We start from the raw sequence: 70,399 nt of genomic DNA on the forward strand, positions 1-70,399 counted from the left end.
CACTCCACTTTACCCAATTCTCTCCTTCACTTTGTCTTATGTGTCTGTTAGCTGAATACCTACCCCTGAGTTTTCAAACCTGACACATTTCATTTCTAGGAATCAGTCCTTAACTGTTACTCTTCTCCAGTATTATCAACACACTGTACCTGACATTTCTCTTCCTGTTAAATTCAAGATTCCATTGTGAACTACATGAGGGATGGGAACTGGATCTCATATAGCATGTGTACTTCCCAGAGCCCAATAGCACACAAAAACCTTGCTAGGTGGTCTATAATTCAATTTCTAATAAAAAGACATTCTTGTTTTCTCTCCATAAACTTGTTGACAGGTAAGGTGGATAATATGATTTTGGGGGAAATTTAATTATTTGCATTTTCTCTAACATAGGCTTTGATTGATATGTGCAAAATTAGTTTTCTTTGTTTGCCTGAGAGAAGCTCAAACTTATCTCCAGTTCATAACCAACATTAAAAAATAATTAAGGACCACAAATGTTTCTGACACCAAGAGAGTAAGTATTTATTGAGACATAGTTATTCTGTCACACATGATTCATTGTAAAGGCCAAGCCATGCACAGCAATCATAAGATTAGGAGCCTGTCCCCATGAAGTAGTGTAGACATTTGACTGAATGCCAAAGAAATAGGCATAGAACTTGGAGGGTCTGTGTGGTATTTAGTTTAGATTGTTGCTCTTTAAATAGTTGGTTGGTGGCATAACCAATGGGATAAATAAATATAGTGACAAATCAGAACAGGGCCAGATGCTGTGGACAAAAGAAATGAGAACAATACCAATATATTGGCATGATGGTGTTTAATTCAGGGCTGGTGGTGAAGAGCAAATTTCAACAATAAGAGGATCCACAGCATATTTGGCAACAGAAGGTGGTATGGCAGCAGGGGATCTGATAGCATGCTGGGCAGAAGCAGCTGGAGCCATAGCAGGAAAGGTGGCAGCAGCTGGACACATAGCAGCTGAGGCAGCAGCAATTCTATCAGAGGCCATGGTCAGAGCAGAAAGAGCCACAAAAGGAGGTGACCATAGTGCAAAAGAGTGGGGGTTCTGGGTAGGTTTCCAGGAGATTGGGATTCTCGAGTAAAAGTCTCCCAAATTCTGATGAGAATTCTGATGTCCAAGATTATTTTCTTTGTATTGTTTGTCATGTTTAAAGAGAACTTATCAGATATTGTGATTGTGGCATGATTCAGATGCAGAGGTCATCTTCACATTTAAAATGGATGCTTACAGTTTTTTTCTTAATATTTTATTTATTTATTTTAGAGAGAGAGAGAGACAGAGAGTAAGCAGGAGAGGAGAAGAGGGAGAGGGAGAGATCATCTTCAGCAGGCTCTGCACTGAGCATAGAACCCAGTGCAGGGCTCTACCCCAGGGCCCTAAGACCATGACCTGAGCCAAAACCAAGAGTTGGACGCTCAATCAACTGAGCCATCCAGGCACCTCTGCTTACACAATTTCCATAAAAGTGTTTCTTTATCCCTAAAAGCATCATTTCCCTTTCCTTTCATTTGAAAAATATTGTCCCATTGTCTCATTTGTTTGTCTACTTTTCATAAATGTCATTTGATATTCTGAACATAGTTAGAGTCATTCTTTGGCCTTCCAACCATTTAACCTCTTGCATCCAAAAGAGACATAGAGCTACATTTCCTCCTATTGGAACAACTCTTTTTTTTTTTTTTATTTTTTATTGGTGTTCAATTTACTAACATACAGAATAACACCCAGTGCCCGTCACCCATTCACTCCCACCCCCCGCCCTCCTCCCCTTCTACCACCCTTAGTTCGTTTCCCAGAGTTAGCAGTCTTTACGTTCTGTCTCCCTTTCTGATATTTCCTACACATTTCTTCTCCCTTCCCTTATTTTCCCTTTCACTATTATTTATATTCCCCAAATGAACGAGAACAGTCGGAGATGGAACAACTCTTAATATAGACACAAGCATGGGTATGCTATTGTACAAAAAATCAGACCTCAATCCACTATAGCACCATGGCTAGCGATAAAATCAGCACAACACATTTATTTTATTTTTTTTAAAGATTTATTTATTTATTTACGATAGACAGAGAAAGAGAGAGGCAGAGACATAGGAGGAGGGAGAAGCAGGCTCCATGCCGGGAGCCCGACATGGGACTCTATCCCGGGACTCCAGGATCGTGCCCTGGGCCAAAGGCAGGCGCTAAACCGCTGAGCCACTCAGGGATCCCCAGCACAACACATTTAAAACTGAATGAAGAAGCTAAGAAATATAATTGTATTTAAGGTGTGCGACTTCAAATTTACCTTGTTCAAAATTGAATTGGTCATTCTGTCACTTATCTAAACCAAACCCCAATTATCCAGTCCAATACAAATTATTGTTAGTCCAAGTTTTCAAGCTAATAAACTTCAAGTTCTCCTTTATTCAAATGATTGTGTATTGATTCTCACTCTGTGCGAGAGCCATTCTCAGGATGCAGACACAGAAACAAATAATATCCATCCCATCCTTTTGCTACTATGACTCCATTTTGATTCAATGAACAGCAGCTGATTGTTTGATAGGATGAATTGGTAAAGCCATTACCCATATGCTGGGTCTGCAAACAGAGTATTTACCCATCCAGTGCCCAGATCAGGACACTTCAGCAGCAGAGTCACCAGAAACACTAGCCACAGTTAAGTCAGAGTAAATGAAGCTGCATTAGGAGCCTCATTATTGCTTGCCACTGAAAGGAAAAGGCTCTTTCTTTCAAAGCTTACAAATGTAGTAATTGCTAAGTATCCAAAATATTATGCACTTGCTCTGCTTTGCTCCATTGATACACAAGATGAAATAATTGTCCCTTTTGTTCCTGCATGAATATGTTTGTATGTTTATTTTATTTTTTTAATTGAAGCATGATTAACATACAGTGTTATATTAGTTTCAAGTGTACAATATAATGATTCAACAATTCTATACATTATCCAGTGCTAATCATAGTAAATGTGCTCTTAATACACTTCATCTGTTTCATCCGTTCCCTCCCCCCCACCCCAATAACCACCAGTTTGTTCTCTATATTTTAGAGTCTGTTTTGTCATTTGTTTCTTTGTTTGTTCATTTGTTTTGTTTCTTTTATTCCACATATCAGTGAAACCATATGGTATTTGTCTTTATCTGACTTACTTTCCTTAACATTATACCTTCTAGGTCCATTCATATTGCTGCAAATGGCAAGATCTTGTTCTTTTTTATGGCTGAGTAATACTTGATTTTATATATATATATATATACCACAGCTTCTTGTCCATCCATCTAATGATGGACACTTGGGATGCTACCATATCTTGTTATTGCAAATATCTTTATTGATTATTGAATTTTGTGACACATAGGAACACGTTGTGAACATATGGCTTTAGTTACAAATGTGTTAAAATATGTTTTGAATTAATCACCTTTGTTTCATCTATCATCAGAAGTGTAGTATAATAGGTAATGCCAGGGCACCTGGGTAGCTCAGTTGATTAAAGCATCTGCCTTTGGCTCAGGTCATGATCCCAGAGTTCCAGGATTAAGCCCCACATTGGGCTCCCTGCCAGCAGGGAGTCTGCTTCACTCTCTGCCCCTCACCCTGCTTGTGCTCGCTCTCTCTTGCTTACCCTCTATCTCTCTCAAATAAATAAATAAAATATTTTAAAAATAAAATAAGTAGTGTCAAAGAAAAAAGTAGATGGTGATAGTGGTTCTGACTTCTCCAAATTTGCTTGAATTGTCAGGTAACTAGAGGATGTATTCTATCTTGAAAATGATGATTCATAGTTAAATGATGCTTTTTAAAAAAGATTTTGTTTATTCATGAGAGACACAGAGAGAGAGGCAGAGACAGGAGAGACAGGGAGCCTGATGCAGGGAGCCTGATGCAGGACTCAATCCCAGGACCTCAGGATCACAACCTGAGCCAAAGGCAGATGCTCAACCACTGAGCCATCCAGACTTCCCTAAATGATGCTATTACTGTCCATTACCTCTTGCATTCTGGAAATAAGTACCTAAGAGTTATCTATTAACTAGTAGAACAATCCTATCATTTATGTTCCAAAGTTCATATTCTTTAAGGAATTCTTTCTCCTTGGATAATTCTCCATGGATCTAAAAGAAAAAAATCATAAATAATACCAGGAAAATTTTAATCATTGGTCCCATATTTCACAACCAGTGTATGAAAGGCCTAGTGGAGAAGATGATTTCAAATCTTCAAGTTTGGGAATCCCTGGGTGGCACAGCGGTTTAGCACCTGCCTTTGGCCCAGGGCGTGATCCTGGGGTCCTGAGATTGAGTCCCACATTGACTTCCCAGCATGGAGCCTGCTTCTCCCTCTGTCTGTGTCTCTGCCTCTCTCTCTCTCTCTCTCTCTGTCTCTCTCTCCTCTCTCTCTTTGTGTCTCTCATGAATAAATAAATAAAATCTTTATAAAAATGGACTCTCCACAGAAACTCAATGCCCTATACCTGAGACCATGAGCCACTCTGTTGCTTTCCTTGGTACCAGCTTATGTGTCATGGGACCATCTGCTGCCAGCCTACCTGCTTTGGAACCAGTAGCTGTGGACAAACATGCTATGGGTCCAGCTATTATCAGCCTTGCTTACCTCCAACATGAAGTCAAACCACTTGCTGAAGGTCTACCTGCTCTCAGCTGCTGTGAGTCCAGTAGCTATGAACCAATGTACTGTGGGTCCAGCTGTTGCCAGCCAGCTTGCTGTGCACCTGTGTACTATAGTAGAACCTCTTACAGCCTACCTGCTTTTACCTGCCTGGATGCCTAGCCCAGGGCTTCAGATCCAGCTGCTGCCATCCTTGCTTCCTCCACCATACTGCAACACCTACCTATTGTAGGACCCCTGCTGCCAGCCTTCCTGCTGTTGATTGCCATGCCTAGAGCCATCATCGGAAAAAAAAAATTGCTGTTTGGGAAACAAAGTTACTGTCAAACGTTTCTCAAAGCCAGCATACAATTGCCAATGTTTTTGTCACTCATCTGCCTATTTACAAGCTAATGAGTAAGCTTGATGAAATGTGGACCATTTATCCCTTCTTCCTTAATCTTATGGATTATTATTCTCTTCTTCTTTCATCTTATGGATCATGTGCCACTCATGCATCCTGATTTGGAATCACGACCTTTGCCTTGACTCCTTCATAGTCAAGATCTTCATCCTATCTGTATCACTAAATTAGAGACACAAGTCCTTATGCCTATTGTACAGAGGTCTGCCACTAATGAAAGTCTTGGCATCATGTTTTCTCTTTCCGTGTCCTCACAGTCCTTGTATCCTTTTCTCATCCTTGCATGAACACATCAAAGGGCTCCCTCCATGCAGGGGGGAGGTCTCACCTATACCTTTTAATAAACCGTGTATCATTCTGCATCCCATATGGTGTCCATGTCTTCTTCAGTGCTCACAACATCACGATGTATACACAAGTTCCATACCACGTGCATTATCCATTTAGAGCCTCCTATAATCCCCCACAAATTTGTATCTCCACTTGGAGATGATAAAATCCCATGACATCATGTCACAGAGCTGACAGGGGCAGAATCAGATGCCAGGCTGTATCTCCTGCCCTGGCTGAAGGGCGCTCACATTCCCATCTGCAGACCAGTTAGGAAACACCCTGGCCCTGAGCTCCAGCAAGCTATTCAGTTGAGTGTCTTCATTGACCATGGAACTGGTCTCCCCTACATATGTGGGGAACATCTGGGACAAAGTTGTAGACATTGTGTCCTACACCTCAGTGACCAGAATCCCTGTGTGAGGGCAGTGGGCCCTTCCTTGTAGAGTTCCTGTGCACAGGAGCCCTTTGGTTGCCTTGGGCCCCATCCAGTCCCTCATGCACCCCTCCGCATCAAAGATAGGTGAGCCTACGGTGTCCTCATGACTGAGGGCTGCAGATGAACACACACATTGAGGGACACGGAAGACCCCTTCTGGTATGCCTTCCTGGTGCTCAGGACCTCTTGGCATTGTCCAGAGGCATCAGGCAACTTTCTGCCAAACACATCCTGCTCCCCAGCTGGAATGTAATTTGGCATTATGATCAACATGTCCCCAAGAAAAGGAAGGAAGGGGAAGATCTCGGACCAAGCGCCTGTGCAGTGGGCATGTATGATGACTTGGAGTAATGCAGGACCTCTGAATCATAGAAGGGAACAAAACAATCTCTGGCATTTGGTGCAGGAACTGTGAAGCATTGGAGGGAAAGAAAGCTGCCTGTTCTAGGGGGATGGGACAAATATGAGGAAGAAGAAAGAGAAAAGAATGTGGGCATTCATAGGAGTCATGATAGACAAAGGGCTGGCACTTCTGCTCCTGAACTAATGGTGCTGCCTTGATACTAAGGTATCTGAGGTTTGATTCAGGCTTTGAGAGGAAGAGGAGACCTAGGCCCTGGGTCACCTCCTGGGAGCCCTAGAGGGACCTTTGTAGAGCTAGGAAGGCTCCTGCCCCAGGCACACTCCAACATTGGAGACTTGCTCTCCAGGAGGCTCTGGACAGACTGCCGAGACCAGACAGACTGTCAAGCATGTTTGGATGACCAGATGAAAAACTACATGACCTATGTTTTCTACCATTTGCTGGATGTTGACTTAATGCTTCATATACATTTTCTTTCATTCTTGAAGCAATTTCTTTTTCTTTCAAGATTTTATTTAAATTCAAGTGTAGTGGTAGGGGAGACAGGTGGAGGGATGGGGTAACTGGGTGATGGGCACTGAGGAGGGCACTTGATGGGATGAACACTGGGTATGATACTATATGTTGGCAAATTGAACTTCAGTAAAATAAAGAAATAAATAAAATAAAATTAATTCAAGTTAGTTCACAAACAGTGTAGTATTAGTTTCAGGGGCAGAATTTAGTGATTTATCAGTTGCATATAATACCCAGTGCTTATTCCATCATGTGCCCTCCTTAATGCCCATCACCCAGTTACCCCATCTACCCATCCACCTCCCCTCCAGCAACCTTCAGTTTATTCCCTATACTTGAGTCTCTTATGGCTTGCCTCCCTCTCTGTCTTCATCTTATTTTATTTTCCTCTCTCTTCCCCTATGTTCATATGTTTTGTTTCTTAAATTCCACATATGAGTGAAATAATATGGTATTTGTCTTTCCCTGACTGACTTACCTCACTTAGCATAATACACTCTAGTTCCATCCATGTCATTGCAAATGGCAAGATTCAATTCTTTTTGAATTAAATATATATATTATATATATATAATATATATATAAAACTCAGCCACCAATATATATATATATATATATATATATATATATATATATATATATCCATTCGTCAGTTGCTAGACATTTGGGCTCTTTCCAGGTTTTGGCTATTGTGGATCATGCTGCTATTAACATTTGGGTGTATTTGCTCTTCAAATCACTATTTTTGTATCCTTTGGATAAATATCTAATAGTGCAATTGATGGGTCCCAAGGTAGTTCTATTTTTAACTTATTGAGGAACTCCCTTTTCTAGAGTGGCCACAACAGTTTATGTTCCCACCAACAATGTAAGAGGGTTCTTTTTTTTCTGCATCCTCTCCAACATCTGTTGTTTCCTAAGTTGTTAATTTTAGCCGTTCTGGCAAGTGTGAGATGGTATCTCATTGTGTTTTTGATTTGTATTTCCCTGATTTCTGAGTAATGTTGAACATTTATTCATATTTCTGTTGGCCATTTGTATGTCTTCTTTGGAGAAATGTCTGTTCATGTCTTCTGCACATTTCATGATGAGCTTCTTTGTTTTTCGGGTGTTGAATTTGATAAGTTCTTTACAGATTTTGGATACTAACCCTTTATCCATATGTCATTTGCAAATAACTTCTCCCATTCCATCCCAATAGTTATTTTTTGCTTTTGTTTCTTTTTTCTCCAGAGACATCAGGTAAGAAGTTGCTATGTCGAAGGTCAAAGAGCTTGCTGCTCTAGGATTTTGATGGATTCCTGTGGCACATTTAGGTCCTTCATCCATTTTGAGTTTATTTTTATGTATGGTGCAAGAAACCAGTCCTGTTTCATTATTCTGCATGTTGCTGTTCAGTTTCCCAACACTATTTCTTTAAGAGATTGTCTTTTTTCCATTGTATATTTTTTCCTGCTTTTTGAAGATTAGTTGACCATAGAGTTGATGGTCCACTTCTGGGTTTTCTGTTCTGTTCCATTGATCTTTGTGTCTGTTTTGTGCCAGTATCATACTGTCTTGATGATTATGGCTTTGTAATATAGCTTGAAGTCTGGAATTGTGATGGCTCCTGCTTCACTTTTCTTTTTCAACATTAATCTGACTATTTGGGATTTTATTGGCTCCATAGAAAAAATTAGAATTGTTTGTTCTAGTTCTGTGTTATTTTGATAGAGATTGAATTGAATATGTAGATTGCTCTGGGAAATGTAGACATTTTAACAATATTTGTTCTTCCAATACATGAGCATGGAGTATTCTCCAATTCTTTGTGTCTTCCTCAATTTCATTCCTTTTATAAAAATATATTTTCTTATTGGAGTTAAATTTGACAACATATAGCATAACACCCAGTGCTCATCCCACGAAGTGCCCCCCTGAGTGCCCATGAAAAGTCACAGAACCCACCGCCCACCTCCCTTTCCATTACCCCATGTTTGCTTCCCAGAGTTAGGTGTCTCTCATGTTATATCACCCTCGCTGATACTTTCACTCATTTTCTCTCCTTTCCCTTTATTCCCTTTCATTATTCTTTATATTCCCCAAATGAATGAGACCATATAATCTTTGTTCTTCTCCAAAGTGAGGTATTTCACTCAGCATAATATACTCCAGTTCCACCCATGTCGAAGCAAATGGTGGGTATTTGTCATTTCTAATGGCTGAGTAATATTCCATTGTATACATAGACCACATCTTCTTTATCCATTCATCTTTGATGGACACCAAAGCTCCTTCCACAGTTTGGCTATTGTGGACATTGCTGCTATAAACATTGGGGTGCAGGTGTTCCGGTGTCTCACTGCATCTGTATCTTTGGGGTAAATCCCGAGCAGTGCAATTACTGGGTCTTAGGGCAGATCTATTTTTAGCTTTTTGAGGAACCTCCACACATGTGTTTTCTAGAGTAGCTGTACCAGTTCACATTCCTAACAACAGTGCAGGAGGGTTCCCCTTTCTCCACAACCTCTCCAACAGTTGTTGTTTCCTGTCTTGTTAATTTTCACTGGTGTGAGGTGGTATCTCATTGTGGTTTTGATTTGTATTTCCTTGATGGCAGGTGATGCGGAGAATTTCCTCATGTGCTTGTTGGCTGTGTCTATGTCTTCCTCTGTGAGATTTCTGTCCATGTCTTTTGCCCATTTCATGATTGGATTGTTTGTTTGCTGTTGAGTTTAATAAGTTCTTTATAGATCTTGGATACTAGCCTTTTATCTGATACGTCATTGGCAATTATCTTCTCCCATTACGTAGGTTGTCTTTCAGTTTTGTGCACTGTTTCTTTAGCTGTGCAGAAGCTTTTTATCTTAAGTCCCAATAATTTATTTTTGCTTTTGTTTCCCTTGCCTTCATGGATGTATCTTGCAAGAAGTTTCTGTGGCCAAGTTCAAAAAGGGTGTTGCCTGTGTTCTCCTCTAGGATTTTGATGGATTCTTGTCTCACATTTAGATCTTTCATCCATCTTGAGTTTATCTTTGTGTATGGTGTAAAGAATGGTCCAGTTTCATTCTTCTGCATGTGGATGTCCAATTTTCCCAGCACCATTTACTGAAGAGACTTTTTTCCAGTGGATAGTCTTTCCTGCTTTGTCGAATATTAGTTGACCATAGAGTTGAGGGCCCATTTCTGAGTTCTCTATTCTGTTCCATTGATCTATGTGTCTGTTTTTGTGCCAGTACCACACCGTCTTCATGACCACAGCTTTGTAGTACAACCTGAAATCTGGCATTGTGATGCCCCCAGATATGGTTTTCTTTTTTAAAATTCCCCTGGCTATTCGGGGTCTTTTCTGATTCCACACAAATCTTAAGATGATTTGTTCCAACTCTTTGAAGAAAGTCCATGGTATTTTGATAGGGATTGCATTAAATGTGTAAATTGCCCTGGGTAGCATTGACATTTTCACAATATTAGTTCTTCCAATCCATGAGCATGGAATATTTTTCCATCTCTTTGTGTCTTCCTCAATTTCTTTCAGAAGTGTTCTGTAGTTTTTAGGGTAGAGATCCTTTACCTCTTTGGTTAGGTTTATTCCTAGCTATCTTATGCTTTTGGGTGCAATTGTAAATGGAATTGACTCCTTAATTTCTCTTTCTTCAGTTTCATTGTTAGTGTATAGAAATGCCACTGACTTCTGGGCATTGATTTTGTATCCTACCATGCTACCAAATTGCTGTTTGAGTTCTAACAATCTTGGGGTGGAGTCTTTTGGGTTTTCTAGGTACACTATCATGCCATCTGTGAAGAGGGAGAGTTTGACTTCTTCTTTGCCAATTTGAATGCCTTTTATTTCTTTTTGTCGCCTGATTGCTGAGGCTAGGACTTCTAGTACTATGTTGAATAGCAGCCGTGAGAGTGGACATCCTTGTCATGTTCCTGCTCTTAGGGGAAAGGCTCCCAGTGTTTCCTCATTGAGAATGATATTTGCGGTGGGCATTTTGTAGATGGCTTTTAAGAAACTGAGTTATGTTCCCTCTATCCCTACACTCTGAAGAGTTTTGATCAGGAATGGATGCTGTATTTTGTCAAATGCTTTCTCTGCATCTATTGATAGGATCTATGGTTCTTGTTTTTTCTCTTGTTGATATGATCTATCACGTTGATTGTTTTACGAGTGTTGAACCAGCCTTGCATCCCGGGGATAAATCCCACTTGATTATGGTGAATAATCTTCTTAATATACTGTTGGATCCTATTGGCTAGTATCTTGTTGAGAATGTTTGCACCTGGGCAGCCCCGGGTGGCTCAGCAGTTTAGCGCCACCTTTAGCCCAGTTTGTGATCCTGGAGACCCGGGATCGAGTCCCACATCGGGCTCTCTGTATGGAGCCTGCTTCTCCCTCTCCCTGTGTCTCTGCCAATCTCTCTCTCTCTCTCTCTCTCTCTCTCTCTCTCCCCGTGTGTGTGTGTGTGTGTGTGTGTGTGTGTGTGTGTGTCATGAATAAATAAATAAAATCTTTAAAAAAAGAGAGAGAGAGAATGTTTGCTTCTGTGTTCATCAGGGATATTGGTCTATAATTCTCTTTTTTGGTGGGGTCTTTGTCTGGTTTTGGAATTAAGGTAATGCTGGCCTCATAGAAGTTTGGAAGTATTCCATCTCTTTCTATCTTTCGGAATAGCTTTGGTAGAATAGTATTGTTTCTTCTTTAAACGTTTGTTAGAATTCCCCTGGGGAACCATCTGGCCCTGGACTTTTGTGACTTGGGAGGTTTCTGATGACTGCTTCAGTTTCCTCCCTGGTTATCAGCCCGTTCAGGTTTTCTATTTCTTCCTGTTCCAGTTTTGGTAGTTTGTAGTCTTGCAGAAATATGTTCATTTCTTCTAGATTGCCTAATTTATTGGCATATAGCTGCTCATAATAAGTTTTTAAAATCGTTTGTATTTCCTTGGTATTGGTGATGATCTCTCCTTTTTCATTCATGATTTTATTAATTTGAGTCTTTTCTCTTTTGTTTTTAATAAGGCTGCCTAATGGTTTATCTATCTTATTAATTCTTTCAAGAGCCAACTCCTGGTTTTGTTGATCTGTTCTATAGTTCTTCTGGTCCCTATTGCATTGAGTTCTGCTCTAATCTTTATTAACTCTCTTCTTATGACTGGTGTAGGATTTACCTGCTGTTCTTTCTCCCATTTCTTTAGGTGCTAGGTTAGCTTGTGTTTGAGTTTTTTCCAATTTTTGAGGGATGCTTGTATTGTGATGTATTTCCCTCTTAGGCCTGCATTTGCTGTATCCCAAATATTTTGAATTGTTGTATCTTCATTCTCATTAGTTTCCATGATCCTTATAATTCTTCTCTGATTTCATGGTTGACACTTTCATCTTTTATTTTTTTTAAAGATTTTATTTATTTATTGAGAGACACAGAGAGAGACAGAGAGAGAGAGAGAGGCAGAGACACAGGCAGAGGGAGAAGCAGGCTCCATGCAGGGAGCCCGATGTGGGACTCGATCCCGGGTCTCCAGGATCATGCCCTGGGCCGAAGGCAGGTGCTAAACCGCTGAGCCACCCAGGGATCCCCGACACTTTCATCTTTTAGCAGGATGGTATTTAATCTCCACGTGTTTGAATTCCTTCCAAACTTCTTCTTATAGTTTAGTTCTGGTTTCAAAGCATATGTTCTGAAAAAATGCAGGGAACAATCCCAATCTTTTGGTATCGGTTAAGAACTGATTTGTGACCCAGTATGTGGTCTATTCTGGAGACAGCTCCATGTGCACTTGAGAAGAATGTGTATTCAGTTGCATTTGGATGTAAGCTTCTGTAAATATCTGTGAAATCCATCTGGTCCAGCGTATCATTTAAAGCTCTTGTTTCTTTGGAGATGTTGTGCTTAGAAGATCTATCTATTGAAGAAAGCACTGTGTTCAAGTCTCCCAGTGTAAGTGTAGTATTATCTAAGTATGTCTTAACTTTGGTTATTAATTGATTGATATACTTGGCAGCTCCCACATTAGGGGCATAAATATTCATGATTGTTAGGTCCTCTTGTTGGATAGATCCTTTAAGTATGATATTGTGTCCCTCTTCATCTCTTACAACAATCTTTGGGATAAACTTTAGTTTATCTGATATGAGGATGGCTACCCCTGCTTTCTTTGAGGACCATTTGAATGGTAAATGGTTTCCAACCTTTTATTTTCAGGCTGTAGGTGTCCTTAGGTCTAAAATGAGTCTCTTGTAGACAGCAAATAGATAGGTATTGCTTTTTTATGCAGCCTGAAACCCTGCACCTTTTGATGGGGTCATTAAGCCCCTTCACATTCAGAGTTACTATTGAAAGATATGAGTTTAGTGTCGTCATAATACCTATTCAGTCCCTGTTTTTTGTGGATTATTTCTTTGGACTTCCTCTTCTTTTACAGAGTCCCCCTTAATATTTCTTGCAGTACTGGTTTGGTGGTCACATATTCCTTCAGTTTCTACTTATGTTGGAAGCTCTTTATCTCTCCTTCTATTCTGAATGAGAGCCTTGCTGGATAAATTCTTCTCATTTAGGACCCTGAATATATCCTGCCAGCCCTTTCTGGCCTGCGAGGCCTCTGTGGAGAGGTCTGCTGTTAACCTAATACTTCTCCCCATAAAGGTTAGGGATCTCTTGTCTCTTGCTGCTTTAAGGATTTTCACTTTATCTTTGGAATTTGCAAGTTTTACTATTAAATGTCGGGGTGTTGAATGTTTTTTTATTGATTTTAGGGGGATCTCTCTATCTCCTGGATCTGAATGTCTGTTTCCCTTCCCAAGTTAGGGAAGTTCTCAGCTATGATTTGTTCAAATACGCTTTCTGGTCCTTCTTCCTTTTCAGCACCCTCTGGAACCGCAATTAAACGTAGATTTGTCCTTTGAGGCTGTCATTTATTTCCCTCAACTTTCCTCATGATCTTTTAATTGTTTTTCTCTTTTTTCCTCAGTTTCCTTCCTTGCCATCGACTTGTCTTCTATGTCACTCACTCTTCTTCTGACTCATTAACCCTCATGGTTAGGACCTCCAGTTTGGATTGCATCTCATTTAATTGATTTTTAATTTCGGCCTGATTAGATCTAAATTCTGCAGTCATAAAGTCTCTTGAATCCTTTATGCTTTTTTCCAGAGCCACCAGTAGCTTTATAATTGTGCTTCTGAATTGGCTTTCTGACATTGAATTGTAATCCAAATTCTGTAACTCTGTGGGAGAGATTACTGCTTCTGATTCTTTTGTGGTGAGTTCTTCCTTCTAATCATTTTGCTCAGTGTAGAATGGCTAAAAACAAGTTGTACTGGAAAAAGAGAAAAAGGAGGGCAAACTAAAAAACAAGGAGGGGTATCCTCTCATTCTATATTGTAAGTCCCTCGACTTCCCCTGGAGCTTTCCATTGCTGCTCTGTCAAGAACTTGCTCTTCCCCTGTCCTTCCAGCTGGTCTTCTTGGGGAGGGGCTGCTGTGCTGATTATCAGGTGTGTGCCCCCGAGGGCGCTGCCCTGCCCCCTGCCAGGTGCACGGTTCAGTGGGAGCCATTTATCCTGTGAGGCCCCTGTTCCCTGGCGGCCCTGCTCAGTCCCAGGCACAAGGTGACACCAGGAGGAACAACAACAGTGGCGGCGGCCAGCCGTCCAGCTCTAGAGTCAGCTCCCGCAGTAACTACCACAGTCTCCCAGTCCACAGGGGCCTGACCCTCTGGGGGCGGGCGTGGGGCACTGCTCTGCACAGCTCGGGGCCGCCGGGCAGCAGGAGCGTCCCTGCCGTCCTGTGACCTCCCAGCCTCTGCCTGTCCTGGGGGGAACACCGGATCCTAGGCTGTGTCCCCCAGCACCTTGGGTTCCGGGGCCTGCACCACTGGAATTGCGCTCCCGGGGCTGCGCAGCCCCCTCCGCGTGGAGCTGCCACCTGAGCCACCGCCTGAGCCGGTCCCGGGGCCTCGCAAGACACACGCTCCAGCCCTTTAGGGAGCTTAGCACGTGTGTGGCGTGCTCTTCCCCGGGAACAGTCCCTCTGTTAGTGACCCTGGGAGCCGGGGGCACCACTGCCCCTCCTGGGATCCTGCCCGAGTTCCCTGCAAGTGCCTTTCCGACCGGGAAGAATATCTTCCCGCTTCTCTGGGCCTGGACTTTCCTGCCCAGAGGCTCTCGCCTCTCTGCCTTAGCCCGACTCCTCGCGGGGGCCCCTCTCCCTTGGATGCTATTTTTATTTCTTTATTTTTTTCCGTCTTCCTACCTTGATAGAAGTGTGAACTCTTCTCACTGTAGCATTCCAGCTGTTCTCTCTTTAAATCTCAGGCCGAATTCGTAGGTTTTCAAGATGATTTGAAAGTTATTTAGGTAACTTGGTGGGGACAGGTGACTTGGGGACCCTACTCTTCTGCCATCTTGCCCTGCCTCCCCTCAATTTCATTCTTAAGTGTTATATAGTTTTCAGAGTATAAATCTTTTACCTCTTTGGTTACATGTATTTTTTGTATATTATTTATTGGAGTTCAATTTGCCAACATATAGTGTAACACCAGTGCTCATCCCACAAAGTGCCCCCCTCAGTGCTTGTCACCCAGTCACCCCATGCCCCCGCCCACCTCCCCTTCCAATACCCCTTGTTTGTTTCCCAGAGTTAGAAGTCTCTCATGTTTTGTCACCCTAATTTTTCCCACTCATTTTCCCTCCTTTCCCTTATAATCCCTTTCACTATTTCTTATATTCCCCATATGAGGGAAACCACATAATGATTGTCCTTCTCCGATTGATTTACTTCACTCAGCATAACATCCTCTGATTCCATCCACATCTAAGCAAATGGTGGGCATTTGTCATTTCAAATGGCTGAGTAATATTTGATTGTATATATAGACCACATATTCTTTATTCATTCATCTGTCAATGGACATTGAGGCTCCTTACACACTTTGGCTATTGTGGACACTGCTACTATAAACATTGGGGTGCAGGTGTCCCAGCATTTCACTGCATCTATATATTTGGGGTAAATCCCCAGTAGTACAATTGCTGAGTTGTAGGGTAGCTCTACTTTGAACTCTTTGAGAAACCTCCACAATTTTCCAGAGTGGCTGTACCAGTTCACATTCTGAAAGCCTTTCCCTTAAGATCAGGAACATAACAGGGATGTCCACTCTCACCACTGTTATTCAACATAGTACTAGAATTCCTAGCCTCAGCAATAAGGCAACAAAAGAAATAAAAGGCATTCACATTGGCAGAGAAGTCAAACTCTCCCTCTTTGCAGATGACATAGAAACCCAAAAGACTCCACTCCAAGATTGCTAGAACTTATACAGCAATTCGGCAGTGTGGCAGGATACAAAATCAATGCCCAGATTTCAGTGGCATTTCTATACACTAACAATGAGACTGAAGAAAGAGAAATTAAGGAGTCAATTCCATTTACAATTGCACCCAAAAGCATAAGATAGCTAGGAATAAACCTAACCAAAGAGGTAAAGGATCTCTACCCTAAAAACTACAGAACACTTCTGAAAGAAATTGAGGAAGACACAAAGAGATGGAAAAATATTCCATGCTCATGGATTGGAAGAATCAATATTGTGAAAATGTCAATGCTACCCAGGAAAATTTACATGTTCAATGCAATCCCTATCAAAATATCATGGACTTCCTTTTTTTAAGATTTTATTTATTTATTCATGAGACAGAGAGAGAGAGAGAAAGAGAGAGAGAGAGAGAGAGGCAGAGACACAGGCCGAGGGAGAAGCAGGCTCCATGCAGGGAGCCCAATGCAGGACTTGATCCCAAGATGCAAGGATCACACCTCAAGCCAAAGGCAGACACTCAACTGCTAAGCCAGTCAGGCATCCAATACCACAGAATTTCTTCACAGAGTTGGAACAAATCATCTTAAGATTTGTGTGGAATCAGAAAGGACCTTGAATAGCCAGGGGAATATTGAAGAAGAAAACTAATGCCAGGGGCATCACAATGATGGATTTCAAGGTGTATTACAAAGCTGTGATCATCAAGACAGTGTGGTCCTGGCACAAAAACAGACACATAGATCAATGGAACAGAATAGAGAACTCAGAAATGGGCCCTCAACTCTATGGTCAACTTGTCTTTAACAAAGCAGATAAGACTATCCACTGGAAAAAAGACAGTCTCTTCAATAAATGGTGCTGGGAAAATTGGACAGCCACATGCAGAAGAAGGATACTAGACCACTCTCTTGCACCATACACAAAGATAAACTCAAAATGGATGAAAGATCTAAATGTGAGACAAGAATCCATCAAAATTGTGGAGGAGAACAAGGGCAACACCCTTTTTTATCTTGGCCACAACAACTTCTTACAAGATACATCTATGAAGGCAAGGGAAACAAAATCAAAAATGAACTATTGGGACTTGATCAAGTTAAAAAGACTTCTGTATGGCAAAGAAACAGTCAACAAAACTAAAAGACAACCTACAGAATGGGAGAAGATATTTGCAAATGACCTATCAGATAAAGGGCTAGTATCCAAGATCTATAAAGAACTTATTAAACTCAACACCCAAGACAAACAATCCAATAATGAAATGGGCAAAAGACATGAACAGAAATTTCACCAAAGAAGGCATAGTATGGCCAACAAGCACATGAGAAAATACTCTGCATCACTTGCCATCAGGGAAATACAAATCAAAACCACAATGAGATACCACCTCACTCCAGTGAGAATGGGGAAAATTAACAAGACAAGAAATAACAAATATTGGAGTGGATGTGGAGAAAGGGGAATGCTCTTGCACTGTTGGTGGGAATCTCCTCTTTCCTTTATGATTTTACTTATTTGGATCCTTTATCTTTTATTTTTGATAAGCCTGGCTAGGGATTTACCCATTTTTTAATTTTTTTTACTTTATTTTTTATTGGTGTTCAATTTACCAACATACAGAATAACCCCCAGTGCCCATCACCCATTCACTCCCACCCCCACCCTCCTCCCCTTCTACCACCCCTAGTTCGTTTCCCAGAGTTAGCAGTCTTTACGTTCTGTCTCCCTTTCTGATATTTACCCATTTTGTTAATTCTTTCAAAGAACCAACTCCTGGTTTCATTGATCTGTTCTCTCTTATTTTTAATTTCTGTATCATTGATTTCTGCTCTAATCTTTATTATTTCCCTTCTCTGGCTGGACTTAGGCTCTATTTGCTATTCTTTTTCCAGCTCACCTAGGTGTAAGGTTAGGTTTTTATTTGAAACTTTTCTTGCCTCTTGCAGAAGGCCTGTATTGCTATCTACTTCCCTCTTAAGACTGCCTTTGTTACATCCCAAAGATTTTGGACTGTTTGCTTTTATTTTCATTTACTTCCATACATTTTTTAATTCTTCTTAATTTCCTGGTTAACCCATTCATTCTTTAGTTGAATGTTCTTTAATCTCCATGTATTTTGGTCTTTTCCAATTTTTTTCTTGTGATTGACTTGATGTTTCATAGCATTGTGGTCTGAAAGTATGCATGGTATGATTTCAATCTTTCTGTACCAGTTGAGGCCTGATTTGTGACCCAGTCTGTGATCTATTCTGGATAATTTTCCCTGTGCACTTGAAAAGAAAGATTCTACTGTCTTAAGATGAAAAGCTCTGAATATATCTGTTAAGTCCATCTGGTCTAGTGTGTCATTCAGAGCCCTTGTTTCCTTGTTTATTTTCTGCTTAGATTATACATCCCTTGCTGTGAGTGAGATGTTAAAGTCCCCTAATATTATTGCATTATTATCAATGAATTTCTTTAAGTTTATTATTAATTGATTTATATATTTGGCTGATCCCAAGTTAGGGCCATAAATATTTACAATTGTTAGATCTTCTTCTCAGATAGTAATTCCAGCTTTCTTTTGATGTCCATTAGATGGACATTAAATGGTTCTCCACCCTGTCACTTTCAATGTGGAGGTGTCTTTGGGTCTAAAATGAATCTCTTGTAAGCAGCAGATTGATGGGTCCTTTTATTACCCATTCTGATGCCCTTTGTCTTTTTATTAGAGCATCTAGGCCTTTTATATTCAGAGTAATTATTGAAAAATATGAATTTAGTGTTATTGTATTACCTATAAAGTTACTGTTCCTGTAGATTGTCTGTGTTCCTTTTTAGTCTGTATTGCTTTTGTTCTCTTTTTCCCAGTGTCCCCTTTAATATTTCTTGCAAAGCTGGTTTAACATTCACAAACTCTTATAGTTTCTGCTTGTCTTGGAAACTCTTTATCTCTCCTTGTATTTTGAATGACAGCTTTGCTGGATAAAGTATTCTTGGCTGCATATTGTTCCCATTTAGCACTTTGAATACTTCCATCCACTCCTTTATGGCCTGCCAGGTCTCAGTGGACGTGTCAGCTGCTAACTTTATGTGTCTATTCTTGTAAGTTAAGGACCTTTTGTCCCTAGTGGCTTTCTGAATTCCCTATCTTTGTGTTTTGCAAGTTTTACTATAATATATTATGGTGTTGACCTGTTTTTGTTGATTTTGAGGGGAGTTATTTATGCATCTTGGACTTGAATGCCTATTTTCTTACTCAGATTAGGGAAATCCTCAGCTATAATTTGTTCAAATATACCTTCGGCCCCTTTTTCCTCCTCTTCTTCTAGGACTTCTATGATACAAGTTTTTTGTTTGTTTATGGAATTGCTGAGTTCCCTAAGTCTACCTTCATGATATAATAGTTTCCTTTCCCTCTTCTCAGCTTTATTATTTTCCATAATTTTATCTTCTATATCACCTATTCTCTGCTTCTTCAGTCCTCGTGATTATATCCAGTTGTTTTTGCATCTCAGTTATAGCATTTTTTAATTTCAGCCTATTTTTAGGTCCTTTATCTCTGTAGCAGGGGCTTCCAGAGAAAACAGAGAAATCCCTGGTGTCTTCTGTGCTCTTTTTTCAAGCACATCTAATATTCTTATGGCTGCTGTTCTAAATTCTTATTCAGATATATTGCTTATATCTGTTTTGAGCAAGTTCCCTGCCTCTGATTTCTTCTTTAACTTTCTTTTGAGGAGAGTTCTTCCATCTTGTCATTTTGGCTAAGTTTCTGTCTTTTGCATATTATGGAAGCTTGTTATATTTTCTGCACCAGAGAGTAATACTATATTAAAAAGGGGTCATATACTTTCCAGGGCCTGGCACTTCAGCAAATGCTTTTGGTATATACTCTTTGCACTTTGCTGTTGCATTTTGGGTCTTATTTCCCACGAGTTGTCCTCTGCAGAGTTCCTCCTTGCTTGCAGTGGGGATAGTTTGGGCCTTTAACTAGGTATGCTTTGATTTGTTAAAATAAGCCTAAGAAAAAAGAAATAAGAAAAGAAAACGTCTGATCAAAAAAAGATACAGAAAAGGAAAAGGTAAGATAAAAAACCCAAAGACTATAAGCCTGATTTCAAAGAAAAAAAAAGTAAAAACAAAAGCTTTATTGGAAGGAAAATGGAAAAAGGAATGAAACAAACAAATAATTATAAGCCTGATTCTAAAGGGGAAAAAAAGAAGAAGGAAAAGAAAACAAACATCTGATGGTATTTCCAACAGAACTGAACATGATGCTTTGAAGCACTGTATGATCAGTAGGCTTGGCGCAAGTGGGGTGCTATCTGTGCTGCTGTTTGAGGGAGAGGCCCATTGTACTGGCTCAATCAGTGCTAACCAGGGAATATGCACTTGCGAAGCACGGGGCATGAGGACAGGCTTTGAAGTAAGCAGCTGCTACCTCCATTGGGGCCCACTGCATTGTTCTTTGAAGTCTGACCCTGTTGGTGGTGAGGGGAATATGGGATCACCCCACTCTGTTGTCATTAGACAGGGTGTCTCATATCCCCTGCTGTTCAGGAAGCCCTCACAGAAAACCAAGGACCATCAGCCTCCTACATTTTCTCTTTGGCACGTGGCGGGGATTCAAATCTTCACATCTCCTCTGCATAGATCCACTGCCTCCACTGAAGAAGAGCTCCCTACCAGGCTGTATCTAGCTCCCTCAGTGCCAGAAAAGCAGTCGCATTCCTGCACAGTGTGTGAAATCTGTGAGTAGCAGCTGAAAAAGCATCACCAGGTTATCTACCCTGTGTATACATCTCATCACCAGTGAGAGACAGGCTACTAGCTACCACCTGCAGGATCATTTGTCCTTAGAGAGGCAATATAGCCTCTTTCACATGTATTGCAGAAGGGGACCAAGCCCACTGAGACTCGGGAGATCCCGACAACACTTTAGGCCTCTACAGCTGGTGCCTTCCTTTTCCCCAAAAGGATATGACAAAGATCCAAAAGTAGACTCCCATAACATCGGAGAATGAGATGCACAACTGAAAAACACTGTGACACAAAGAAAACTTGGTTCCGAAAGTTGAGAGTCCACTAAGATTACATCATTTTTTATAGTTAAATCCTATTTATTTATTTGACAGAGAGTAAAAGAAGAAAGAAGAAGGGACAGAGGGAGAGGAGGGCAATAGCAGACTCCCCATAGAGCAAACACTGAGGGAGCCTGATGCTGGCCTCAGCCCCAGACCCCAGAGACATAACCTGAGCCAAATTCAGACTCTGAACAAACTGAGCCACACACGTGCCCCAGGGACTTTTCCTCTTGTGTGCACCCAACACACGACTCTCTCAACCTCTCTCTATTTGTCTACCTTTCCTCTCCCCACAGAAACGGCCCCCCTCCCCTCCGTGGCACAACAGTTTTCCTCTCCCCCAATTCACTTAAACACACCTCATACCTGCAGGGCCATGTGCCCCCAACCACACAGGTCCTTCTTCCCACATTCCTATCAATTTCCTGGGTGTTCCAAGTGACCTGACCTCAACAGAGCTGTGTTGGAGGGATCAGGAAAGCCCATGGCCCCCTCCTTCTCTGCCACTTAACTCCTCCCTCCTAATCCTTGAAGGAATTCTTAAAGTACATCCTAAGGTTCCCATGGTAGAAGTGAGGAAATCAGGACAGAGATAGGTAATGTCAGAGTTTGGTTTTTCCCAGAAGCTACTCTGAAGAACAGCATTCAGGCATGTGGTTTCTTGCGGGAGGGAGGGCAGATCCCACTGGTTGGAAGGTGGGGAAGTGATACAGGATGGAGGCCAGCGTCACAGTTTTCAACTGGCTCAATCCTGAGAAATATATCAGAAAAAAAAAAAAAAGAAAGAAAGAAAGAGCCATGTCAGGATTCTCCTATTTCAGGAGCAAGGACAGCCCTGTAGTCACATAAACCAACTCTGCAGAAGCATTGGTTGAGCGTTTCTGTCAGTGCGGCACACACCCAGGCAACATGACATCCTGCTGTTGCATGAAAACAGCCAGCCCCGAGGCATAGAGATGCGGATCTGCTGCTGCATAGAAATTGTCCTGAACACAGGAAGATCTGAGTTCTATGGCTGGCGTGTGTAAGGCATCATCTACAGTCCACGATTTTCTCCACTCAGACCCCACATTTTCTCCTTCACGATGGCAGGCAGGCAGGCGGGCACAATTTGTGTTAAAGGAAGACAGAGGAGAAAGACGAGGGAAAAGAGGAGGAGAAGGGATGGCACGGGGGGAGGGAGGAAGAGAAAACAGTAACTGTGGAGTCAGTGCCATTAAATATCTCACTCTGCTGGTTAACAAGGTTAGGACTAGGGTCACCGACTCACCCCAAAATGCCCCGCTTATACCCACAGCCTGGGAAAACACTCATTTCTGGGTAAATCAGAGCAGGACTGCTGGTCACTGAGGAAGTATGATCATGGATGCTGGTTTAGTCCTGTTTCTATCCACCTGCTCGATTCGGCCTTGACATATGGAAGACATGATGCCAGATGTCCTCCACCCAAGTTTCTTTGAATGCACTGCCCTATGCAAACGAGGTAGGGTGCTCCAAGAGACAGATGCCTGCGGGCCTCTGGAATGAGGCACTTTGGGGAAACAGACTCGGGCTCCAGCATGATTGCAATTCATCACTATGAACATATAACCATCAAGCTCCCTTCACCTCAGGGATACTCCCAGTCTGCATGCAGCCAAACTACCAATGCTGGGCAAGGAGCACGAAACTGACTCACCAACCACTTCCCAGGAACTGCATCACGTGATCCCACGGCCCCGGAAGCAAGAACGAGGCTGCTAACGTGACCACCTTGCTTCCCTCTGACAATCTTCCTATGAGTTACTCTCAATTAAAACATGTTAAGCACCCATTCTCTAGGGATTCCTAACACTTAGGGAACTTCCTCTTCTACCAGCCGCCAGTGACTATGGAAAACGGTATAAACAAGGGAAGTCCTGCCCATTGGTCCATACGTTGGGGGTGAGGGGGTCCAGTGTATAAAAGCCCCAGAATGGAAGGAGGCATCAGTCAGAATCTGAGAACGTCACCTCAGAACAGAAGCCCACGCCTCCACCTGCGACACCATGAGTGAATCGTGCTGCTCCCCGTGCTGCCAGCCCACGTGCTGCAGGACCACCTGCTGCGAACCCAGCTGCTGTGGATCCAGCTGCTGCGAGCCTTGCTGCTGCCGCCCAACGTGCTGTCACACCACCTGCTGCAGGACCACGTGCTGCAAGCCCGCATGCTCTGTGTCCAGCTGCTGCCAACCCAGCTGCTGTGGGTCCAGCGGCTGCGGGTCCAGCTGCTGCCAGCCTTGCTGCTGCCGCCCAACGTGCTGTCAGACCACCTGCTGTAGGACCACGTGCTGCAAGCCCGCATGCTGTGTGTCCAGCTGCTGCCAGCCTTGCTGCTGCCGCCCAACGTGCTGTCAGACCACCTGCTGTAGGACCACGTGCTGCAAGCCCGCATGCTGTGTGTCCAGCTGCTGCCAGCCTTGCTGCTGCCGCCCAACGTGCTGTCAGACCACCTGCTGTAGGACCACCTGCTGCAAGCCCGCATGCTGTGTGTCCAGCTGCTGCCAGCCCAGCTGCTGTGGGTCCAGTGGCTGCGGGTCCAGCTGCTGCCAGCCTTGCTGCTGCCGCCCAACTTGCTGTCAAACCACCTGCTGTAGGACCACCTGCTGCAAGCCCACATGCTGTGTGTCCAGCTGCTGCCAGCCTTGCTGCCACCCCAGTTGCTGCTGCACTCCCTGCTCCCAGCCAGCTTGCTGCACCCCCGTTATCTGCAGGAGAACCTGCTACCAGCCCACCTGCTGCTGCCTGCCCGGGTGCCTAGCCCAGGGCTGTGGATCCAGCTGCTGCCAGCCTTGCTGCTGCTGAGCAACTTGCTATAGACTCAGCACTCACCGGAATATATATCCTACGCCATTTTGCCAAAGTTCCTGTCTTACAAGAAGTTGCTCCCTCGGCTTTCCTGGGAACACATGCTTACACTGCCCCTGTCATCTTTCTCAGCAATGCTTATGAGTCTATGGAGGGAATGCAATCTACTTCAATTTGATTGTATTCTAGTGTCTCTGGCTTACTGTAGCAATTGCTGAGCCACAACATTTGGTCAACCCCAGATGCTGGTCAACATCCACTGATTCACACTCTCAGTCTCCGAAAAGTGATCATCACCTTTCACTTCTACGGCATAGAAACACATTCTTATGAGTGCATAGTTAGCTCTCCGCAGTGATCAGTACTGATCATCTTTTTAGATAGATGCATTATAGTTAGTAAGTCCTGCCAGGTTACTAAGCCCTTTGCAATGGCTTTGAACTTTCTTCCTTCCGTTCTTTCCTAATAAAATCTGTGTCATCCTGCATCCAATGTTTGTATGTTCATGTCGTTTTTCCTGTCTGTGTGTGTGTGTGTGTGTGTACGTGTGTGTGTGTTATTACAGCACTTCCTTTATGAAGTCCTTCTTGAAGTTTTACTTTAAGTATATGTATATATGTATATATACATATATATGTGTATATATATATATGTATACGTAGATATGACGCCCAAAAGTAAATTGTAGCTTCAATATATTTATTATCTCATTCAGTCATCACAATTGTCCCACAAATCAGGCAGAGCCAAGATTATCATTCCATTTTCATTCTCACTTAGAGAGCAGGAAATGCTTGACCATACAGCAAATAATTGACAGAAGCAGGTCCTTTGATTTCAGGTCAAGGACATTTTTAGTTACATCTTTCTAAAAATAGAAATAATCCTGGTGATGGGGCATACATTTTGAGTTGTTTCAATAACAAAGGAAATTATTATATCTTTCCTATAGAGAACCATTTCAGTCTACAAACCTCTTCCTAAACATTCTTCTCAGCTTTATGACCAATATGCCTTTAAGAGTTCTGGCTAATGAAAAGGGGCTTTGCATCTTCTCTGACATGAGGTTCATTGGCACATATAGTGTTCCTGGCCCCATTCTTGCCGAGGGGAACCTGTTCTTTGTGGTCATGGATTGGCGTACTGGTATCATTGCATTTATCTCTTTTTTTAAGAGTTATTTATTTATTTTTTTATTCATTCATTCATTCATTCATTTATTCATTTATATTTTGAGAGAGAGCATGAGTGGGAAAGGCAGAGGGAGCTGGAGAGAGAATCTCAAACAGACTTCCCCCATGAGCATAGAGCCTGACCCAGGACTCAGTCTCACAACCCTGAGATCATGATCGGAGCCAAAACCAAGAGTGGATGCTTCACTGACTGCGCCACCCAAGTGCCCCTCATTTCATTCATCTTAAAGAAATTGGTAGGAAGAATCGGCCTTGCAAGCACACAAGCTCAGGCCACAATCCAAGGCTCTCAAACTTTGGGGCAATTTGATCTCCTGACCTGGACATTGTTCAGAGAAGAGAAGTTTGTAGAGTCCTGATAGTTGAGGTACCTATGCAGTAGGCATAGACAGCTTTGACCAATCACAGTCCTCAGGCTGTAAACAAAAAGAGAACGATTTCCTGTGTTCCTTTCTTTTAAGATTTTCTGTCTTTCTTCGTGAGAGACACCGGGAGAGAGGCTGAGACATAGGCAGAGGGAGCACAGGCTCCCTGTTGGGGGGTCGATGTGGGACTCCATTCCAGGACCCCAGGATCACCACCTGAGCTGAAGGCAGATGCTCAACCACTGAGCCACCAGGCTTCCCCAACTTCCTGTGTTCTGTCAGATAAAGACACATAGGCTACAGGAAATTCACATCCGAATTTTCAAGAAAAGGAGGATAAAGGAGAATGAAAACAAAAACGGAGCAGAAAGGATGCACTCTTCCAAATCAAGACGGATGTTAGTTAGGTGACCTCCCCAAAGGTTGAAACCTTGATCTTTGGGTGAAAAGCTGAATAATAAAGACAACTGCCAAGGCACCCAGCAGGACAAGGATTAGGAAGGCTCTGGGCAGAAAATAAGAGGTTTTGATCATGGCCACCTTCTCAAGAGATATAAAAATGCTTTGGAATAGTTAACACACTACATGTGACAGAGAGTATCCTCTTCCTAGAGGACGTATCTGGAATTCTCTGCCAGAGTACTTAAGTTTCCAAGGCAGAGAACGTATGGGAAGAATTCCTGACATTTCCTGAGGACCTGCCACACACTGGGCACTCAGAGAGATGCTTTACCTGCACAGTCTTTATTTGTCATACAATCCTGGAAAGTGAGCATCACTACTTCCATATTGGAGCTGAGGAAACCAGTGTTGAGGAAAGTAACTTGTTCAAAATTGCATGTGCACTGAAACTCCATCTTGGTTTCAAAAACAGAGCTGTTTGGTGGGCTACACATGAAATGATGAACATAGAAATCAGTGCAACAAAACCGAGAGTCCACAAATAGACACACGTTGATTAGGCATTGAATTTTGCAGAAAGGTGCCAAGTTTATAGGCAGAGAAAGTGTAGTCTTTTAAACAGATGGTGTTGGAACAATTAAACAGACATGTCCCCCCACTCCTCAAAATAAACTTCAACCCAACCCTCATATCATATACAACATCCGACTCAAATAGATTATAGCCCCAAATGTAAAGCCTAAACCTATAAAACTTGCAGACAGAAATCTAGGGAAAGGTTCTATAGAGCTTCTAGCTTCCACCCCCACCCCATTTTGGGGCCTACGTCTGTTTGTGCCAACTTCAGAGGATGATGCTAGCTTGCATTATCCGTTTTCTGTACTACTCTCCTTCAATAATTGTGCAACTCTTCATCTCCAATTTTATGTTCAATCATTAGTTTCTCTATCAGAGATTATGGTAGATCTTGGTTATGAGAATTGGAATCGTTAAGAACACTATTCAAATTCCTCTTCTGCTACTCACTAGCTACATGTGTTGGGCAAAACATAAGCTGTATTTACGTTGCCTCATGAAAATCTCTCCTACATTTTGTGTCATCCATCTATTTTTTTTTTTTGAGAGACAGAGAGACAGAGAAAGAGAGAGAAAGCGAGCATTGCAGGGGTGTGGGACAAAGAAGGAAGGGACGAGAGGTCTCTCACTGAGCTCCCACTGAGAGAGCCTGATGCTGGCCTCAGCCCCAGGACCCAGAGATCATGACCTGAGCCAAAGTCAGACTCTGAACAAACTGAGCCACACACGTGCCCCAGGGACTTTTCCTCTTGTGTGCACCCAACACTGGACTCTCTCAACCCCTCTCTCTTTGTCTCCCTTTTCTCCCCCCACAGAAACGGCCCCCCTCCCCTCCGTGGCACAACAGTTTTCCTCTCCCCCAATTCACTTAAACACACCTCATACCTGCAGGGGCCATGTGCCCCCAACCACACAGGTCCTTCTTCCCACATTCCTATCAATTTCCTGGGTGTTCCAAGTGACCTGACCTCAACAGAGCTGTGTTGGAGGGATCAGGAAAGCCCATGGCCCCCTCCTTCTCTGCCACTTAACTCCTCCCTCCTAATCCTTGAAGGAATTCTTAAAGTACATCCTAAGGTTCCCATGGTAGAAGTGAGGAAATCAGGACAGAGATAGGTAATGTCAGAGTTTGGTTTTTCCCAGAAGCTACTCTGAAGAACAGCATTCAGGCATGTGGTTTCTTGCGGGAGGGAGGGCAGATCCCACTGGTTGGAAGGTGGGGAAGTGATACAGGATGGAGGCCAGCGTCACAGTTTTCAACTGGCTCAATCCTGAGAAATATATCAGAAAAAAAAAAAAAAGAAAGAAAGAAAGAGCCATGTCAGGATTCTCCTATTTCAGGAGCAAGGACAGCCCTGTAGTCACATAAACCAACTCTCCAGAAGCATTGGTTGAGCGTTTCTGTCAGTGCGGCACACACCCAGGCAACATGACATCCTGCTGTTGCATGAAAACAGCCAGCCCCGAGGCATAGAGATGCGGATCTGCTGCTGCATAGAAATTGTCCTGAACACAGGAAGATCTGAGTTCTATGGCTGGCGTGTGTAAGGCATCATCTACAGTCCACGATTTTCTCCACTCAGACCCCACATTTTCTCCTTCACGATGGCAGGCAGGCAGGCGGGCACAATTTGTGTTAAAGGAAGACAGAGGAGAAAGACGAGGGAAAAGAGGAGGAGAAGGGATGGCACGGGGGGAGGGAGGAAGAGAAAACAGTAACTGTGGAGTCAGTGCCATTAAATATCTCACTCTGCTGGTTAACAAGGTTAGGACTAGGGTCACCGACTCACCCCAAAATGCCCCGCTTATACCCACAGCCTGGGAAAACACTCATTTCTGGGTAAATCAGAGCAGGACTGCTGGTCACTGAGGAAGTATGATCATGGATGCTGGTTTAGTCCTGTTTCTATCCACCTGCTCGATTCGGCCTTGACATATGGAAGACATGATGCCAGATGTCCTCCACCCAAGTTTCTTTGAATGCACTGCCCTATGCAAACGAGGTAGGGTGCTCCAAGAGACAGATGCCTGCGGGCCTCTGGAATGAGGCACTTTGGGGAAACAGACTCGGGCTCCAGCATGATTGCAATTCATCACTATGAACATATAACCATCAAGCTCCCTTCACCTCAGGGATACTCCCAGTCTGCATGCAGCCAAACTACCAATGCTGGGCAAGGAGCACGAAACTGACTCACCAACCACTTCCCAGGAACTGCATCACGTGATCCCACGGCCCCGGAAGCAAGAACGAGGCTGCTAACGTGACCACCTTGCTTCCCTCTGACAATCTTCCTATGAGTTACTCTCAATTAAAACATGTTAAGCACCCATTCTCTAGGGATTCCTAACACTTAGGGAACTTCCTCTTCTACCAGCCGCCAGTGACTATGGAAAACGGTATAAACAAGGGAAGTCCTGCCCATTGGTCCATACGTTGGGGGTGAGGGGGTCCAGTGTATAAAAGCCCCAGAATGGAAGGAGGCATCAGTCAGAATCTGAGAACGTCACCTCAGAACAGAAGCCCACGCCTCCACCTGCGACACCATGAGTGAATCGTGCTGCTCCCCGTGCTGCCAGCCCACGTGCTGCAGGACCACCTGCTGCGAACCCAGCTGCTGTGGATCCAGCTGCTGCGAGCCTTGCTGCTGCCGCCCAACGTGCTGTCACACCACCTGCTGCAGGACCACGTGCTGCAAGCCCGCATGCTCTGTGTCCAGCTGCTGCCAACCCAGCTGCTGTGGGTCCAGCGGCTGCGGGTCCAGCTGCTGCCAGCCTTGCTGCTGCCGCCCAACGTGCTGTCAGACCACCTGCTGTAGGACCACGTGCTGCAAGCCCGCATGCTGTGTGTCCAGCTGCTGCCAGCCTTGCTGCTGCCGCCCAACGTGCTGTCAGACCACCTGCTGTAGGACCACGTGCTGCAAGCCCGCATGCTGTGTGTCCAGCTGCTGCCAGCCTTGCTGCTGCCGCCCAACGTGCTGTCAGACCACCTGCTGTAGGACCACCTGCTGCAAGCCCGCATGCTGTGTGTCCAGCTGCTGCCAGCCCAGCTGCTGTGGGTCCAGTGGCTGCGGGTCCAGCTGCTGCCAGCCTTGCTGCTGCCGCCCAACTTGCTGTCAAACCACCTGCTGTAGGACCACCTGCTGCAAGCCCACATGCTGTGTGTCCAGCTGCTGCCAGCCTTGCTGCCACCCCAGTTGCTGCTGCACTCCCTGCTCCCAGCCAGCTTGCTGCACCCCCGTTATCTGCAGGAGAACCTGCTACCAGCCCACCTGCTGCTGCCTGCCCGGGTGCCTAGCCCAGGGCTGTGGATCCAGCTGCTGCCAGCCTTGCTGCTGCTGAGCAACTTGCTATAGACTCAGCACTCACCGGAATATATATCCTACGCCACTTTGCCAAAGTTCCTGTCTTACAAGAAGTTGCTCCCTCGGCTTTCCTGGGAACACATGCTTACACTGCCCCTGTCATCTTTCTCAGCAATGCTTATGAGTCTATGGAGGGAATGCAATCTACTTCAATTTGATTGTATTCTAGTGTCTCTGGCTTACTGTAGCAATTGCTGAGCCACAACATTTGGTCAACCCCAGATGCTGGTCAACATCCACTGATTCACACTCTCAGTCTCCGAAAAGTGATCATCACCTTTCACTTCTACGGCATAGAAACACATTCTTATGAGTGCATAGTTAGCTCTCCGCAGTGATCAGTACTGATCATCTTTTTAGATAGATGCATTATAGTTAGTAAGTCCTGCCAGGTTACTAAGCCCTTTGCAATGGCTTTGAACTTTCTTCCTTCCGTTCTTTCCTAATAAAATCTGTGTCATCCTGCATCCAATGTTTGTATGTTCATGTCGTTTTTCCTGTCTGTGTGTGTGTGTGTGTGTGTACGTGTGTGTGTGTTATTACAGCACTTCCTTTATGAAGTCCTTCTTGAAGTTTTACTTTAAGTATATGTATATATGTATATATACATATATATGTGTATATATATATATGTATACGTAGATATGACGCCCAAAAGTAAATTGTAGCTTCAATATATTTATTATCTCATTCAGTCATCACAATTGTCCCACAAATCAGGCAGAGCCAAGATTATCATTCCATTTTCATTCTCACTTAGAGAGCAGGAAATGCTTGACCATACAGCAAATAATTGACAGAAGCAGGTCCTTTGATTTCAGGTCAAGGACATTTTTAGTTACATCTTTCTAAAAATAGAAATAATCCTGGTGATGGGGCATACATTTTGAGTTGTTTCAATAACAAAGGAAATTATTATATCTTTCCTATAGAGAACCATTTCAGTCTACAAACGTCTTCCTAAACATTCTTCTCAGCTTTATGACCAATATGCCTTTAAGAGTTCTGGCTAATGAAAAGGGGCTTTGCATCTTCTCTGACATGAGGTTCATTGGCACATATAGTGTTCCTGGCCCCATTCTTGCCGAGGGGAACCTGTTCTTTGTTGTCATGGATTGGCGTACTGGTATCATTGCATTTATCTCTTTTTTTAAGAGTTATTTATTTATTTATTCATTCATTCATTCATTCATTCATTCATTTATTCATTTATATTTTGAGAGAGAGCATGAGTGGGAAAGGCAGAGGGAGCTGGAGAGAGAATCTCAAACAGACTTCCCCCATGAGCATAGAGCCTGACCCAGGACTCAGTCTCACAACCCTGAGATCATGATCGGAGCCAAAACCAAGAGTGGATGCTTCACTGACTGCGCCACCCAAGTGCCCCTCATTTCATTCATCTTAAAGAAATTGGTAGGAAGAATCGGCCTTGCAAGCACACAAGCTCAGGCCACAATCCAAGGCTCTCAAACGTTGAGGCAATTTGATCTCCTGACCTGGACATTGTTCAGAGAAGAGAAGTTTGTAGAGTCCTGATAGTTGAGGTACCTATGCAGTAGGCATAGACAGCTTTGACCAATCACAGTCCTCAGGCTGTAAACAAAAAGAGAACGATTTCCTGTGTTCCTTTCTTTTAAGATTTTCTGTCTTTCTTCGTGAGAGACACCGGGAGAGAGGCTGAGACATAGGCAGAGGGAGCACAGGCTCCCTGTTGGGGGGTCGATGTGGGACTCCATTCCAGGACCCCAGGATCACCACCTGAGCTGAAGGCAGATGCTCAACCACTGAGCCACCAGGCTTCCCCAACTTCCTGTGTTCTGTCAGATAAAGACACATAGGCTACAGGAAATTCACATCCGAATTTTCAAGAAAAGGAGGATAAAGGAGAATGAAAACAAAAACGGAGCAGAAAGGATGCACTCTTCCAAATCAAGACGGATGTTAGTTAGGTGACCTCCCCAAAGGTTGAAACCTTGATCTTTGGGTGAAAAGCTGAATAATAAAGACAACTGCCAAGGCACCCAGCAGGACAAGGATTAGGAAGGCTCTGGGCAGAAAATAAGAGGTTTTGATCATGGCCACCTTCTCAAGAGATATAAAAATGCTTTGGAATAGTTAACACACTACATGTGACAGAGAGTATCCTCTTCCTAGAGGACGTATCTGGAATTCTCTGCCAGAGTACTTAAGTTTCCAAGGCAGAGAACGTATGGGAAGAATTCCTGACATTTCCTGAGGACCTGCCACACACTGGGCACTCAGAGAGATGCTTTACCTGCACAGTCTTTATTTGTCATACAATCCTGGAAAGTGAGCATCACTACTTCCATATTGGAGCTGAGGAAACCAGTGTTGAGGAAAGTAACTTGTTCAAAATTGCATGTGCACTGAAACTCCATCTTGGTTTCAAAAACAGAGCTGTTTGGTGGGCTACACATGAAATGATGAACATAGAAATCAGTGCAACAAAACCGAGAGTCCACAAATAGACACACGTTGATTAGGCATTGAATTTTGCAGAAAGGTGCCAAGTTTATAGGCAGAGAAAGTGTAGTCTTTTAAACAGATGGTGTTGGAACAATTAAACAGACATGTCCCCCCACTCCTCAAAATAAACTTCAACCCAACCCTCATATCATATACAACATCCGACTCAAATAGATTATAGCCCCAAATGTAAAGCCTAAACCTATAAAACTTGCAGACAGAAATCTAGGGAAAGGTTCTATAGAGCTTCTAGCTTCCACCCCCACCCCATTTTGGGGCCTACGTCTGTTTGTGCCAACTTCAGAGGATGATGCTAGCTTGCATTATCCGTTTTCTGTACTACTCTCCTTCAATAATTGTGCAACTCTTCATCTCCAATTTTATGTTCAATCATTAGTTTCTCTATCAGAGATTACGGTAGATCTTGGTTATGAGAATTGGAATCGTTAAGAACACTATTCAAATTCCTCTTCTGCTACTCACTAGCTACATGTGTTGGGCAAAACATAAGCTGTATTTACGTTGCCTCATGAAAATCTCTCCTACATTTTGTGTCATCCATCTATTTTTTTTTTTTGAGAGACAGAGAGACAGAGAAAGAGAGAGAAAGCGAGCATTGCAGGGGTGTGGGACAAAGAAGGAAGGGACGAGAGGTCTCTCACTGAGCTCCCACTGAGAGAGCCTGATGCTGGCCTCAGCCCCAGGACCCAGAGATCATGACCGGAGCCAAAGTCAGACTCTGAACAAACTGAGCCACACACGTGCCCCAGGGACTTTTCCTCTTGTGTGCACCCAACACTGGACTCTCTCAACCCCTCTCTCTTTGTCTCCCTTTTCTCCCCCCACAGAAACGGCCCCCCTCCCCTCCGTGGCACAACAGTTTTCCTCTCCCCCAATTCACTTAAACACACCTCATACCTGCAGGGGCCATGTGCCCCCAACCACACAGGTCCTTCTTCCCACATTCCTATCAATTTCCTGGGTGTTCCAAGTGACCTGACCTCAACAGAGCTGTGTTGGAGGGATCAGGAAAGCCCATGGCCCCCTCCTTCTCTGCCACTTAACTCCTCCCTCCTAATCCTTGAAGGAATTCTTAAAGTACATCCTAAGGTTCCCATGGTAGAAGTGAGGAAATCAGGACAGAGATAGGTAATGTCAGAGTTTGGTTTTTCCCAGAAGCTACTCTGAAGAACAGCATTCAGGCATGTGGTTTCTTGCGGGAGGGAGGGCAGATCCCACTGGTTGGAAGGTGGGGAAGTGATACAGGATGGAGGCCAGCGTCACAGTTTTCAACTGGCTCAATCCTGAGAAATATATCAGAAAAAAAAAAAAAAGAAAGAAAGAAAGAGCCATGTCAGGATTCTCCTATTTCAGGAGCAAGGACAGCCCTGTAGTCACATAAACCAACTCTCCAGAAGCATTGGTTGAGCGTTTCTGTCAGTGCGGCACACACCCAGGCAACATGACATCCTGCTGTTGCATGAAAACAGCCAGCCCCGAGGCATAGAGATGCGGATCTGCTGCTGCATAGAAATTGTCCTGAACACAGGAAGATCTGAGTTCTATGGCTGGCGTGTGTAAGGCATCATCTACAGTCCACGATTTTCTCCACTCAGACCCCACATTTTCTCCTTCACGATGGCAGGCAGGCAGGCGGGCACAATTTGTGTTAAAGGAAGACAGAGGAGAAAGACGAGGGAAAAGAGGAGGAGAAGGGATGGCACGGGGGGAGGGAGGAAGAGAAAACAGTAACTGTGGAGTCAGTGCCATTAAATATCTCACTCTGCTGGTTAACAAGGTTAGGACTAGGGTCACCGACTCACCCCAAAATGCCCCGCTTATACCCACAGCCTGGGAAAACACTCATTTCTGGGTAAATCAGAGCAGGACTGCTGGTCACTGAGGAAGTATGATCATGGATGCTGGTTTAGTCCTGTTTCTATCCACCTGCTCGATTCGGCCTTGACATATGGAAGACATGATGCCAGATGTCCTCCACCCAAGTTTCTTTGAATGCACTGCCCTATGCAAACGAGGTAGGGTGCTCCAAGAGACAGATGCCTGCGGGCCTCTGGAATGAGGCACTTTGGGGAAACAGACTCGGGCTCCAGCATGATTGCAATTCATCACTATGAACATATAACCATCAAGCTCCCTTCACCTCAGGGATACTCCCAGTCTGCATGCAGCCAAACTACCAATGCTGGGCAAGGAGCACGAAACTGACTCACCAACCACTTCCCAGGAACTGCATCACGTGATCCCACGGCCCCGGAAGCAAGAACGAGGCTGCTAACGTGACCACCTTGCTTCCCTCTGACAATCTTCCTATGAGTTACTCTCAATTAAAACATGTTAAGCACCCATTCTCTAGGGATTCCTAACACTTAGGGAACTTCCTCTTCTACCAGCCGCCAGTGACTATGGAAAACGGTATAAACAAGGGAAGTCCTGCCCATTGGTCCATACGTTGGGGGTGAGGGGGTCCAGTGTATAAAAGCCCCAGAATGGAAGGAGGCATCAGTCAGAATCTGAGAACGTCACCTCAGAACAGAAGCCCACGCCTCCACCTGCGACACCATGAGTGAATCGTGCTGCTCCCCGTGCTGCCAGCCCACGTGCTGCAGGACCACCTGCTGCGAACCCAGCTGCTGTGGATCCAGCTGCTGCGAGCCTTGCTGCTGCCGCCCAACGTGCTGTCACACCACCTGCTGCAGGACCACGTGCTGCAAGCCCGCATGCTCTGTGTCCAGCTGCTGCCAACCCAGCTGCTGTGGGTCCAGCGGCTGCGGGTCCAGCTGCTGCCAGCCTTGCTGCTGCCGCCCAACGTGCTGTCAGACCACCTGCTGTAGGACCACGTGCTGCAAGCCCGCATGCTGTGTGTCCAGCTGCTGCCAGCCTTGCTGCTGCCGCCCAACGTGCTGTCAGACCACCTGCTGTAGGACCACGTGCTGCAAGCCCGCATGCTGTGTGTCCAGCTGCTGCCAGCCTTGCTGCTGCCGCCCAACGTGCTGTCAGACCACCTGCTGTAGGACCACCTGCTGCAAGCCCGCATGCTGTGTGTCCAGCTGCTGCCAGCCCAGCTGCTGTGGGTCCAGTGGCTGCGGGTCCAGCTGCTGCCAGCCTTGCTGCTGCCGCCCAACTTGCTGTCAAACCACCTGCTGTAGGACCACCTGCTGCAAGCCCGCATGCTGTGTGTCCAGCTGCTGCCAGCCTTGCTGCCACCCCAGTTGCTGCTGCACTCCCTGCTCCCAGCCAGCTTGCTGCACCCCCGTTATCTGCAGGAGAACCTGCTACCAGCCCACCTGCTGCTGCCTGCCCGGGTGCCTAGCCCAGGGCTGTGGATCCAGCTGCTGCCAGCCTTGCTGCTGCTGAGCAACTTGCTATAGACTCAGCACTCACCGGAATATATATCCTACGCCATTTTGCCAAAGTTCCTGTCTTACAAGAAGTTGCTCCCTCGGCTTTCCTGGGAACACATGCTTACACTGCCCCTGTCATCTTTCTCAGCAATGCTTATGAGTCTATGGAGGGAATGCAATCTACTTCAATTTGATTGTATTCTAGTGTCTCTGGTTTACTGTAGCAATTGCTGAGCCACAACATTTGGTCAACCCCAGATGCTGGTCAACATCCACTGATTCACACTCTCAGTCTCCGAAAAGTGATCATCACCTTTCACTTCTACGGCATAGAAACACATTCTTATGAGTGCATAGTTAGCTCTCCGCAGTGATCAGTACTGATCATCTTTTTAGATAGATGCATTATAGTTAGTAAGTCCTGCCAGGTTACTAAGCCCTTTGCAATGGCTTTGAACTTTCTTCCTTCCGTTCTTTCCTAATAAAATCTGTGTCATCCTGCATCCAATGTTTGTATGTTCATGTCGTTTTTCCTGTCTGTGTGTGTGTGTGTGTGTGTACGTGTGTGTGTGTTATTACAGCACTTCCTTTATGAAGTCCTTCTTGAAGTTTTACTTTAAGTATATGTATATATGTATATATACATATATATGTGTATATATATATATGTATACGTAGATATGACGCCCAAAAGTAAATTGTAGCTTCAATATATTTATTATCTCATTCAGTCATCACAATTGTCCCACAAATCAGGCAGAGCCAAGATTATCATTCCATTTTCATTCTCACTTAGAGAGCAGGAAATGCTTGACCATACAGCAAATAATTGACAGAAGCAGGTCCTTTGATTTCAGGTCAAGGACATTTTTAGTTACATCTTTCTAAAAATAGAAATAATCCTGGTGATGGGGCATACATTTTGAGTTGTTTCAATAACAAAGGAAATTATGATATCTTTCCTATAGAGAACCATTTCAGTCTACAAACGTCTTCCTAAACATTCTTCTCAGCTTTATGACCAATATGCCTTTAAGAGTTCTGGCTAATGAAAAGGGGCTTTGCATCTTCTCTGACATGAGGTTCATTGGCACATATAGTGTTCCTGGCCCCATTCTTGCCGAGGGGAACCTGTTCTTTGTTGTCATGGATTGGCGTACTGGTATCATTGCATTTATCTCTTTTTTTAAGAGTTATTTATTTATTTATTCATTCATTCATTCATTCATTCATTCATTTATTCATTTATATTTTGAGAGAGAGCATGAGTGGGAAAGGCAGAGGGAGCTGGAGAGAGAATCTCAAACAGACTTCCCCCATGAGCATAGAGCCTGACCCAGGACTCAGTCTCACAACCCTGAGATCATGATCGGAGCCAAAACCAAGAGTGGATGCTTCACTGACTGCGCCACCCAAGTGCCCCTCATTTCATTCATCTTAAAGAAATTGGTAGGAAGAATCGGCCTTGCAAGCACACAAGCTCAGGCCACAATCCAAGGCTCTCAAACTTTGAGGCAATTTGATCTCCTGACCTGGACATTGTTCAGAGAAGAGAAGTTTGTAGAGTCCTGATAGTTGAGGTACCTATGCAGTAGGCATAGACAGCTTTGACCAATCACAGTCCTCAGGCTGTAAACAAAAAGAGAACGATTTCCTGTGTTCCTTTCTTTTAAGATTTTCTGTCTTTCTTCGTGAGAGACACCGGGAGAGAGGCTGAGACATAGGCAGAGGGAGCACAGGCTCCCTGTTGGGGGGTCGATGTGGGACTCCATTCCAGGACCCCAGGATCACCACCTGAGCTGAAGGCAGATGCTCAACCACTGAGCCACCAGGCTTCCCCAACTTCCTGTGTTCTGTCAGATAAAGACACATAGGCTACAGGAAATTCACATCCGAATTTTCAAGAAAAGGAGGATAAAGGAGAATGAAAACAAAAACGGAGCAGAAAGGATGCACTCTTCCAAATCAAGACGGATGTTAGTTAGGTGACCTCCCCAAAGGTTGAAACCTTGATCTTTGGGTGAAAAGCTGAATAATAAAGACAACTGCCAAGGCACCCAGCAGGACAAGGATTAGGAAGGCTCTGGGCAGAAAATAAGAGGTTTTGATCATGGCCACCTTCTCAAGAGATATAAAAATGCTTTGGAATAGTTAACACACTACATGTGACAGAGAGTATCCTCTTCCTAGAGGACGTATCTGGAATTCTCTGCCAGAGTACTTCCGTTTCCAAGGCAGAGAACGTATGGGAAGAATTCCTGACATTTCCTGAGGACCTGCCACACACTGGGCACTCAGAGAGATGCTTTACCTGCACAGTCTTTATTTGTCATACAATCCTGGAAAGTGAGCATCACTACTTCCATATTGGAGCTGAGGAAACCAGTGTTGAGGAAAGTAACTTGTTCAAAATTGCATGTGCACTGAAACTCCATCTTGGTTTCAAAAACAGAGCTGTTTGGTGGGCTACACATGAAATGATGAACATAGAAATCAGTGCAACAAAACCGAGAGTCCACAAATAGACACACGTTGATTAGGCATTGAATTTTGCAGAAAGGTGCCAAGTTTATAGGCAGAGAAAGTGTAGTCTTTTAAACAGATGGTGTTGGAACAATTAAACAGACATGTCCCCCCACTCCTCAAAATAAACTTCAACCCAACCCTCATATCGTATACAACATCCGACTCAAATAGATTATAGCCCCAAATGTAAAGCCTAAACCTATAAAACTTCCAGACAGAAATCTAGGGAAAGGTTCTATAGAGCTTCTAGCTTCCACCCCCACCCCATTTTGGGGCCTACGTCTGTTTGTGCCAACTTCAGAGGATGATGCTAGCTTGCATTATCCGTTTTCTGTACTACTCTCCTTCAATAATTGTGCAACTCTTCATCTCCAATTTTATGTTCAATCATTAGTTTCTCTATCAGAGAAGACGGTAGATCTTGGTTATGAGAATTGGAATCGTTAAGAACACTATTCAAATTCCTCTTCTGCTACTCACTAGCTACATGTGTTGGGCAAAACATAAGCTGTATTTACGTTGCCTCATGAAAATCTCTCCTACATTTTGTGTCATCCATCTATTTTTTTTTTTTGAGAGACAGAGAGACAGAGAAAGAGAGAGAAAGCGAGCATTGCAGGGGTGTGGGACAAAGAAGGAAGGGACGAGAGGTCTCTCACTGAGCTCCCACTGAGAGAGCCTGATGCTGGCCTCAGCCCCAGGACCCAGAGATCATGACCTGAGCCAAAGTCAGACTCTGAACAAACTGAGCCACACACGTGCCCCAGGGACTTTTCCTCTTGTGTGCACCCAACACTGGACTCTCTCAACCCCTCTCTCTTTGTCTCCCTTTTCTCCCCCCACAGAAACGGCCCCCCTCCCCTCCGTGGCACAACAGTTTTCCTCTCCCCCAATTCACTTAAACACACCTCATACCTGCAGGGGCCATGTGCCCCCAACCACACAGGTCCTTCTTCCCACATTCCTATCAATTTCCTGGGTGTTCCAAGTGACCTGACCTCAACAGAGCTGTGTTGGAGGGATCAGGAAAGCCCATGGCCCCCTCCTTCTCTGCCACTTAACTCCTCCCTCCTAATCCTTGAAGGAATTCTTAAAGTACATCCTAAGGTTCCCATGGTAGAAGTGAGGAAATCAGGACAGAGATAGGTAATGTCAGAGTTTGGTTTTTCCCAGAAGCTACTCTGAAGAACAGCATTCAGGCATGTGGTTTCTTGCGGGAGGGAGGGCAGATCCCACTGGTTGGAAGGTGGGGAAGTGATACAGGATGGAGGCCAGCGTCACAGTTTTCAACTGGCTCAATCCTGAGAAATATATCAGAAAAAAAAAAAAAAGAAAGAAAGAAAGAGCCATGTCAGGATTCTCCTATTTCAGGAGCAAGGACAGCCCTGTAGTCACATAAACCAACTCTCCAGAAGCATTGGTTGAGCGTTTCTGTCAGTGCGGCACACACCCAGGCAACATGACATCCTGCTGTTGCATGAAAACAGCCAGCCCCGAGGCATAGAGATGCGGATCTGCTGCTGCATAGAAATTGTCCTGAACACAGGAAGATCTGAGTTCTATGGCTGGCGTGTGTAAGGCATCATCTACAGTCCACGATTTTCTCCACTCAGACCCCACATTTTCTCCTTCACGATGGCAGGCAGGCAGGCGGGCACAATTTGTGTTAAAGGAAGACAGAGGAGAAAGACGAGGGAAAAGAGGAGGAGAAGGGATGGCACGGGGGGAGGGAGGAAGAGAAAACAGTAACTGTGGAGTCAGTGCCATTAAATATCTCACTCTGCTGGTTAACAAGGTTAGGACTAGGGTCACCGACTCACCCCAAAATGCCCCGCTTATACCCACAGCCTGGGAAAACACTCATTTCTGGGTAAATCAGAGCAGGACTGCTGGTCACTGAGGAAGTATGATCATGGATGCTGGTTTAGTCCTGTTTCTATCCACCTGCTCGATTCGGCCTTGACATATGGAAGACATGATGCCAGATGTCCTCCACCCAAGTTTCTTTGAATGCACTGCCCTATGCAAACGAGGTAGGGTGCTCCAAGAGACAGATGCCTGCGGGCCTCTGGAATGAGGCACTTTGGGGAAACAGACTCGGGCTCCAGCATGATTGCAATTCATCACTATGAACATATAACCATCAAGCTCCCTTCACCTCAGGGATACTCCCAGTCTGCATGCAGCCAAACTACCAATGCTGGGCAAGGAGCACGAAACTGACTCACCAACCACTTCCCAGGAACTGCATCACGTGATCCCACGGCCCCGGAAGCAAGAACGAGGCTGCTAACGTGACCACCTTGCTTCCCTCTGACAATCTTCCTATGAGTTACTCTCAATTAAAACATGTTAAGCACCCATTCTCTAGGGATTCCTAACACTTAGGGAACTTCCTCTTCTACCAGCCGCCAGTGACTATGGAAAACGGTATAAACAAGGGAAGTCCTGCCCATTGGTCCATACGTTGGGGGTGAGGGGGTCCAGTGTATAAAAGCCCCAGAATGGAAGGAGGCATCAGTCAGAATCTGAGAACGTCACCTCAGAACAGAAGCCCACGCCTCCACCTGCGACACCATGAGTGAATCGTGCTGCTCCCCGTGCTGCCAGCCCACGTGCTGCAGGACCACCTGCTGCGAACCCAGCTGCTGTGGATCCAGCTGCTGCGAGCCTTGCTGCTGCCGCCCAACGTGCTGTCACACCACCTGCTGCAGGACCACGTGCTGCAAGCCCGCATGCTCTGTGTCCAGCTGCTGCCAACCCAGCTGCTGTGGGTCCAGCGGCTGCGGGTCCAGCTGCTGCCAGCCTTGCTGCTGCCGCCCAACGTGCTGTCAGACCACCTGCTGTAGGACCACGTGCTGCAAGCCCGCATGCTGTGTGTCCAGCTGCTGCCAGCCTTGCTGCTGCCGCCCAACGTGCTGTCAGACCACCTGCTGTAGGACCACGTGCTGCAAGCCCGCATGCTGTGTGTCCAGCTGCTGCCAGCCTTGCTGCTGCCGCCCAACGTGCTGTCAGACCACCTGCTGTAGGACCACCTGCTGCAAGCCCGCATGCTGTGTGTCCAGCTGCTGCCAGCCCAGCTGCTGTGGGTCCAGTGGCTGCGGGTCCAGCTGCTGCCAGCCTTGCTGCTGCCGCCCAACTTGCTGTCAAACCACCTGCTGTAGGACCACCTGCTGCAAGCCCGCATGCTGTGTGTCCAGCTGCTGCCAGCCTTGCTGCCACCCCAGTTGCTGCTGCACTCCCTGCTCCCAGCCAGCTTGCTGCACCCCCGTTATCTGCAGGAGAACCTGCTACCAGCCCACCTGCTGCTGCCTGCCCGGGTGCCTAGCCCAGGGCTGTGGATCCAGCTGCTGCCAGCCTTGCTGCTGCTGAGCAACTTGCTATAGACTCAGCACTCACCGGAATATATATCCTACGCCATTTTGCCAAAGTTCCTGTCTTACAAGAAGTTGCTCCCTCGGCTTTCCTGGGAACACATGCTTACACTGCCCCTGTCATCTTTCTCAGCAATGCTTATGAGTCTATGGAGGGAATGCAATCTACTTCAATTTGATTGTATTCTAGTGTCTCTGGTTTACTGTAGCAATTGCTGAGCCACAACATTTGGTCAACCCCAGATGCTGGTCAACATCCACTGATTCACACTCTCAGTCTCCGAAAAGTGATCATCACCTTTCACTTCTACGGCATAGAAACACATTCTTATGAGTGCATAGTTAGCTCTCCGCAGTGATCAGTACTGATCATCTTTTTAGATAGATGCATTATAGTTAGTAAGTCCTGCCAGGTTACTAAGCCCTTTGCAATGGCTTTGAACTTTCTTCCTTCCGTTCTTTCCTAATAAAATCTGTGTCATCCTGCATCCAATGTTTGTATGTTCATGTCGTTTTTCCTGTCTGTGTGTGTGTGTGTGTGTGTACGTGTGTGTGTGTTATTACAGCACTTCCTTTATGAAGTCCTTCTTGAAGTTTTACTTTAAGTATATGTATATATGTATATATACATATATATGTGTATATATATATATGTATACGTAGATATGACGCCCAAAAGTAAATTGTAGCTTCAATATATTTATTATCTCATTCAGTCATCACAATTGTCCCACAAATCAGGCAGAGCCAAGATTATCATTCCATTTTCATTCTCACTTAGAGAGCAGGAAATGCTTGACCATACAGCAAATAATTGACAGAAGCAGGTCCTTTGATTTCAGGTCAAGGACATTTTTAGTTACATCTTTCTAAAAATAGAAATAATCCTGGTGATGGGGCATACATTTTGAGTTGTTTCAATAACAAAGGAAATTATTATATCTTTCCTATAGAGAACCATTTCAGTCTACAAACGTCTTCCTAAACATTCTTCTCAGCTTTATGACCAATATGCCTTTAAGAGTTCTGGCTAATGAAAAGGGGCTTTGCATCTTCTCTGACATGAGGTTCATTGGCACATATAGTGTTCCTGGCCCCATTCTTGCCGAGGGGAACCTGTTCTTTGTTGTCATGGATTGGCGTACTGGTATCATTGCATTTATCTCTTTTTTTAAGAGTTATTTATTTATTTATTCATTCATTCATTCATTCATTCATTCATTTATTCATTTATATTTTGAGAGAGAGCATGAGTGGGAAAGGCAGAGGGAGCTGGAGAGAGAATCTCAAACAGACTTCCCCCATGAGCATAGAGCCTGACCCAGGACTCAGTCTCACAACCCTGAGATCATGATCGGAGCCAAAACCAAGAGTGGATGCTTCACTGACTGCGCCACCCAAGTGCCCCTCATTTCATTCATCTTAAAGAAATTGGTAGGAAGAATCGGCCTTGCAAGCACACAAGCTCAGGCCACAATCCAAGGCTCTCAAACGTTGAGGCAATTTGATCTCCTGACCTGGACATTGTTCAGAGAAGAGAAGTTTGTAGAGTCCTGATAGTTGAGGTACCTATGCAGTAGGCATAGACAGCTTTGACCAATCACAGTCCTCAGGCTGTAAACAAAAAGAGAACGATTTCCTGTGTTCCTTTCTTTTAAGATTTTCTGTCTTTCTTCGTGAGAGACACCGGGAGAGAGGCTGAGACATAGGCAGAGGGAGCACAGGCTCCCTGTTGGGGGGTCGATGTGGGACTCCATTCCAGGACCCCAGGATCACCACCTGAGCTGAAGGCAGATGCTCAACCACTGAGCCACCAGGCTTCCCCAACTTCCTGTGTTCTGTCAGATAAAGACACATAGGCTACAGGAAATTCACATCCGAATTTTCAAGAAAAGGAGGATAAAGGAGAATGAAAACAAAAACGGAGCAGAAAGGATGCACTCTTCCAAATCAAGACGGATGTTAGTTAGGTGACCTCCCCAAAGGTTGAAACCTTGATCTTTGGGTGAAAAGCTGAATAATAAAGACAACTGCCAAGGCACCCAGCAGGACAAGGATTAGGAAGGCTCTGGGCAGAAAATAAGAGGTTTTGATCATGGCCACCTTCTCAAGAGATATAAAAATGCTTTGGAATAGTTAACACACTACATGTGACAGAGAGTATCCTCTTCCTAGAGGACGTATCTGGAATTCTCTGCCAGAGTACTTCCGTTTCCAAGGCAGAGAACGTATGGGAAGAATTCCTGACATTTCCTGAGGACCTGCCACACACTGGGCACTCAGAGAGATGCTTTACCTGCACAGTCTTTATTTGTCATACAATCCTGGAAAGTGAGCATCACTACTTCCATATTGGAGCTGAGGAAACCAGTGTTGAGGAAAGTAACTTGTTCAAAATTGCATGTGCACTGAAACTCCATCTTGGTTTCAAAAACAGAGCTGTTTGGTGGGCTACACATGAAATGATGAACATAGAAATCAGTGCAACAAAACCGAGAGTCCACAAATAGACACACGTTGATTAGGCATTGAATTTTGCAGAAAGGTGCCAAGTTTATAGGCAGAGAAAGTGTAGTCTTTTAAACAGATGGTGTTGGAACAATTAAACAGACATGTCCCCCCACTCCTCAAAATAAACTTCAACCCAACCCTCATATCATATACAACATCCGACTCAAATAGATTATAGCCCCAAATGTAAAGCCTAAACCTATAAAACTTCCAGACAGAAATCTAGGGAAAGGTTCTATAGAGCTTCTAGCTTCCACCCCCACCCCATTTTGGGGCCTACGTCTGTTTGTGCCAACTTCAGAGGATGATGCTAGCTTGCATTATCCGTTTTCTGTACTACTCTCCTTCAATAATTGTGCAACTCTTCATCTCCAATTTTATGTTCAATCATTAGTTTCTCTATCAGAGATTACGGTAGATCTTGGTTATGAGAATTGGAATCGTTAAGAACACTATTCAAATTCCTCTTCTGCTACTCACTAGCTACATGTGTTGGGCAAAACATAAGCTGTATTTACGTTGCCTCATGAAAATCTCTCCTACATTTTGTGTCATCCATCTATTTTTTTTTTTTGAGAGACAGAGAGACAGAGAAAGAGAGAGAAAGCGAGCATTGCAGGGGTGTGGGACAAAGAAGGAAGGGACGAGAGGTCTCTCACTGAGCTCCCACTGAGAGAGCCTGATGCTGGCCTCAGCCCCAGGACCCAGAGATCATGACCGGAGCCAAAGTCAGACTCTGAACAAACTGAGCCACACACGTGCCCCAGGGACTTTTCCTCTTGTGTGCACCCAACACTGGACTCTCTCAACCCCTCTCTCTTTGTCTCCCTTTTCTCCCCCCACAGAAACGGCCCCCCTCCCCTCCGTGGCACAACAGTTTTCCTCTCCCCCAATTCACTTAAACACACCTCATACCTGCAGGGGCCATGTGCCCCCAACCACACAGGTCCTTCTTCCCACATTCCTATCAATTTCCTGGGTGTTCCAAGTGACCTGACCTCAACAGAGCTGTGTTGGAGGGATCAGGAAAGCCCATGGCCCCCTCCTTCTCTGCCACTTAACTCCTCCCTCCTAATCCTTGAAGGAATTCTTAAAGTACATCCTAAGGTTCCCATGGTAGAAGTGAGGAAATCAGGACAGAGATAGGTAATGTCAGAGTTTGGTTTTTCCCAGAAGCTACTCTGAAGAACAGCATTCAGGCATGTGGTTTCTTGCGGGAGGGAGGGCAGATCCCACTGGTTGGAAGGTGGGGAAGTGATACAGGATGGAGGCCAGCGTCACAGTTTTCAACTGGCTCAATCCTGAGAAATATATCAGAAAAAAAAAAAAAAGAAAGAAAGAAAGAGCCATGTCAGGATTCTCCTATTTCAGGAGCAAGGACAGCCCTGTAGTCACATAAACCAACTCTGCAGAAGCATTGGTTGAGCGTTTCTGTCAGTGCGGCACACACCCAGGCAACATGACATCCTGCTGTTGCATGAAAACAGCCAGCCCCGAGGCATAGAGATGCGGATCTGCTGCTGCATAGAAATTGTCCTGAACACAGGAAGATCTGAGTTCTATGGCTGGCGTGTGTAAGGCATCATCTACAGTCCACGATTTTCTCCACTCAGACCCCACATTTTCTCCTTCACGATGGCAGGCAGGCAGGCGGGCACAATTTGTGTTAAAGGAAGACAGAGGAGAAAGACGAGGGAAAAGAGGAGGAGAAGGGATGGCACGGGGGGAGGGAGGAAGAGAAAACAGTAACTGTGGAGTCAGTGCCATTAAATATCTCACTCTGCTGGTTAACAAGGTTAGGACGAGGGTCACCGACTCACCCCAAAATGCCCCGCTTATACCCACAGCCTGGGAAAACACTCATTTCTGGGTAAATCAGAGCAGGACTGCTGGTCACTGAGGAAGTATGATCATGGATGCTGGTTTAGTCCTGTTTCTATCCACCTGCTCGATTCGGCCTTGACATATGGAAGACATGATGCCAGATGTCCTCCACCCAAGTTTCTTTGAATGCACTGCCCTATGCAAACGAGGTAGGGTGCTCCAAGAGACAGATGCCTGCGGGCCTCTGGAATGAGGCACTTTGGGGAAACAGACTCGGGCTCCAGCATGATTGCAATTCATCACTATGAACATATAACCATCAAGCTCCCTTCACCTCAGGGATACTCCCAGTCTGCATGCAACCAAACTACCAATGCTGGGCAAGGAGCACGAAACTGACTCACCAACCACTTCCCAGGAACTGCATCACGTGATCCCACGGCCCCGGAAGCAAGAACGAGGCTGCTAACGTGACCACCTTGCTTCCCTCTGACAATCTTCCTATGAGTTACTCTCAATTAAAACATGTTAAGCACCCATTCTCTAGGGATTCCTAACACTTAGGGAACTTCCTCTTCTACCAGCCGCCAGTGACTATGGAAAACGGTATAAACAAGGGAAGTCCTGCCCATTGGTCCATACGTTGGGGGTGAGGGGGTCCAGTGTATAAAAGCCCCAGAATGGAAGGAGGCATCAGTCAGAATCTGAGAACGTCACCTCAGAACAGAAGCCCACGCCTCCACCTGCGACACCATGAGTGAATCGTGCTGCTCCCCGTGCTGCCAGCCCACGTGCTGCAGGACCACCTGCTGCGAACCCAGCTGCTGTGGATCCAGCTGCTGCGAGCCTTGCTGCTGCCGCCCAACGTGCTGTCACACCACCTGCTGCAGGACCACGTGCTGCAAGCCCGCATGCTCTGTGTCCAGCTGCTGCCAACCCAGCTGCTGTGGGTCCAGCGGCTGCGGGTCCAGCTGCTGCCAGCCTTGCTGCTGCCGCCCAACGTGCTGTCAGACCACCTGCTGTAGGACCACGTGCTGCAAGCCCGCATGCTGTGTGTCCAGCTGCTGCCAGCCTTGCTGCTGCCGCCCAACGTGCTGTCAGACCACCTGCTGTAGGACCACGTGCTGCAAGCCCGCATGCTGTGTGTCCAGCTGCTGCCAGCCTTGCTGCTGCCGCCCAACGTGCTGTCAGACCACCTGCTGTAGGACCACCTGCTGCAAGCCCGCATGCTGTGTGTCCAGCTGCTGCCAGCCCAGCTGCTGTGGGTCCAGTGGCTGCGGGTCCAGCTGCTGCCAGCCTTGCTGCTGCCGCCCAACTTGCTGTCAAACCACCTGCTGTAGGACCACCTGCTGCAAGCCCACATGCTGTGTGTCCAGCTGCTGCCAGCCTTGCTGCCACCCCAGTTGCTGCTGCACTCCCTGCTCCCAGCCAGCTTGCTGCACCCCCGTTATCTGCAGGAGAACCTGCTACCAGCCCACCTGCTGCTGCCTGCCCGGGTGCCTAGCCCAGGGCTGTGGATCCAGCTGCTGCCAGCCTTGCTGCTGCTGAGCAACTTGCTATAGACTCAGCACTCACCGGAATATATATCCTACGCCATTTTGCCAAAGTTCCTGTCTTACAAGAAGTTGCTCCCTCGGCTTTCCTGGGAACACATGCTTACACTGCCCCTGTCATCTTTCTCAGCAATGCTTATGAGTCTATGGAGGGAATGCAATCTACTTCAATTTGATTGTATTCTAGTGTCTCTGGCTTACTGTAGCAATTGCTGAGCCACAACATTTGGTCAACCCCAGATGCTGGTCAACATCCACTGATTCACACTCTCAGTCTCCGAAAAGTGATCATCACCTTTCACTTCTACGGCATAGAAACACATTCTTATGAGTGCATAGTTAGCTCTCCGCAGTGATCAGTACTGATCATCTTTTTAGATAGATGCATTATAGTTAGTAAGTCCTGCCAGGTTACTAAGCCCTTTGCAATGGCTTTGAACTTTCTTCCTTCCGTTCTTTCCTAATAAAATCTGTGTCATCCTGCATCCAATGTTTGTATGTTCATGTCGTTTTTCCTGTCTGTGTGTGTGTGTGTGTGTGTACGTGTGTGTGTGTTATTACAGCACTTCCTTTATGAAGTCCTTCTTGAAGTTTTACTTTAAGTATATGTATATATGTATATATACATATATATGTGTATATATATATATGTATACGTAGATATGACGCCCAAAAGTAAATTGTAGCTTCAATATATTTATTATCTCATTCAGTCATCACAATTGTCCCACAAATCAGGCAGAGCCAAGATTATCATTCCATTTTCATTCTCACTTAGAGAGCAGGAAATGCTTGACCATACAGCAAATAATTGACAGAAGCAGGTCCTTTGATTTCAGGTCAAGGACATTTTTAGTTACATCTTTCTAAAAATAGAAATAATCCTGGTGATGGGGCATACATTTTGAGTTGTTTCAATAACAAAGGAAATTATTATATCTTTCCTATAGAGAACCATTTCAGTCTACAAACCTCTTCCTAAACATTCTTCTCAGCTTTATGACCAATATGCCTTTAAGAGTTCTGGCTAATGAAAAGGGGCTTTGCATCTTCTCTGACATGAGGTTCATTGGCACATATAGTGTTCCTGGCCCCATTCTTGCCGAGGGGAACCTGTTCTTTGTGGTCATGGATTGGCGTACTGGTATCATTGCATTTATCTCTTTTTTTAAGAGTTATTTATTTATTTTTTTATTCATTCATTCATTCATTCATTTATTCATTTATTCATTTATATTTTGAGAGAGAGCATGAGTGGGAAAGGCAGAGGGAGCTGGAGAGAGAATCTCAAACAGACTCCCCCCATGAGCATAGAGCCTGACCCAGGACTCAGTCTCACAACCCTGAGATCATGATCGGAGCCAAAACCAAGAGTGGATGCTTCACTGACTGCGCCACCCAAGTGCCCCTCATTTCATTCATCTTAAAGAAATTGGTAGGAAGAATCGGCCTTGCAAGCACACAAGCTCAGGCCACAATCCAAGGCTCTCAAACGTTGAGGCAATTTGATCTCCTGATCTGGACATTGTTCAGAGAAGAGAAGTTTGTAGAGTCCTGATAGTTGAGGTACCTATGCAGTAGGCATAGACAGCTTTGACCAATCACAGTCCTCAGGCTGTAAACAAAAACAGAACGATTTTCTGTGTTCCTTTCTTTTAAGATTTTCTGTCTTTCTTCGTGAGAGACACCGGGAGAGAGGCTGAGACATAGGCAGAGGGAGCACAGGCTCCCTGTTGGGGGGTCGATGTGGGACTCCATTCCAGGACCCCGGGATCACCACCTGAGCTGAAGGCAGATGCTCAACCACTGAGCCACCAGGCTTCCCCAACTTCCTGTGTTCTGTCAGATAAAGACACATAGGCTACAGGAAATTCAAATCCGAATTTTCAAGAAAAGGAGGATAAAGGAGAATGAAAACAAAAACGGAGCAGAAAGGATGCACTCTTCCAAATCAAGACGGATGTTAGTTAGGTGACCTCCCCAAAGGTTGAAACCTTGATCTTTGGGTGAAAAGCTGAATAATAAAGACAACTGCCAAGGCACCCAGCAGGACAAGGATTAGGAAGGCTCTGGGCAGAAAATAAGAGGTTTTGATCATGGCCACCTTCTCAAGAGATATAAAAATGCTTTGGAATAGTTAACACACTACATGTGACAGAGAGTATCCTCTTCCTAGAGGACGTATCTGGAATTCTCTGCCAGAGTACTTCCGTTTCCAAGGCAGAGAACGTATGGGAAGAATTCCTGACATTTCCTGAGGACCTGCCACACACTGGGCACTCAGAGAGATGCTTTACCTGCACAGTCTTTATTTGTCATACAATCCTGGAAAGTGAGCATCACTACTTCCATATTGGAGCTGAGGAAACCAGTGTTGAGGAAAGTAACTTGTTCAAAATTGCATGTGCACTGAAACTCCATCTTGGTTTCAAAAACAGAGCTGTTTGGTGGGCTACACATGAAATGATGAACATAGAAATCAGTGCAACAAAACCGAGAGTCCACAAATAGACACACGTTGATTAGGCATTGAATTTTGCAGAAAGGTGCCAAGTTTATAGGCAGAGAAAGTGTAGTCTTTTAAACAGATGGTGTTGGAACAATTAAACAGACATGTCCCCCCACTCCTCAAAATAAACTTCAACCCAACCCTCATATCATATACAACATCCGACTCAAATAGATTATAGCCCCAAATGTAAAGCCTAAACCTATAAAACTTCCAGACAGAAATCTAGGGAAAGGTTCTATAGAGCTTCTAGCTTCCACCCCCACCCCATTTTGGGGCCTACGTCTGTTTGTGCCAACTTCAGAGGATGATGCTAGCTTGCATTATCCGTTTTCTGTACTACTCTCCTTCAATAATTGTGCAACTCTTCATCTCCAATTTTATGTTCAATCATTAGTTTCTCTATCAGAGAAGACGATAGATCTTGGTTATGAGAATTGGAATCGTTAAGAACACTATTCAAATTCCTCTTCTGCTACTCACTAGCTACATGTGTTGGGCAAAACATAAGCTGTATTTACGTTGCCTCATGAAAATCTCTCCTACATTTTGTGTCATCCATCTATTTTTTTTTTGAGAGACAGAGAGACAGAGAAAGAGAGAGAAAGCGAGCATTGCCGGAGTGTGGGACAAAGAAGGAAGGGACGAGAGGTCTCTCACTGAGCTCCCACTGAGAGAGCCTGATGCTGGCCTCAGCCCCAGGACCCAGAGATCATGACCGGAGCCAAAGTCAGACTCTGAACAAACTGAGCCACACACGTGCCCCAGGGACTTTTCCTCTTGTCACTGAGCTACACCCCCACCCGGGACTTTTCCTCTTGTGTGCACCCAACACCGGACTCTCTCAACCCCTCTCTCTTTGTCTCCCTTTCCTCTCCCCACAGAAACGGCCCCCCTCCCCTCCGTGGCACAACAGTTTTCCTCTCCCCCAATTCACTTAAACACACCTCATACCTGCAGGGGCCATGTGCCCCCAACCACACAGGTCCTTCTTCCCACATTCCTATCAATTTCCTGGGTGTTCCAAGTGACCTGACCTCAACAGAGCTGTGTTGGAGGGATCAGGAAAGCCCATGGCCCCCTCCTTCTCTGCCACTTAACTCCTCCCTCCTAATCCTTGAAGGAATTCTTAAAGTACATCCTAAGGTTCCCATGGTAGAAGTGAGGAAATCAGGACAGAGATAGGTAATGTCAGAGTTTGGTTTTTCCCAGAAGCTACTCTGAAGAACAGCATTCAGGCATGTGGTTTCTTGCGGGAGGGAGGGCAGATCCCACTGGTTGGAAGGTGGGGAAGTGATACAGGATGGAGGCCAGCGTCACAGTTTTCAACTGGCTCAATCCTGAGAAATATATCAGAAAAAAAAAAAAAAGAAAGAAAGAAAGAGCCATGTCAGGATTCTCCTATTTCAGGAGCAAGGACAGCCCTGTAGTCACATAAACCAACTCTCCAGAAGCATTGGTTGAGCGTTTCTGTCAGTGCGGCACACACCCAGGCAACATGACATCCTGCTGTTGCATGAAAACAGCCAGCCCCGAGGCATAGAGATGCGGATCTGCTGCTGCATAGAAATTGTCCTGAACACAGGAAGATCTGAGTTCTATGGCTGGCGTGTGTAAGGCATCATCTACAGTCCACGATTTTCTCCACTCAGACCCCACATTTTCTCCTTCACGATGGCAGGCAGGCAGGCGGGCACAATTTGTGTTAAAGGAAGACAGAGGAGAAAGACGAGGGAAAAGAGGAGGAGAAGGGATGGCACGGGGGGAGGGAGGAAGAGAAAACAGTAACTGTGGAGTCAGTGCCATTAAATATCTCACTCTGCTGGTTAACAAGGTTAGGACGAGGGTCACCGACTCACCCCAAAATGCCCCGCTTATACCCACAGCCTGGGAAAACACTCATTTCTGGGTAAATCAGAGCAGGACTGCTGGTCACTCAGGAAGTATGTTCATGGATGCTGGTTTAGTCCTGTTTCTATCCACCTGCTTGATTCGGCCTTGACATATGGAAGACATGATGCCAGATGTCCTCCACCCAAGTGTCTTTGAATGCACTGCCCTATGCAAACGGGGTAGGGTGCTCCAAGAGACAGATGCCTGCGGGCGTCTGGAATGAGGCACTTTGGGGAAACAGACTCGGGCTCCAGCATGATTGCAATTCATCACTATGAACATATAACCATCAAGCTCCCTTCACCTCAGGGATACTCCCAGTCTGCATGCAACCAAACTACCAATGCTGGGCAAGGAGCACGAAACTGACTCACCAACCACTTCCCAGGAACTGCATCACGTGATCCCACGGCCCCGGAAGCAAGAACGAGGCTGCTAACTGACCACCTTGCTTCCCTCTGACAATCTTCCTATGAGTTACTCTCAATTAAAACATGTTAAGCACCCATTCTCTAGGGATTCCTAACACTTAGGGAACTTCCTCTTCTACCAGCCGCCAGTGACTATGGAAAACGGTATAAACAAGGGAAGTCCTGCCCATTGGTCCATACGTTGGGGTTGAGGGGGTCCAGTGTATAAAAGCCCCAGAATGGAAGGAGGCATCAGTCAGAATCTGAGAACGTCACCTCAGAACAGAAGCCCACGCCTCCACCTGCGACACCATGAGTGAATCGTGCTGCTCCCCGTGCTGCCAGCCCACGTGCTGCAGGACCACCTGCTGCGAGCCCAGCTGCTGTGGATCCAGCTGCTGCGAGCCTTGCTGCTGCCGCCCAACGTGCTGTCACACCACCTGCTGCAGGACCACGTGCTGCAAGCCCGCATGCTCTGTGTCCAGCTGCTGCCAGCCCGGCTGCTGTGGGTCCAGCGGCTGCGGGTCCAGCTGCTGCCAGCCTTGCTGCTGCCGCCCAACGTGCTGTCAGACCACCTGCTGTAGGACCACGTGCTGCAAGCCCGCATGCTGTGTGTCCAGCTGCTGCCAGCCTTGCTGCTGCCGCCCAACGTGCTGTCAGACCACCTGCTGTAGGACCACCTGCTGCAAGCCCGCATGCTGTGTGTCCAGCTGCTGCCAGCCCAGCTGCTGTGGGTCCAGTGGCTGCGGGTCCAGCTGCTGCCAGCCTTGCTGCTGCCGCCCAACTTGCTGTCAAACCACCTGCTGTAGGACCACCTGCTGCAAGCCCACATGCTGTGTGTCCAGCTGCTGCCAGCCTTGCTGCCACCCCAGTTGCTGCTGCACTCCCTGCTCCCAGCCAGCTTGCTGCACCCCCGTTATCTGCAGGAGAACCTGCTACCAGCCCACCTGCTGCTGCCTGCCCGGGTGCCTAGCCCAGGGCTGTGGATCCAGCTGCTGCCAGCCTTGCTGCTGCTGAGCAACTTGCTATAGACTCAGCACTCACCGGAATATATATCCTACGCCATTTTGCCAAAGTTCCTGTCTTACAAGAAGTTGCTCCCTCGGCTTTCCTGGGAACACATGCTTACACTGCCCCTGTCATCTTTCTCAGCAATGCTTATGAGTCTATGGAGGGAATGCAATCTACTTCAATTTGATTGTATTCTAGTGTCTCTGGTTTACTGTAGCAATTGCTGAGCCACAACATTTGGTCAACCCCAGATGCTGGTCAACATCCACTGATTCACACTCTCAGTCTCCGAAAAGTGATCATCACCTTTCACTTCTACGGCATAGAAACACATTCTTATGAGTGCATAGTTAGCTCTCCGCAGTGATCAGTACTGATCATCTTTTTAGATAGATGCATTATAGTTAGTAAGTCCTGCCAGGTTACTAAGCCCTTTGCAATGGCTTTGAACTTTCTTCCTTCCGTTCTTTCCTAATAAAATCTGTGTCATCCTGCATCCAATGTTTGTATGTTCATGTCGTTTTTCCTGTCTGTGTGTGTGTGTGTGTGTGTGTGTGTACGTGTGTGTGTGTTATTACAGCACTTCCTTTATGAAGTCCTTCTTGAAGTTTTACTTTAAGTATATGTATATATGTATATATACATATATATGTGTATATATATATATGTATACGTAGATATGACGCCCAAAAGTAAATTGTAGCTTCAATATATTTATTATCTCATTCAGTCATCACAATTGTCCCACAAATCAGGCAGAGCCAAGATTATCATTCCATTTTCATTCTCACTTAGAGAGCAGGAAATGCTTGACCATACAGCAAATAATTGACAGAAGCAGGTCCTTTGATTTCAGGTCAAGGACATTTTTAGTTACATCTTTCTAAAAATAGAAATAATCCTGGTGATGGGGCATACATTTTGAGTTGTTTCAATAACAAAGGAAATTATTATATCTTTCCTATAGAGAACCATTTCAGTCTACAAACCTCTTCCTAAACATTCTTCTCAGCTTTATGACCAATATGCCTTTAAGAGTTCTGGCTAATGAAAAGGGGCTTTGCATCTTCTCTGACATGAGGTTCATTGGCACATATAGTGTTCCTGGCCCCATTCTTGCCGAGGGGAACCTGTTCTTTGTGGTCATGGATTGGCGTACTGGTATCACTGCATTTATCTCTTTTTTTAAGAGTTATTTATTTATTTATTTATTCATTCATTCATTCATTCATTTATTCATTTATTCATTTATATTTTGAGAGAGAGCATGAGTGGGAAAGGCAGAGGGAGCTGGAGAGAGAATCTCAAACAGACTCCCCCCATGAGCATAGAGCCTGACCCAGGACTCAGTCTCACAACCCTGAGATCATGATCGGAGCCAAAACCAAGAGTGGATGCTTCACTGACTGCGCCACCCAAGTGCCCCTCATTTCATTCATCTTAAAGAAATTGGTAGGAAGAATCGGCCTTGCAAGCACACAAGCTCAGGCCACAATCCAAGGCTCTCAAACGTTGAGGCAATTTGATCTCCTGACCTGGACATTGTTCAGAGAAGAGAAGTTTGTAGAGTCCTGATAGTTGAGGTACCTATGCAGTAGGCATAGACAGCTTTGACCAATCACAGTCCTCAGGCTGTAAACAAAAAGAGAACGATTTCCTGTGTTCCTTTCTTTTAAGATTTTCTGTCTTTCTTCGTGAGAGACACCGGGAGAGAGGCTGAGACATAGGCAGAGGGAGCACAGGCTCCCTGTTGGGGGGTCGATGTGGGACTCCATTCCAGGACCCCGGGATCACCACCTGAGCTGAAGGCAGATGCTCAACCACTGAGCCACCAGGCTTCCCCAACTTCCTGTGTTCTGTCAGATAAAGACACATAGGCTACAGGAAATTCACATCCGAATTTTCAAGAAAAGGAGGATAAAGGAGAATGAAAACAAAAACGGAGCAGAAAGGATGCACTCTTCCAAATCAAGACGGATGTTAGTTAGGTGACCTCCCCAAAGGTTGAAACCTTGATCTTTGGGTGAAAAGCTGAATAATAAAGACAACTGCCAAGGCACCCAGCAGGACAAGGATTAGGAAGGCTCTGGGCAGAAAATAAGAGGTTTTGATCATGGCCACCTTCTCAAGAGATATAAAAATGCTTTGGAATAGTTAACACACTACATGTGACAGAGAGTATCCTCTTCCTAGAGGACGTATCTGGAATTCTCTGCCAGAGTACTTCCGTTTCCAAGGCAGAGAACGTATGGGAAGAATTCCTGACATTTCCTGAGGACCTGCCACACACTGGGCACTCAGAGAGATGCTTTACCTGCACAGTCTTTATTTGTCATACAATCCTGGAAAGTGAGCATCACTACTTCCATATTGGAGCTGAGGAAACCAGTGTTGAGGAAAGTAACTTGTTCAAAATTGCATGTGCACTGAAACTCCATCTTGGTTTCAAAAACAGAGCTGTTTGGTGGGCTACACATGAAATGATGAACATAGAAATCAGTGCAACAAAACCGAGAGTCCACAAATAGACACACGTTGATTAGGCATTGAATTTTGCAGAAAGGTGCCAAGTTTATAGGCAGAGAAAGTGTAGTCTTTTAAACAGATGGTGTTGGAACAATTAAACAGACATGTCCCCCCACTCCTCAAAATAAACTTCAACCCAACCCTCATATCATATACAACATCCGACTCAAATAGATTATAGCCCCAAATGTAAAGCCTAAACCTATAAAACTTGCAGACAGAAATCTAGGGAAAGGTTCTATAGAGCTTCTAGCTTCCACCCCCACCCCATTTTGGGGCCTACGTCTGTTTGTGCCAACTTCAGAGGATGATGCTAGCTTGCATTATCCGTTTTCTGTACTACTCTCCTTCAATAATTGTGCAACTCTTCATCTCCAATTTTATGTTCAATCATTAGTTTCTCTATCAGAGAAGACGGTAGATCTTGGTTATGAGAATTGGAATCGTTAAGAACACTATTCAAATTCCTCTTCTGCTACTCACTAGCTACATGTGTTGGGCAAAACATAAGCTGTATTTACGTTGCCTCATGAAAATCTCTCCTACATTTTGTGTCATCCATCTATTTTTTTTTTGAGAGACAGAGAGACAGAGAAAGAGAGAGAAAGCGAGCATTGCCGGAGTGTGGGACAAAGAAGGAAGGGACGAGAGGTCTCTCACTGAGCTCCCACTGAGAGAGCCTGATGCTGGCCTCAGCCCCAGGACCCAGAGATCATGACCGGAGCCAAAGTCAGACTCTGAACAAACTGAGCCACACACGTGCCCCAGGGACTTTTCCTCTTGTCACTGAGCTACACCCCCACCCGGGACTTTTCCTCTTGTGTGCACCCAACACCGGACTCTCTCAACCCCTCTCTCTTTGTCTCCCTTTCCTCTCCCCACAGAAACGGCCCCCCTCCCCTCCGTGGCACAACAGTTTTCCTCTCCCCCAATTCACTTAAACACACCTCATACCTGCAGGGGCCATGTGCCCCCAACCACACAGGTCCTTCTTCCCACATTCCTATCAATTTCCTGGGTGTTCCAAGTGACCTGACCTCAACAGAGCTGTGTTGGAGGGATCAGGAAAGCCCATGGCCCCCTCCTTCTCTGCCACTTAACTCCTCCCTCCTAATCCTTGAAGGAATTCTTAAAGTACATCCTAAGGTTCCCATGGTAGAAGTGAGGAAATCAGGACAGAGATAGGTAATGTCAGAGTTTGGTTTTTCCCAGAAGCTACTCTGAAGAACAGCATTCAGGCATGTGGTTTCTTGCGGGAGGGAGGGCAGATCCCACTGGTTGGAAGGTGGGGAAGTGATACAGGATGGAGGCCAGCGTCACAGTTTTCAACTGGCTCAATCCTGAGAAATATATCAGAAAAAAAAAAAAAAAAAAAAAAAGAAACAGCCATGTCAGGATTCTCCTATTTCAGGAGCAAGGACAGCCCTGTAGTCACATAAACCAACTCTCCAGAAGCATTGGTTGAGCGTTTCTGTCAGTGCGGCACACACCCAGGCAACATGACATCCTGCTGTTGCATGAAAACAGCCAGCCCCAAGGCATAGAGATGCGGATCTGCTGCTGCATAGAAATTGTCCTGAACACAGGAAGATCTGAGTTCTATGGCTGGCGTGTGTAAGGCATCATCTACAGTCCACGATTTTCTCCACTCAGACCCCACATTTTCTCCTTCACGATGGCAGGCAGGCAGGCGGGCACAATTTGTGTTAAAGGAAGACAGAGGAGAAAGACGAGGGAAAAGAGGAGGAGAAGGGATGGCACGGGGGGAGGGAGGAAGAGAAAACAGTAACTGTGGAGTCAGTGCCATTAAATATCTCACTCTGCTGGTTAACAAGGTTAGGACGAGGGTCACCGACTCACCCCAAAATGCCCCGCTTATACCCACAGCCTGGGAAAACACTCATTTCTGGGTAAATCAGAGCAGGACTGCTGGTCACTCAGGAAGTATGTTCATGGATGCTGGTTTAGTCCTGTTTCTATCCACCTGCTTGATTCGGCCTTGACATATGGAAGACATGATGCCAGATGTCCTCCACCCAAGTGTCTTTGAATGCACTGCCCTATGCAAACGGGGTAGGGTGCTCCAAGAGACAGATGCCTGCGGGCGTCTGGAATGAGGCACTTTGGGGAAACAGACTCGGGCTCCAGCATGATTGCAATTCATCACTATGAACATATAACCATCAAGCTCCCTTCACCTCAGGGATACTCCCAGTCTGCATGCAACCAAACTACCAATGCTGGGCAAGGAGCACGAAACTGACTCACCAACCACTTCCCAGGAACTGCATCACGTGATCCCACGGCCCCGGAAGCAAGAACGAGGCTGCTAACTGACCACCTTGCTTCCCTCTGACAATCTTCCTATGAGTTACTCTCAATTAAAACATGTTAAGCACCTATTCTCTAGGGATTCCTAACACTTAGGGAACTTCCTCTTCTACCAGCCGCCAGTGACTATGGAAAACGGTATAAACAAGGGAAGTCCTGCCCATTGGTCCATACGTTGGGGTTGAGGGGGTCCAGTGTATAAAAGCCCCAGAATGGAAGGAGGCATCAGTCAGAATCTGAGAACGTCACCTCAGAACAGAAGCCCACGCCTCCACCTGCGACACCATGAGTGAATCGTGCTGCTCCCCGTGCTGCCAGCCCACGTGCTGCAGGACCACCTGCTGCGAGCCCAGCTGCTGTGGATCCAGCTGCTGCGAGCCTTGCTGCTGCCGCCCAACGTGCTGTCACACCACCTGCTGCAGGACCACGTGCTGCAAGCCCGCATGCTCTGTGTCCAGCTGCTGCCAGCCCGGCTGCTGTGGGTCCAGCGGCTGCGGGTCCAGCTGCTGCCAGCCTTGCTGCTGCCGCCCAACGTGCTGTCAGACCACCTGCTGTAGGACCACGTGCTGCAAGCCCGCATGCTGTGTGTCCAGCTGCTGCCAGCCTTGCTGCTGCCGCCCAACGTGCTGTCAGACCACCTGCTGTAGGACCACCTGCTGCAAGCCCGCATGCTGTGTGTCCAGCTGCTGCCAGCCCAGCTGCTGTGGGTCCAGTGGCTGCGGGTCCAGCTGCTGCCAGCCTTGCTGCTGCCGCCCAACTTGCTGTCAAACCACCTGCTGTAGGACCACCTGCTGCAAGCCCACATGCTGTGTGTCCAGCTGCTGCCAGCCTTGCTGCCACCCCAGTTGCTGCTGCACTCCCTGCTCCCAGCCAGCTTGCTGCACCCCCGTTATCTGCAGGAGAACCTGCTACCAGCCCACCTGCTGCTGCCTGCCCGGGTGCCTAGCCCAGGGCTGTGGATCCAGCTGCTGCCAGCCTTGCTGCTGCTGAGCAACTTGCTATAGACTCAGCACTCACCGGAATATATATCCTACGCCATTTTGCCAAAGTTCCTGTCTTACAAGAAGTTGCTCCCTCGGCTTTCCTGGGAACACATGCTTACACTGCCCCTGTCATCTTTCTCAGCAATGCTTATGAGTCTATGGAGGGAATGCAATCTACTTCAATTTGATTGTATTCTAGTGTCTCTGGTTTACTGTAGCAATTGCTGAGCCACAACATTTGGTCAACCCCAGATGCTGGTCAACATCCACTGATTCACACTCTCAGTCTCCGAAAAGTGATCATCACCTTTCACTTCTACGGCATAGAAACACATTCTTATGAGTGCATAGTTAGCTCTCCGCAGTGATCAGTACTGATCATCTTTTTAGATAGATGCATTATAGTTAGTAAGTCCTGCCAGGTTACTAAGCCCTTTGCAATGGCTTTGAACTTTCTTCCTTCCGTTCTTTCCTAATAAAATCTGTGTCATCCTGCATCCAATGTTTGTATGTTCATGTCGTTTTTCCTGTCTGTGTGTGTGTGTGTGTGTGTGTGTGTACGTGTGTGTGTGTTATTACAGCACTTCCTTTATGAAGTCCTTCTTGAAGTTTTACTTTAAGTATATGTATATATGTATATATACATATATATGTGTATATATATATATGTATACGTAGATATGACGCCCAAAAGTAAATTGTAGCTTCAATATATTTATTATCTCATTCAGTCATCACAATTGTCCCACAAATCAGGCAGAGCCAAGATTATCATTCCATTTTCATTCTCACTTAGAGAGCAGGAAATGCTTGACCATACAGCAAATAATTGACAGAAGCAGGTCCTTTGATTTCAGGTCAAGGACATTTTTAGTTACATCTTTCTAAAAATAGAAATAATCCTGGTGATGGGGCATACATTTTGAGTTGTTTCAATAACAAAGGAAATTATTATATCTTTCCTATAGAGAACCATTTCAGTCTACAAACCTCTTCCTAAACATTCTTCTCAGCTTTATGACCAATATGCCTTTAAGAGTTCTGGCTAATGAAAAGGGGCTTTGCATCTTCTCTGACATGAGGTTCATTGGCACATATAGTGTTCCTGGCCCCATTCTTGCCGAGGGGAACCTGTTCTTTGTGGTCATGGATTGGCGTACTGGTATCATTGCATTTATCTCTTTTTTTAAGAGTTATTTATTTATTTTTTTATTCATTCATTCATTCATTCATTTATTCATTTATTCATTTATATTTTGAGAGAGAGCATGAGTGGGAAAGGCAGAGGGAGCTGGAGAGAGAATCTCAAACAGACTCCCCCCATGAGCATAGAGCCTGACCCAGGACTCAGTCTCACAACCCTGAGATCATGATCGGAGCCAAAACCAAGAGTGGATGCTTCACTGACTGCGCCACCCAAGTGCCCCTCATTTCATTCATCTTAAAGAAATTGGTAGGAAGAATCGGCCTTGCAAGCACACAAGCTCAGGCCACAATCCAAGGCTCTCAAACGTTGAGGCAATTTGATCTCCTGACCTGGACATTGTTCAGAGAAGAGAAGTTTGTAGAGTCCTGATAGTTGAGGTACCTATGCAGTAGGCATAGACAGCTTTGACCAATCACAGTCCTCAGGCTGTAAACAAAAAGAGAACGATTTCCTGTGTTCCTTTCTTTTAAGATTTTCTGTCTTTCTTCGTGAGAGACACCGGGAGAGAGGCTGAGACATAGGCAGAGGGAGCACAGGCTCCCTGTTGGGGGGTCGATGTGGGACTCCATTCCAGGACCCCGGGATCACCACCTGAGCTGAAGGCAGATGCTCAACCACTGAGCCACCAGGCTTCCCCAACTTCCTGTGTTCTGTCAGATAAAGACACATAGGCTACAGGAAATTCAAATCCGAATTTTCAAGAAAAGGAGGATAAAGGAGAATGAAAACAAAAACGGAGCAGAAAGGATGCACTCTTCCAAATCAAGACGGATGTTAGTTAGGTGACCTCCCCAAAGGTTGAAACCTTGATCTTTGGGTGAAAAGCTGAATAATAAAGACAACTGCCAAGGCACCCAGCAGGACAAGGATTAGGAAGGCTCTGGGCAGAAAATAAGAGGTTTTGATCATGGCCACCTTCTCAAGAGATATAAAAATGCTTTGGAATAGTTAACACACTACATGTGACAGAGAGTATCCTCTTCCTAGAGGACGTATCTGGAATTCTCTGCCAGAGTACTTCCGTTTCCAAGGCAGAGAACGTATGGGAAGAATTCCTGACATTTCCTGAGGACCTGCCACACACTGGGCACTCAGAGAGATGCTTTACCTGCACAGTCTTTATTTGTCATACAATCCTGGAAAGTGAGCATCACTACTTCCATATTGGAGCTGAGGAAACCAGTGTTGAGGAAAGTAACTTGTTCAAAATTGCATGTGCACTGAAACTCCATCTTGGTTTCAAAAACAGAGCTGTTTGGTGGGCTACACATGAAATGATGAACATAGAAATCAGTGCAACAAAACCGAGAGTCCACAAATAGACACACGTTGATTAGGCATTGAATTTTGCAGAAAGGTGCCAAGTTTATAGGCAGAGAAAGTGTAGTCTTTTAAACAGATGGTGTTGGAACAATTAAACAGACATGTCCCCCCACTCCTCAAAATAAACTTCAACCCAACCCTCATATCATATACAACATCCGACTCAAATAGATTATAGCCCCAAATGTAAAGCCTAAACCTATAAAACTTGCAGACAGAAATCTAGGGAAAGGTTCTATAGAGCTTCTAGCTTCCACCCCCACCCCATTTTGGGGCCTACGTCTGTTTGTGCCAACTTCAGAGGATGATGCTAGCTTGCATTATCCGTTTTCTGTACTACTCTCCTTCAATAATTGTGCAACTCTTCATCTCCAATTTTATGTTCAATCATTAGTTTCTCTATCAGAGAAGACGGTAGATCTTGGTTATGAGAATTGGAATCGTTAAGAACACTATTCAAATTCCTCTTCTGCTACTCACTAGCTACATGTGTTGGGCAAAACATAAGCTGTATTTACGTTGCCTCATGAAAATCTCTCCTACATTTTGTGTCATCCATCTATTTTTTTTTTGAGAGACAGAGAGACAGAGAAAGAGAGAGAAAGCGAGCATTGCCGGAGTGTGGGACAAAGAAGGAAGGGACGAGAGGTCTCTCACTGAGCTCCCACTGAGAGAGCCTGATGCTGGCCTCAGCCCCAGGACCCAGAGATCATGACCGGAGCCAAAGTCAGACTCTGAACAAACTGAGCCACACACGTGCCCCAGGGACTTTTCCTCTTGTCACTGAGCTACACCCCCACCCGGGACTTTTCCTCTTGTGTGCACCCAACACCGGACTCTCTCAACCCCTCTCTCTTTGTCTCCCTTTCCTCTCCCCACAGAAACGGCCCCCCTCCCCTCCGTGGCACAACAGTTTTCCTCTCCCCCAATTCACTTAAACACACCTCATACCTGCAGGGGCCATGTGCCCCCAACCACACAGGTCCTTCTTCCCACATTCCTATCAATTTCCTGGGTGTTCCAAGTGACCTGACCTCAACAGAGCTGTGTTGGAGGGATCAGGAAAGCCCATGGCCCCCTCCTTCTCTGCCACTTAACTCCTCCCTCCTAATCCTTGAAGGAATTCTTAAAGTACATCCTAAGGTTCCCATGGTAGAAGTGAGGAAATCAGGACAGAGATAGGTAATGTCAGAGTTTGGTTTTTCCCAGAAGCTACTCTGAAGAACAGCATTCAGGCATGTGGTTTCTTGCGGGAGGGAGGGCAGATCCCACTGGTTGGAAGGTGGGGAAGTGATACAGGATGGAGGCCAGCGTCACAGTTTTCAACTGGCTCAATCCTGAGAAATATATCAGAAAAAAAAAAAAAAAAAAAAAAAAGAAACAGCCATGTCAGGATTCTCCTATTTCAGGAGCAAGGACAGCCCTGTAGTCACATAAACCAACTCTCCAGAAGCATTGGTTGAGCGTTTCTGTCAGTGCGGCACACACCCAGGCAACATGACATCCTGCTGTTGCATGAAAAGAGCCAGCCCCAAGGCATAGAGATGCGGATCTGCTGCTGCATAGAAATTGTCCTGAACACAGGAAGATCTGAGTTCTATGGCTGGCGTGTGTAAGGCATCATCTACAGTCCACGATTTTCTCCACTCAGACCCCACATTTTCTCCTTCACGATGGCAGGCAGGCAGGCGGGCACAATTTGTGTTAAAGGAAGACAGAGGAGAAAGACGAGGGAAAAGAGGAGGAGAAGGGATGGCACGGGGGGAGGGAGGAAGAGAAAACAGTAACTGTGGAGTCAGTGCCATTAAATATCTCACTCTGCTGGTTAACAAGGTTAGGACGAGGGTCACCGACTCACCCCAAAATGCCCCGCTTATACCCACAGCCTGGGAAAACACTCATTTCTGGGTAAATCAGAGCAGGACTGCTGGTCACTCAGGAAGTATGTTCATGGATGCTGGTTTAGTCCTGTTTCTATCCACCTGCTTGATTCGGCCTTGACATATGGAAGACATGATGCCAGATGTCCTCCACCCAAGTGTCTTTGAATGCACTGCCCTATGCAAACGGGGTAGGGTGCTCCAAGAGACAGATGCCTGCGGGCGTCTGGAATGAGGCACTTTGGGGAAACAGACTCGGGCTCCAGCATGATTGCAATTCATCACTATGAACATATAACCATCAAGCTCCCTTCACCTCAGGGATACTCCCAGTCTGCATGCAACCAAACTACCAATGCTGGGCAAGGAGCACGAAACTGACTCACCAACCACTTCCCAGGAACTGCATCACGTGATCCCACGGCCCCGGAAGCAAGAACGAGGCTGCTAACTGACCACCTTGCTTCCCTCTGACAATCTTCCTATGAGTTACTCTCAATTAAAACATGTTAAGCACCTATTCTCTAGGGATTCCTAACACTTAGGGAACTTCCTCTTCTACCAGCCGCCAGTGACTATGGAAAACGGTATAAACAAGGGAAGTCCTGCCCATTGGTCCATACGTTGGGGTTGAGGGGGTCCAGTGTATAAAAGCCCCAGAATGGAAGGAGGCATCAGTCAGAATCTGAGAACGTCACCTCAGAACAGAAGCCCACGCCTCCACCTGCGACACCATGAGTGAATCGTGCTGCTCCCCGTGCTGCCAGCCCACGTGCTGCAGGACCACCTGCTGCGAGCCCAGCTGCTGTGGATCCAGCTGCTGCGAGCCTTGCTGCTGCCGCCCAACGTGCTGTCACACCACCTGCTGCAGGACCACGTGCTGCAAGCCCGCATGCTCTGTGTCCAGCTGCTGCCAGCCCGGCTGCTGTGGGTCCAGCGGCTGCGGGTCCAGCTGCTGCCAGCCTTGCTGCTGCCGCCCAACGTGCTGTCAGACCACCTGCTGTAGGACCACGTGCTGCAAGCCCGCATGCTGTGTGTCCAGCTGCTGCCAGCCTTGCTGCTGCCGCCCAACGTGCTGTCAGACCACCTGCTGTAGGACCACCTGCTGCAAGCCCGCATGCTGTGTGTCCAGCTGCTGCCAGCCCAGCTGCTGTGGGTCCAGTGGCTGCGGGTCCAGCTGCTGCCAGCCTTGCTGCTGCCGCCCAACTTGCTGTCAAACCACCTGCTGTAGGACCACCTGCTGCAAGCCCACATGCTGTGTGTCCAGCTGCTGCCAGCCTTGCTGCCACCCCAGTTGCTGCTGCACTCCCTGCTCCCAGCCAGCTTGCTGCACCCCCGTTATCTGCAGGAGAACCTGCTACCAGCCCACCTGCTGCTGCCTGCCCGGGTGCCTAGCCCAGGGCTGTGGATCCAGCTGCTGCCAGCCTTGCTGCTGCTGAGCAACTTGCTATAGACTCAGCACTCACCGGAATATATATCCTACGCCATTTTGCCAAAGTTCCTGTCTTACAAGAAGTTGCTCCCTCGGCTTTCCTGGGAACACATGCTTACACTGCCCCTGTCATCTTTCTCAGCAATGCTTATGAGTCTATGGAGGGAATGCAATCTACTTCAATTTGATTGTATTCTAGTGTCTCTGGTTTACTGTAGCAATTGCTGAGCCACAACATTTGGTCAACCCCAGATGCTGGTCAACATCCACTGATTCACACTCTCAGTCTCCGAAAAGTGATCATCACCTTTCACTTCTACGGCATAGAAACACATTCTTATGAGTGCATAGTTAGCTCTCCGCAGTGATCAGTACTGATCATCTTTTTAGATAGATGCATTATAGTTAGTAAGTCCTGCCAGGTTACTAAGCCCTTTGCAATGGCTTTGAACTTTCTTCCTTCCGTTCTTTCCTAATAAAATCTGTGTCATCCTGCATCCAATGTTTGTATGTTCATGTCGTTTTTCCTGTCTGTGTGTGTGTGTGTGTGTGTGTGTGTGTGTACGTGTGTGTGTGTTATTACAGCACTTCCTTTATGAAGTCCTTCTTGAAGTTTTACTTTAAGTATATGTATATATGTATATATACATATATATGTGTATATATATATATGTATACGTAGATATGACGCCCAAAAGTAAATTGTAGCTTCAATATATTTATTATCTCATTCAGTCATCACAATTGTCCCACAAATCAGGCAGAGCCAAGATTATCATTCCATTTTCATTCTCACTTAGAGAGCAGGAAATGCTTGACCATACAGCAAATAATTGACAGAAGCAGGTCCTTTGATTTCAGGTCAAGGACATTTTTAGTTACATCTTTCTAAAAATAGAAATAATCCTGGTGATGGGGCATACATTTTGAGTTGTTTCAATAACAAAGGAAATTATTATATCTTTCCTATAGAGAACCATTTCAGTCTACAAACCTCTTCCTAAACATTCTTCTCAGCTTTATGACCAATATGCCTTTAAGAGTTCTGGCTAATGAAAAGGGGCTTTGCATCTTCTCTGACATGAGGTTCATTGGCACATATAGTGTTCCTGGCCCCATTCTTGCCGAGGGGAACCTGTTCTTTGTGGTCATGGATTGGCGTACTGGTATCACTGCATTTATCTCTTTTTTTAAGAGTTATTTATTTATTTATTTATTCATTCATTCATTCATTCATTTATTCATTTATTCATTTATATTTTGAGAGAGAGCATGAGTGGGAAAGGCAGAGGGAGCTGGAGAGAGAATCTCAAACAGACTCCCCCCATGAGCATAGAGCCTGACCCAGGACTCAGTCTCACAACCCTGAGATCATGATCGGAGCCAAAACCAAGAGTGGATGCTTCACTGACTGCGCCACCCAAGTGCCCCTCATTTCATTCATCTTAAAGAAATTGGTAGGAAGAATCGGCCTTGCAAGCACACAAGCTCAGGCCACAATCCAAGGCTCTCAAACATTGAGGCAATTTGATCTCCTGACCTGGACATTGTTCAGAGAAGAGAAGTTTGTAGAGTCCTGATAGTTGAGGTAGCTATGCAGTAGGCATAGACAGCTTTGACCAATCACAGTCCTCAGGCTGTAAACAAAAAGAGAACGATTTCCTGTGTTCCTTTCTTTTAAGATTTTCTGTCTTTCTTCGTGAGAGACACCGGGAGAGAGGCTGAGACATAGGCAGAGGGAGCACAGGCTCCCTGTTGGGGGGTCGATGTGGGACTCCATTCCAGGACCCCAGGATCACCACCTGAGCTGAAGGCAGATGCTCAACCACTGAGCCACCAGGCTTCCCCAACTTCCTGTGTTCTGTCAGATAAAGACACATAGGCTACAGGAAATTCAAATCCGAATTTTCAAGAAAAGGAGGATAAAGGAGAATGAAAACAAAAACGGAGCAGAAAGGATGCACTCTTCCAAATCAAGACGGATGTTAGTTAGGTGACCTCCCCAAAGGTTGAAACCTTGATCTTTGGGTGAAAAGCTGAATAATAAAGACAACTGCCAAGGCACCCAGCAGGACAAGGATTAGGAAGGCTCTGGGCAGAAAATAAGAGGTTTTGATCATGGCCACCTTCTCAAGAGATATAAAAATGCTTTGGAATAGTTAACACACTACATGTGACAGAGAGTATCCTCTTCCTAGAGGACGTATCTGGAATTCTCTGCCAGAGTACTTCCGTTTCCAAGGCAGAGAACGTATGGGAAGAATTCCTGACATTTCCTGAGGACCTGCCACACACTGGGCACTCAGAGAGATGCTTTACCTGCACAGTCTTTATTTGTCATACAATCCTGGAAAGTGAGCATCACTACTTCCATATTGGAGCTGAGGAAACCAGTGTTGAGGAAAGTAACTTGTTCAAAATAGCATGTGCACTGAAACTCCATCTTGGTTTCAAAAACAGAGCTGTTTGGTGGGCTACACATGAAATGATGAACATAGAAATCAGTGCAACAAAACCGAGAGTCCACAAATAGACACACGTTGATTAGGCATTGAATTTTGCAGAAAGGTGCCAAGTTTATAGGCAGAGAAAGTGTAGTCTTTTAAACAGATGGTGTTGGAACAATTAAACAGACATGTCCCCCCACTCCTCAAAATAAACTTCAACCCAACCCTCATATCATATACAACATCCGACTCAAATAGATTATAGCCCCAAATGTAAAGCCTAAACCTATAAAACTTGCAGACAGAAATCTAGGGAAAGGTTCTATAGAGCTTCTAGCTTCCACCCCCACCCCATTTTGGGGCCTACGTCTGTTTGTGCCAACTTCAGAGGATGATGCTAGCTTGCATTATCCGTTTTCTGTACTACTCTCCTTCAATAATTGTGCAACTCTTCATCTCCAATTTTATGTTCAATCATTAGTTTCTCTATCAGAGAAGACGGTAGATCTTGGTTATGAGAATTGGAATCGTTAAGAACACTATTCAAATTCCTCTTCTGCTACTCACTAGCTACATGTGTTGGGCAAAACATAAGCTGTATTTACGTTGCCTCATGAAAATCTCTCCTACATTTTGTGTCATCCATCTATTTTTTTTTTGAGAGACAGAGAGACAGAGAAAGAGAGAGAAAGCGAGCATTGCCGGAGTGTGGGACAAAGAAGGAAGGGACGAGAGGTCTCTCACTGAGCTCCCACTGAGAGAGCCTGATGCTGGCCTCAGCCCCAGGACCCAGAGATCATGACCGGAGCCAAAGTCAGACTCTGAACAAACTGAGCCACACACGTGCCCCAGGGACTTTTCCTCTTGTCACTGAGCTACACCCCCACCCGGGACTTTTCCTCTTGTGTGCACCCAACACCGGACTCTCTCAACCCCTCTCTCTTTGTCTCCCTTTCCTCTCCCCACAGAAACGGCCCCCCTCCCCTCCGTGGCACAACAGTTTTCCTCTCCCCCAATTCACTTAAACACACCTCATACCTGCAGGGGCCATGTGCCCCCAACCACACAGGTCCTTCTTCCCACATTCCTATCAATTTCCTGGGTGTTCCAAGTGACCTGACCTCAACAGAGCTGTGTTGGAGGGATCAGGAAAGCCCATGGCCCCCTCCTTCTCTGCCACTTAACTCCTCCCTCCTAATCCTTGAAGGAATTCTTAAAGTACATCCTAAGGTTCCCATGGTAGAAGTGAGGAAATCAGGACAGAGATAGGTAATGTCAGAGTTTGGTTTTTCCCAGAAGCTACTCTGAAGAACAGCATTCAGGCATGTGGTTTCTTGCGGGAGGGAGGGCAGATCCCACTGGTTGGAAGGTGGGGAAGTGATACAGGATGGAGGCCAGCGTCACAGTTTTCAACTGGCTCAATCCTGAGAAATATATCAGAAAAAAAAAAAAAGAAACAGCCATGTCAGGATTCTCCTATTTCAGGAGCAAGGACAGCCCTGTAGTCACATAAACCAACTCTCCAGAAGCATTGGTTGAGCGTTTCTGTCAGTGCGGCACACACCCAGGCAACATGACATCCTGCTGTTGCATGAAAAGAGCCAGCCCCAAGGCATAGAGATGCGGATCTGCTGCTGCATAGAAATTGTCCTGAACACAGGAAGATCTGAGTTCTATGGCTGGCGTGTGTAAGGCATCATCTACAGTCCACGATTTTCTCCACTCAGACCCCACATTTTCTCCTTCACGATGGCAGGCAGGCAGGCGGGCACAATTTGTGTTAAAGGAAGACAGAGGAGAAAGACGAGGGAAAAGAGGAGGAGAAGGGATGGCACGGGGGGAGGGAGGAAGAGAAAACAGTAACTGTGGAGTCAGTGCCATTAAATATCTCACTCTGCTGGTTAACAAGGTTAGGACGAGGGTCACCGACTCACCCCAAAATGCCCCGCTTATACCCACAGCCTGGGAAAACACTCATTTCTGGGTAAATCAGAGCAGGACTGCTGGTCACTCAGGAAGTATGTTCATGGATGCTGGTTTAGTCCTGTTTCTATCCACCTGCTCGATTCGGCCTTGACATATGGAAGACATGATGCCAGATGTCCTCCACCCAAGTGTCTTTGAATGCACTGCCCTATGCAAACGGGGTAGGGTGCTCCAAGAGACAGATGCCTGCGGGCGTCTGGAATGAGGCACTTTGGGGAAACAGACTCGGGCTCCAGCATGATTGCAATTCATCACTATGAACATATAACCATCAAGCTCCCTTCACCTCAGGGATACTCCCAGTCTGCATGCAACCAAACTACCAATGCTGGGCAAGGAGCACGAAACTGACTCACCAACCACTTCCCAGGAACTGCATCACGTGATCCCACGGCCCCGGAAGCAAGAACGAGGCTGCTAACTGACCACCTTGCTTCCCTCTGACAATCTTCCTATGAGTTACTCTCAATTAAAACATGTTAAGCACCCATTCTCTAGGGATTCCTAACACTTAGGGAACTTCCTCTTCTACCAGCCGCCAGTGACTATGGAAAACGGTATAAACAAGGGAAGTCCTGCCCATTGGTCCATACGTTGGGGTTGAGGGGGTCCAGTGTATAAAAGCCCCAGAATGGAAGGAGGCATCAGTCAGAATCTGAGAACGTCACCTCAGAACAGAAGCCCACGCCTCCACCTGCGACACCATGAGTGAATCGTGCTGCTCCCCGTGCTGCCAGCCCACGTGCTGCAGGACCACCTGCTGCGAGCCCAGCTGCTGTGGATCCAGCTGCTGCGAGCCTTGCTGCTGCCGCCCAACGTGCTGTCACACCACCTGCTGCAGGACCACGTGCTGCAAGCCCGCATGCTCTGTGTCCAGCTGCTGCCAGCCCGGCTGCTGTGGGTCCAGCGGCTGCGGGTCCAGCTGCTGCCAGCCTTGCTGCTGCCGCCCAACGTGCTGTCAGACCACCTGCTGTAGGACCACCTGCTGCAAGCCCGCATGCTGTGTGTCCAGCTGCTGCCAGCCTTGCTG

General features: G+C 45.8%; 9 protein-coding genes across 9 annotated transcripts in view; all 9 read left to right on the plus strand.

Moving 5' to 3' along the window:
* Positions 1–22,815: 22,815 nt before the first annotated feature.
* LOC140606721 (uncharacterized) lies at positions 22,816–24,385 on the plus strand. Its single transcript, XM_072780503.1, has one exon. The coding sequence runs from the start codon at positions 23,096–23,098 to the stop codon at positions 23,888–23,890; it is 795 nt and encodes a 264-aa protein (XP_072636604.1). The 5' UTR covers positions 22,816–23,095; the 3' UTR covers positions 23,891–24,385.
* A 4,278-nt stretch (positions 24,386–28,663) lies between these two features.
* Positions 28,664–30,266, plus strand: LOC140606722 (uncharacterized). The gene has a single exon (XM_072780504.1). The coding sequence runs from the start codon at positions 28,977–28,979 to the stop codon at positions 29,769–29,771; it is 795 nt and encodes a 264-aa protein (XP_072636605.1). The 5' UTR covers positions 28,664–28,976; the 3' UTR covers positions 29,772–30,266.
* A 4,304-nt stretch (positions 30,267–34,570) lies between these two features.
* LOC140606724 (uncharacterized) lies at positions 34,571–36,151 on the plus strand. Its single transcript, XM_072780506.1, has one exon. The coding sequence runs from the start codon at positions 34,862–34,864 to the stop codon at positions 35,654–35,656; it is 795 nt and encodes a 264-aa protein (XP_072636607.1). The 5' UTR covers positions 34,571–34,861; the 3' UTR covers positions 35,657–36,151.
* A 4,304-nt stretch (positions 36,152–40,455) lies between these two features.
* Positions 40,456–42,036, plus strand: LOC140606723 (uncharacterized). The gene has a single exon (XM_072780505.1). It carries the CDS (start codon positions 40,747–40,749, stop codon positions 41,539–41,541), a length of 795 nt encoding a protein of 264 aa, XP_072636606.1. The 5' UTR covers positions 40,456–40,746; the 3' UTR covers positions 41,542–42,036.
* A 4,315-nt stretch (positions 42,037–46,351) lies between these two features.
* On the plus strand, positions 46,352–47,921 carry LOC140607523 (uncharacterized). The gene has a single exon (XM_072782213.1). It carries the CDS (start codon positions 46,632–46,634, stop codon positions 47,424–47,426), a length of 795 nt encoding a protein of 264 aa, XP_072638314.1. The 5' UTR covers positions 46,352–46,631; the 3' UTR covers positions 47,427–47,921.
* A 4,433-nt stretch (positions 47,922–52,354) lies between these two features.
* LOC140607524 (uncharacterized) lies at positions 52,355–53,755 on the plus strand. Its single transcript, XM_072782214.1, has one exon. It carries the CDS (start codon positions 52,556–52,558, stop codon positions 53,258–53,260), a length of 705 nt encoding a protein of 234 aa, XP_072638315.1. The 5' UTR covers positions 52,355–52,555; the 3' UTR covers positions 53,261–53,755.
* A 4,447-nt stretch (positions 53,756–58,202) lies between these two features.
* Positions 58,203–59,596, plus strand: LOC140607525 (uncharacterized). Its single transcript, XM_072782215.1, has one exon. The coding sequence runs from the start codon at positions 58,397–58,399 to the stop codon at positions 59,099–59,101; it is 705 nt and encodes a 234-aa protein (XP_072638316.1). The 5' UTR covers positions 58,203–58,396; the 3' UTR covers positions 59,102–59,596.
* A 4,448-nt stretch (positions 59,597–64,044) lies between these two features.
* LOC140607526 (uncharacterized) lies at positions 64,045–65,438 on the plus strand. The gene has a single exon (XM_072782216.1). It carries the CDS (start codon positions 64,239–64,241, stop codon positions 64,941–64,943), a length of 705 nt encoding a protein of 234 aa, XP_072638317.1. The 5' UTR covers positions 64,045–64,238; the 3' UTR covers positions 64,944–65,438.
* Positions 65,439–69,872: 4,434 nt separating this feature from the next.
* The window catches only part of LOC140607527 (uncharacterized), a 1,401-nt gene continuing 874 nt past the window's right edge, over positions 69,873–70,399 (plus strand). Inside the window, exon 1 of the mRNA XM_072782217.1 lies at positions 69,873–70,399. This exon is cut by the window's right edge and continues 874 nt beyond it. Within this exon, the coding sequence (XP_072638318.1) occupies positions 70,074–70,399 (326 nt within the window). The 5' untranslated portion in view covers positions 69,873–70,073.

Source organism: Canis lupus, chromosome 16 (assembly GCF_048164855.1).
Source record: "Canis lupus baileyi chromosome 16, mCanLup2.hap1, whole genome shotgun sequence".
Lineage (NCBI taxonomy): Eukaryota > Metazoa > Chordata > Mammalia > Carnivora > Canidae > Canis > Canis lupus.

Coding starts and splice junctions, on each gene's coding strand:
- LOC140606721 (XM_072780503.1), top strand. CDS start 23,096: ATGAGTGAATCGTGCTGCTCCCCGTGCTGCCAGCCCACGTGCTGCAGG.
- LOC140606722 (XM_072780504.1), top strand. CDS start 28,977: ATGAGTGAATCGTGCTGCTCCCCGTGCTGCCAGCCCACGTGCTGCAGG.
- LOC140606724 (XM_072780506.1), top strand. CDS start 34,862: ATGAGTGAATCGTGCTGCTCCCCGTGCTGCCAGCCCACGTGCTGCAGG.
- LOC140606723 (XM_072780505.1), top strand. CDS start 40,747: ATGAGTGAATCGTGCTGCTCCCCGTGCTGCCAGCCCACGTGCTGCAGG.
- LOC140607523 (XM_072782213.1), top strand. CDS start 46,632: ATGAGTGAATCGTGCTGCTCCCCGTGCTGCCAGCCCACGTGCTGCAGG.
- LOC140607524 (XM_072782214.1), top strand. CDS start 52,556: ATGAGTGAATCGTGCTGCTCCCCGTGCTGCCAGCCCACGTGCTGCAGG.
- LOC140607525 (XM_072782215.1), top strand. CDS start 58,397: ATGAGTGAATCGTGCTGCTCCCCGTGCTGCCAGCCCACGTGCTGCAGG.
- LOC140607526 (XM_072782216.1), top strand. CDS start 64,239: ATGAGTGAATCGTGCTGCTCCCCGTGCTGCCAGCCCACGTGCTGCAGG.